The sequence below is a fragment of the Phytophthora infestans genome, genomic scaffold (assembly GCF_000142945.1).
Source record: "Phytophthora infestans T30-4 supercont1.9 genomic scaffold, whole genome shotgun sequence".
Classification (NCBI taxonomy): Eukaryota; Oomycota; class Peronosporomycetes; order Peronosporales; family Peronosporaceae; genus Phytophthora; species Phytophthora infestans.
Genome location: NW_003303750.1, coordinates 2,059,579 through 2,130,641, shown reverse-complemented (window position 1 = coordinate 2,130,641; position 71,063 = coordinate 2,059,579). Strand labels below are relative to the sequence as shown.

Here is a 71,063-nt window from a genome sequence, read left to right as displayed (position 1 = left end):
TAAAGAAGACGGTATTCACGAGCCAGTTTGGGATCTATGAGTGGCTAGACATGCCGTTCAACGTCGTTCCGGCTTTCAAACGCCCGATGGATAACGTCCTCGTCGGCCTCAAGCGGAGGACTTGTCTCGTGTATCTCGATGACAGCGTAGTGTTTAGCGACGACTTCCCGACACATCTGATTAACGTGCATCAGATGCTGGGACGCTTCAGAGCCGCTGAGTTTAAGTTAAAGATGAAGAAGTGCCATTGGGGGCGTGACCAAGTGTCGTTCTTAGGCCATATTGTCACGCCTACAAGCATCATGCCGAGCCCTGAAAAGCGGAGGCCGTGATGAAAATCGAGAGAACTCATGCGCTTCATACGATGAGGGCGGTCCTGGGGCTAGCCAGCTACTTTAACCGCTATTAATCGGGCTTTGCGGTCATTGCAGCACCTTTGGAACGCCTGAAACAGAAGGACGTACCGTTTCAATGGAATGAAGACTGCGAAGTGGCGTTCCGACAATTTCAGCGAGCTCTAGTGAAGCCTCTGATACTGGTATACTCCAATTTGGGGGCGCGTTTTAAACCGTTTGTGGACTCGTCGCATCTGGCCGTAGGGGCGTGCCTCATGCAGGAGGTTGACAAGCGCGACAGGGTCATAGCGTATGCCAGTAAGATGCCGGTGGGGTCCCAACGGAACTGGGCTTATAAGACGAGCGGAACTACTGAGATCGAGAGCTGGCAATTGTCTGGGCGACGCGAAAGATTCGGCGTTACCTCCGTCACGCTGAATTTGACCTAAATACCGGTCACCAGGCGCTGACATGGGTTTTTGGTGAAACTACTAAAACGACAAATGCCAATTTGACTCGATGGGCGATGGAATTATCGCAACTGCGGCTCAAGATTTACCACAAGCCGAGGACGTCGATCGGACACGCGGACGACTTGTCACAGTTGTATCATCGACCGGACACTCACGTTGTAGGTGCTATGCGAATGGCTGCCTTTTCAATGAGGATGACGGAGACCCCGCTGCTCCAGATATCGTGAAGGCTCAAGACGTCACGCCCCAGCTATCTGTAACGGCTACCCTGGGTGGCGGAATGCTGAGTTAGAGCGCTCCTCGTGCTCCAATCTCAGTCGGGGAGACCCCTGACACAAGCATTCTAGGTGACACTCCCGCGAACGCCCAACCAGACAGAATTGGCCTCAGGAGTACCGGAGCTTCTTACTCAGAATGAGCAGGAAGACGATTTGCAGGGACGTGCTCCGCGAGCTGATCTGTCTCCGGGTGATGCATTCGGGTTAGACTTCGACAAATTTGTATTGGAGCAAGAATGAGAACCTTGGATGCGTGCCTTGAAACCGTTCCTGAAGGACGGAGCTTTGGCACTCAATCCACAGTTGAGAGTGGGTGAGATCGTTGTAGGTGGATATCTGTTGACGACGATGTTGCTGTCTATCGAGATCTACTTGCCGAGGCTGGTGTATGAAGGTACCGAAGGGGTCTCTGTGGTTGGATGGGCGTGGCTCTGGTAGTGCTGATTGTGGACGTATTCATGGATATTTCTACGTGGGGTTGCTACTGAAATGCCTCCTTGTTAATGGAATTAGTGCTGGTAAGGAAAGAGGACCAAGTGTGATGGCCAAGATGGATGGAAATGGCTCGCTGGACGAATTGAACGACGCGAAGAGCGAGAGCGCGTTAGCTTGGAGCGCTTGCGGGGAATGAAGGATAACGGAACACCTTCTCAGGTCGAGAACATGAGTCCTACTCAGGTTAAAACGCCGCAGGAGGATGTTCCCACTGATGTCGCTGGTGGTATCGTGGAACCCACGTCGGGCAAGATTCTCGGCGGGGACACCGAGCGGTAGTCGGGGAGAACTGTCACGATACACAGCTAGAAGGTGGACTCGCCATTCTCGCGGACTGCGTCCGGAAGATCTGCTTGCTGCAGAAGTCGCAGGCCACGTCCAAGCAACTGTGCCCTCAGGCACAATCGACGCCGCACCAAGCCTGGTGTAGAACGCCTGCCGGTCGACAAGTTTGGGAATCTACGTTGGGCCTCCACGTGGGAGTGATTCACGGGAAGGTTAGACGCCTAGCGCTCGGTTTGGAGCATTGGGTAGAAGCTCAGTCGTGATTTCCCTCCTTCCAAGAGAAGTGCTCAATAATATAACAGCAACTTTACATTTACGTGATTATCCCAAGCTCCTACGTCGGCCTGTTTGATATACGACTCCGACGACAAGAGGATTACCGCGACAAAAACTCCGGTTTCAAAAAGATATCTGTTATTTCTTTATTCGAGTATGCTTGGTTTGTAAAATGAACCAGTGGGCTTTAAGTAACGGGCAACTAAATTCCCAAAATTATGTACTTCACCATAGTTAGTCATGGCATGACTTATTAGAATGAACGGTGTAGTACTCAACAAAGCCAGTTTCATGTTTCATTCCAGCGATCTCTCGGAGGTAACAAAGGTGCCAAATACACATTACTTCGAAGTACATGCTTACAGAATATTTTCTGGTTGCAACAGGACTGAATGGGGGCAATTGTCAGTGAAAGTGATTAGGTTACCGGTACCGGTTTAATAAATTACAGTTGCTAAAAAGTAATGTACCGGTAGCTAGTATTTACAATTAATAAATTCCTGTACAATACTTCGTTCTTCGAAGTACATGTATTTGTTTAGACTGAAGGATTGTGAGGCTTTCCTCCTGATGTTTTGAAGCAGATCAGCGGTTGGCAACAGCCTGTTGCTCTTGCAGAGAACTATCTTTTAGTAAGTGGTCGGAACCATCATCCTAATCCAGGATTAGAAATCCGGGGTCCGTAGCTTTTTAAATTTACCGGTTAACATGGATACCAATTATTGCAAGTACTGTTTAAGGAGTTGATGGTTTTTTTAACTTAAGTACGCCCGATAAATGAAGAAATTGAAGAGCTGTACTTACGTAAGTGCAGATCTGTGTCCGAGAGGAAATGGTATCCGGAATGATAGCTGGAATTGTAGCGAAAACGATTGTTTCAGGCACAATACCGATAGCTGGAATCGTGAGGATTATAAGCACTTCTCCAACGCGTGGAGTACGTTATTTTATAAAATAAATATTTAATCTTTTACACACAATGTCGAATGTTACATATTACAGGTAAAGCTCGACATCGTGTGAAAAGCTTACATGTACCCCGTCAAGTTGACGGCTCAGGGTAGGGATACCTCTACACCCAGACAGGGGATGAGGTTTTGATCAGATTCAACCATGGCTGTGATTGACCGGCTGACAAGCAAACCTCGTTTGCCGGCCCTCGCAATGACATTGCTTCATTTTCCGAGGCGCTAGCTGGCCATGCACATATTTATCCTCTCCGTTTTCTTTCCCTTTGGCCTTGCGCAGAGGACAGACGCCGCATTGAGTTCTTTGAGATCGACGCTGGTGAGCGATGCTCCGTCGATAAAACTTCATGTTTCTTTCAAGCGCAAGAGCATGGAGCTTCACGGACGCTCCGAATTCGATATCTACGCCACGCCCGTTGTGTCTGCCAACGGTGCTGGGATGCTCTACAACAGCTACGCCACGTTCCATGACGACGACTCCGATTTCACGTACTCTGTCGTGGACGGGTCTACCTACCTGACTACAACGGACGGCGATGATGTTGAGACGGTTATTTGTCTTTCGTCCAACACGCTACCGTTCGACGAGATTCTGTAGCAGGGCAGTTATCTCGCTCGCCTGCTGAGCGTGGCGTATGCTCGCGTGCTTGCTGACTGGGCATGTCCAGGTCCGACGAAGGTACTCGTCACGCAAAGATAATCAATACTTATGGGCCCGTTTCACCATGCCGGCACGTACACTTCTGTGTTCGCGTCTATTTATTGATATACTCTCCGTTTGCTCCGTTTCCAGAGTCTTTATGTCCGTCCGTTCTCCTGTGCTATGACTTCACGCATAGTCCGTGGCTCCGTACACGTGCTCGTCCTTCGCGTTCTCGTACGCCGCGACTAAGGGCCCCACGCTAAGCCTTCTCTCAGTTTCACGAACAGAAACCGCTGAACCGGGGCTACTCCTGTCAGACTCCACGTTTCTAGGGGCTCTCGCTAAGCCTTCTCTCAGCTTCAGCACTAGGTCCTCGTGACCCTGGTTACTCCTGCCAGACCCCACGCCTGCTCCGTCGCACTGTCCCGCTAGTCCACACACGCACAGCCTATTGGTAACATTTCCGCCACCGACACCTACTCGCATTGTTCGTGTCCGCCGACACTCTCACTACTGCAGGTCAGCCACTTGCACTTGATTGCAAACTGAGCAGATTGCAAACTGAGCGACTCCAACCGATCGCCCGGCCCGGCACGATCTTCCCGCTGCCCGCCCCTCACCCAACTTCATCATCGCCTACTGACGGCTCGTTTCTGATTGGTCACCCTGAGTCATGGACGCCCACTAATCACTCATTGGTACCCGTCACTCTTCGCTGGCAGCCGGCCGACACTTCGCTGACGTGGGGATCGTGCGTGGCGATCCTCATGTCCGGAACCCACTTCAACTTGCTAACCAGCCGTTCGCCCGTCAATCGCTGACACCTCATTCCGCGCAGGCGCTCCGGCATGCACGGATCCCATACACGCCTTCTTCAAACCCAGGGTCTTCCACGACCCTACCAGATTGACACAGTTCGTCGTATTCAGTGACAGACACCCAGCATGACTCGTCGTTTTCCGTGCGTCTAACTCGCTGTCGTTTCCGTGATCGCAGCTCGTACTCTAGGACATAGTGTCCTGCCGCATTACGCCGTTTACATCGTCGGAGCTCCACCATGCGGCTTGGTACATTCCGGGTACACCTCACCGATGGAACCCTCAGAGCGCACGGGGTGGGCCATTGAACAGTTGGTGCGAATGCTACAGGCGGAGCAGATCAACCCTGTTCCCTATCGACCCCAGATGATTGGTTTGGTAGAGCGATTCCATCGTACGTGGAAGGACTGTGTGGCGACGTACATGCACCGCGACGAACATAACGATTGAGATACGTGGTTCGACTTCGCGGTATACGCGTACAATTCGGGTAAGCATACGACTGTGTCGTTATCACCATACGAGCTGATGATGGGTCGTCGATTGCGACCACCGAACGAACTGCTTCGACAAATGAGCGTCAGTGAAGCGGGTGAGTTAACGGCGTACCACCAGAGACTGTTGACGGCGATGCAAAGTGCACATGCGTGCGCCGAGAAGACAAGGAGGCGTGAACAGAACCGACAGGCTCGCTACTATGTTCGACGAGTAAAAGTTAAGCGGTTGCTCAATGTGGGAGATCGTGTATGGATGTTCCCGTCACCGCGTGGCCGGAAGACTTCCAAATTCGTCCACCAATGGATCGGTCCAATGAGGATCCTTGAGCCGGCGGGATATGAAAATAACTTGGTGAAATGCGAGGACAAGGACGGTGAGGTAGAGGGTTTCTTGCTCATGCCTCATTTTTAGTCAGCTATAAACAACCTACCGATTATCTGGAGAAATTGACACGAGACATTGGCGTGCAATTGGACTATGAAAGCGAAATCGAACAGCGGTGTGATGTCGAGGCGACAAGAGAAACTGCTCGGGCAGAGACGGCTCCTGTTCAGACGGCAACGGCTGCTGCACCTGTCGAACGAGCGAGACGAACAGTGGATAACCAGGTGTCCTGGCGAAGCACGGGTGAGGAACAATACCACATGCTTCATCAAGAACTGGGCAACATTCTCCGCCGTGTGTTTTTCAACCACCGCAGCTACTATGTATCTCGTAACGTATTCTACTGCCGCAATGACGAAACGTTGTAGTAGGTAATGGCCCGGCCACATCTAGTGCCCACCAATTTCCGACGTCGCCGCCTCTGATACTCCGGAGGGGTGGCACCACTTCTGGCGACCTCGCTTTCCTACTGCCACACGCCTGACAGCCGTCCACCGAATGCGTTACCTCGCGCTGTAAGTTAGGCCACCAGTACAGCTGTGCTATTCGACCATAGGTGTGCGTAGCCCGTAGATGTCCAGCCCATACAGAGTCGTGGTTGTTCTTGAATACCCTCGCCCACAGCTCCGGAGGCATCACTACTCAACTCCCTTGGAGTGTGTTGATCACTACCAATCCGTACCGTGTTTCAACGCTCATGCCTTTATACATCGTCGCTTTTACCAGTCGTTGCACTAGTCTGCTGCGTGACTGTACCTCTCGTATCTGTTGGTCAGTGAGCTGCAACGTCGTCTTTTGTAACACCCGTGGCTCGGTCATGCGGGTTCCTTTTCGTCGGTTCTTGCGATCCCCCATCCGCCACTGGTGTCCTCGATATCGGCTCCAAGCCGTCCCCGCCACGTATTGGTCCTACGCCCTTGTTGTGCATCGGATTTCGCCCTGCATCATTCGTCAAGCCTCATCCTTTTGCGGTGTCAAGCGGTCGTGTGTCTGAACTGCCAGCTTCCGCTCTCATTATTGTGCTCACAGCGCGTTGGGATTCGCTTTTTGATGGGTGGCCACTCATTTCATTTCGCAAAACGACACGGAGGACGCAAGTGCTAATGGGAGCCCGGCGACAGACTCGCAGCGAGTGTGATGTCTTCTTGGCAAGGCTGGAGGGGGGGGGGCATCACAGAGAGAGCGCGGCTGAGCGCTGAGCACGAGGCGTATGTAAGGGGCGAGAGAGAGATGGCCGCTGACTTTGGCCCTGATGCCCAGACTGACGAAGTAACGCCCGCACCAAAACCACCGAGAACAACGCCTGCAGCATCTCGCCTGCATTTCCCCCCTCCGTGTCGACCACCAGTAGGAAAGACAGCAAGCTGCATAGCACATGCGAAGAAGGTGCGAAATGGACGCTTGGCCGCTAAGGCAGCAGCGGCGAAGAAGGCGGTGGCGGCTGAGAAGAAGATGGCAGTGGCCGAGAAGAAGAAGGCGGCGAGCACGAAGAAGATGACAAAGCGTCGTGTCGCTAAAACTAGACGCGACGAGAAGCAAGCAAAGGAGAGCAGAGCAATTGCGCGTGCAACAAGTGCTGTTCCTGCTCGGGCAGAAGCGAAGAAGAGTGAGCGTGACCGTGTGGCGGACGAGAAAATACGAGGAGGCCAAGCGCGTGAACAAGCGTTGGCGCAGCCACAAAAGAAGCGGTCAATCGCGGCAGAAAAGCGGAAACGCACTCCAAACCCCGCGGCAAAGACGCAGAAGAGGTCGAAGACTACGCGCCCTTACATCGCCAACGACGGTGTAAGCGACCAAGGTCCAAGTGCAGACAATGATCAGTACGTGTTTGAGAGCAAGTCGTATATTCAACTTGTACCGGTACTGACGATGTGGTATATTATGTGCTGCAGATACATATCACCTGGCAACTCACCACAGCGCGAAAATGCACCCTTACCCTCAAGCTGTGTGGCCAGGTATGTGTGCACTGTATTCAACATGTTTGAGGACATTCATGCTGATTTATACTGCACGTTGTATTGGCAGGTCTCTCAGTATGGATGTTGGAGAAGCTGATTTCAACAACACAGCTGTTGACACTGTTCGCGTTTTTCACGTTTCGGATGAAGACGCATTGAACTCGGATGAAGAAGAGAGCAGCAATTTAGAAGGTTTTGGTACACATAGTTAGTGGAGGGAATCACTGGAGAAGACACCCTCATTGATGAGACTGGGGACGGAGCTGAGGGTGATTGGTTAGACGATGATCCTGACGGCGAATTTGGGGCGAATCTCCTCCGACTGCTGAAGAATCGTTCGCAGAGAGACCTGTTGAAGCCGCGGATTGCTACGGCAAAAGCTCGAGTGTCCAGAGACTGGAAGACAACGATAAGAAATTGAAACAAGATGCCGAACGAGGAGAAGGAGCTACTTGCGATGGATGAAGAAGCGCTGGCAAAGATGCGTGTCGATGGCTGGAACTTTGGTACGTATTTCATGCGTCAAGAAGTTCTATATAGTACGTGTACTGACATCTCATGTTGTATTATACATCTAGATCATTCCACCCAGCCTTTACGAGCCGAAGGATCTTTTGATCTGTTTTCTGGAGATTATGGGCCAACATAAGAAATGCTGGAGCTGGCAGATTCACCGCTGCGTCTGTTTTTTTTCTTCATGCCCCCCCCCCAGCCTGTGGAGACGAATTGCAACGGAGAACAACCGCTACTACAATCAACCGTTGAATGGTCGTGTTGACCGCATAGTTGCTGTGCTACAGGCGCGAGGTGAGGCGGTGACGAGAGAGTAGGTGCTGCTGAGGGAAACAACGCCGCTCAAGCGGATTCAACTCGAGGACGTGGTGCACTGTAGAGGCTTGCTCGCGGCTAGAATGCTGTGTCCTCACAAGCGAAAGTTCGCTGATCATTGGGCTAAGCCTGCTGTTGGTGCTGTGCCTCAAGGCACATTTGTCCCCTACGTGCGAAAAGCTCGATTCGATCGGATTATGCAGAGCTTGCGTTTTACGAGCAACGCTGACCCGCGCGCGGAAACGAATCGCGCTTGGAAAGTGAGATCCGTTGTTGACACGTTGCAAGAAATCTTTCAGCGAGGCTATACAACGCCTCCAGTGGTGTCATTTGATGAAGCAATGATTACGTCAAGGAGCCGCCATATCATCACCCGCCAGTTCGTGAGGGACAAGCCTCACAAGTGGGGGATCAAGTTGTTCATGGCATGTTGTGCTGACACTGCTTACTGTCTTCGGTGCGTTGTCTGCACTACGATTTTTTGCTAACTAGCCCCAGTTGTATAATTACTCATGTTGGCGATCTATATGCTGAATGTACAACGTGCTAGGATCGACGTCTACTGCGGGGCGAATTAGCACTCGGACGAGCTCGGAGGGTTCCCACCAACGCAGTTCTCGGTAGACCCGAACTCAGGCCCTTCCGCCGTCTTGCGGAATCTCCGCTAGGCTCTCCCACCCCGCCAAGACGGTGTGTTCCACGCGGTGGTCACCGACCGAGTTTACACATCTGTGCAACTTGCACTGCAGCTGCTTTCTCGCAATGTGTACCTAGTGAGGACTATCCAGACAAACAAGAAAGGATTTTCGCCTGCTTTGGTCGTCAAAGCGGCCAGCCGTCCTCCAAGAGCTGAACATAGATCCGCAGCGGTTGCAGTATCTAAAAGCTGCCCACAGATAGAAGTCTTACAATGGTGGGATCGCTTTCCGGTCTATTTACTTTCTACCGGAAGCAGCACTGTGATGGAGACTGCAGGAAAGTTTGGCTTTATTTGTTATGACACTTGGGTTCAGCTAAGTTTGTCGTGTGTATTAGGACGTCACGTTCCTGGTGGCCGCAGAATCGCCATTCGCTGTCCGTCCGCGATGCATGATTACCATCGTTGTATGGGTGGGGTGGGCATCCAAGACCAGCTGCGACTGTAGCACTATTCGCTGCAGCAGTCTGTGCGCTTCCGCAAATGCTACAATACCATTTTCCTGGGGCTGGCTGACATAGCAATGGTCGATGTTTTATCGTCTACCGCGAGGTGCGCAAGTGAAAAGGAGAAACTCCTGCTGACCATGCTGAATTTCTAGAAGTGCTACAGACCCAACTACTCCAGACGACTGGTGAAGACTTCGAGGAGGTACATTCAACTTGTTGGGATGTTGACTTGTTGTATGTACTACTTGTGTGACTTGTGTTTTTATTGTGTGATCATAGCTTTTCACCAGGACCCGCAACTCCGACGCGCGTTTCGACATCGATTTCTAGTTCGCACAAACTGTCTCAATTTCCTGAGTAGGTTCGAGTGCGAGAGGGGTTAGGAAGCGGCCTGCAAGGTCTGCTCTATCCGCCGAACTAAAGTTTATCAGCGCAGTGCTACCAGACTCTACTGCGAGGCCTGCAGCAGTGGAAACAAACGGTGAGTTGGTGAATTGACACATTGTCTTTATCGTCTAACACGCTATGTAGTATCTACCTGTGTGATCGAGTGCGACCGAGTCACTCTGTGAGCAACAACTTGACGTGCCGTCAAATATGGCACATCAAGTGGAAGAACGGTGACGAGCGCCCACGTCCTCGTGTCGGGCGAGACATCCAGATGCGTGGCATCGGCAAGAAGCGCCATCGCTGTCCCAAGAGCAGCAATAACAGCGACAACAAGGGGGACTCTGAAGATGATGGCACTACAGGCTCCGACGTGTCTGGGGTGCGGGGAATACAGAATACCGCTGACGTTTCGGAAGCGCAGAAGGCAGAGAATGTTCACGAGACGGCGCTGGAGGGAGGAAATGATAGCGAATGTGGATGAGATGGTTGCTAGCGGGAAGTATTCAATCAAATTGTCCGTGTCACCGCGCAAAGTTGTACCACTTCGCTCGACCTTTGTTCAATTATAATAAAAGAGCCAAAGCACAATGTAGTATATACGCCGTGCATCAAGTCCACAGGGTATTTGACAACGTGTACGGTACAGAGCGTTGCGCAGGATGTGAGCAACTTCACGCAGTTCATAAAACTGTGTCGTACTTATGACAGACAAAACAAATTGTTAGTTAAGGCCAGGAAGGGGGCATTTTTTCGCTTGAGAGCGGGGGGGGGGGGGGTTAAAGGCCGAGACTACCTCGTCGTGGTCCTTATTAGCGCGTCGAACGGCTGCGAGCATCAGGGGTTAATATTACCGAGAAAAAAGTGGTAGTAATATTACCGGTAATACTAGCGTATTTTTGCCCCGATAATACTACTAATATTAGTCAAAACACAGCACGGTAGTAGTAGTAATAGTACTATTACTAATACTCAAAGTACTACTCTGGTACTTTTGAAGCGTCGCGCACCTTGCGCGCGTCTTGCTTCAACCTAACAATCTCGTCCCTGTTGTGCCTCAGCAGTAGCTGCTTCTCCGACCGTCTGCTATCTGTTCTGGTACGAAGCGGCCCCATGATTATCCCCCCTGTGGAAAACACTCGCTCTTGGAAGGCCGAGGATGAGATCTTGCCGAGGTGAATTCGTGCCAGAAGCGCCATCGAAGAGTATAGGCTTTCGCCTTCATCACGGAACCACTGTAGCACATCAACATGTTTGTACAGCCCCAGTAAGGACCAGCACATGCCGTTGCGGCTGTCCGTAGTCATTGCGGAGGACAAATCTTCTTTCTGGATGTCAGGATTTTGGCGTTGGGCAACCTCGAGCCACTCAGGCTCCATCTCCAGCCATTCTCTCATGATACTATCCGCTCTCGCATTGATTTCTGACTCCTTCACCTCTTCTCTGGTCTTGCTCGTTCGAATTGGAGCACCGAGCAGCAGCTCATCTTCATCGTTCCAGCCTGTCGATGACGGAGAGGAAAGGGGGAGATTTAAGTATGGAAGACGACACGCTTTTTCGTACTCAGAAGTAAGTAGCTCACCCACAAGATTGCAGAAGAGTTGGAATTGCCCTTGGAGCAACCGGTCATGTCGGTCGCGACTGAGCATCGGGAAAGCCGGATTGCCTGTTGCGGCGCGCATCATCTCTTCGAATGGCGCCGATCTGCATGCCGGAAACGGTATTCCTTGACTAATTAACCACTTGGAGCTCAGCACGTGCAGCGTCTTTTCATTGGCTTTGAAGAATTGCTGCGGAGACTTCGCGGCAATAGCCACAGCAGATGAACCCGTCATACTAGTTGCCTTAGTAGCCGATGAAGTTGTAGTAGTGTCCACGTTCGAATCAATCGTCAAGTCTAGCACCTCCATAGCTTCAGCTTCAGCGTTAACGAAGTCCGTTTTTGCCTTTTGAGTTGTAGACTGCTCCGCTAGCACTGCCAAAGGGTGGTCAGCATGTTTCGTCTTGATATGGTCCTTGGCATTACTGGTATTCTTCGTGCAGCATAAAGCGTCCTCCCAACTGTAAGGTGTGATTTTTTTTCGGCCTTAAATTTTCTCGCAACAGAGCAGACAAATGTTGCGATACACCTGTACAGACGGCTTCCACGGGTTCCGCTTCGTGTATGGTTTGTCCAAGACGTGAATGAGATCCCAAACCGAATCCGTAGCTCCAATCTTCCTTGAATGTGAAACCGAAAGCGGCACGCCAAGATCCGAGACCGGCGAAGTCGGTGTCGGAGGGAGTACAGTATCTAGACCGCCATCAACACGAATTGTGGTACTCTCCAAAGCCTTGGTCCTTTTTACCTTCGCTGCTGTCTTGCGCCGCTTCACTGGACGCGCAGATACTGCTGTGTCCGATGTGGAGGCGATCTTCAGAGACGGTAAGAAGTCGGAATTAGATCCAGTCCAGATATTAGTCGAAGCCTTAGAAGAATTAGTCACTGGCCTCTTCGAAGAAGCAGCTACGGCTGGTGTAGAGGCACCTGTGCCAGGGTAAACATGCAGCACGCACGACTGGCTGCAAAACCTGCGACTCAGCAGAACGTAAGCGTTGATATTATACAAAAGTTGAATGAAATACCTTTCGTTCAGTGCCGAGCCCTCTCCTTCGAACACTCCAATTGCGCACATGTGATGAGTCGGCTTTCCGCATACGCTGCACGGATCCGTTTTGAGATCAGGACCTTCCTCACAATTGGTAACAGCACAAGGCATCCTCGGTCGCCGTTTCCAGGTCAGTGATGCGGGCAATGGCGAAATCGAGTTCTTTTCAAAAATGGCGAGCTTCTGCGAGCAACGCAGGACAGCCACAGGCTTATAAGATTGCGAAATGAGGGTCTGTTGCTCACTGACTGGCTTCATGGAAAATATTACTCCTCAAAGTAATATAGTACCGACTCAGGTGAGTAATACTACTACAAATTGCTAATACCACACTATGCGGTATTAATAGTATCAAACAGTTTTAGTATTAGTATTACTCTAAAGTAATAGTTTCAAATTACCCTTAACCTCTGGCGAGCATTCGCTGGTAGAAAAAGGCAGCTTCTTCCGCTTGATTGTTGTTACCTATCAAGGTAAACAGTAGCCAATCTGTCGCGTGTTACAGCGGACACGAGGTCCGACCGTGGACTGCGTCGCCACTACATCGACTACTAATCGACATGGATTCCTCGTACTTGGCCTTCAAGTCAAATCATGACTCCCGTGCCATTGCAAAGCACGCGAAATACACCACAACCAGCCCACTAAAGCAGCTCATCGTGCACGTTAACAAATGTAGCCATCTTCGAAACGACGCATCTCATGATTGACCAAAATTCGGCATCGACAAACCGTTTCATTGGCCAAAATCGATTAGAACCGCTGAGCTGGCCTGATCATCACTCTGACGGTAACGAGTGCGGGCATGGCTTCGTGCCCTTCGTGTCGCGCTGGAGCCTCCCCAGGCGTGCTCCTGCTCACAGTGCGGCTTCCGCTTTACTGGCGCCTCCTCCGTCCTCCGTCCTCTCCACTCATGCTGTGGGCAGCTCTGCCACGTCTGCGGGTGTGAGCCGTCGTAATTTCCCCAAAGACCGGAACAAGAAGAAATAACCCAAAGATAAAGACAAAAAACGAGAAAGAAGTAAAGAAAATTGATACAGAACGCGATTAAAGCAAGAGACAGTTGACACCCCACCAGCTGCTGCAGGGTTTGTATGGGTCGAGATAAGACATTAGATTTATCACTTTTTGAAAACAACAAACTGGAGATTCAGTCTGCGGTTTTAAACATTTTATAATACCCTGATTACAGAACTTCAGAGGATTTCGTTTTGTTTGGAATTTACACAAGTAGGATTATTAATAAGCCTAAACTACTGCCGGGTAGGCTAGTACTATTACTACTGTAGTAGTAACTTATATCAGCAACAACTTCGAATTTAGTTGTCGACAACTACAACTGCAGACACTCAAACCACTTCCTTGGTTTCTGTGAATTCTTGAGAATGCCATCACCATTTAGAAATGCCGTATCAGCGTGGTTTAGCTTCGGTCTGTAGAATGTATCCAAGTAGTGATTACCGAAGAGGTTCTCATCAAGGCCACCCAGACAGCTATCGAATTCAACGAGACCGTCGTTCTTCTTGGACTTGTGCGGGATCACCGTTCCCGCCAGGATACACACGGCTTGATACGTCGAGAAGAGTCCGACATAGCTGTCACTGCACATGGCGGCTGTCACATTTTTTCGATACGCTTTTTGCGCTGCCGCATAAGCGGCATCAATAGACGGGGAGCTGAACTCTCCACCCTCGTAAATAGTTGATTTGCGCGCCGTGTTCAAGGGACACTGGCCGACCAAGTCGAAGAGCCACTCTGTAATATCGCTTTTTTCATTATGACATGCACCCATGAGATAGTCCACAGCCATACTGCCAGCCATCGGGGGACTTAGTGACACCCACGAGGTCGTGTCACTGAACCGACACTTCCCCGTAGCCAGAGCGTGAGCCATGACGAGTCCACCCATGGAATGTGTCACAACGATTGTCTTGTCGATGGTCCCAGTAGCGACGTCGCTACTGTCGCTCATGGAGAGAGCATAGTCACAGTATTTGTGCTGCAGTGTGTCGTTTGTCCAACCGGCATCTATAGTATTCACCACAGCGTACTTGATCGTGGAACAGCAAGGAGCGTGGCCGTGCATGTCTCCAAACTTACTTCTCGTTAGCTTCGGGGTGTCCTGTAGCTCCTTGACATCATTGGGGTTGTCTAAACCGTGGAGGAAGATGCATGGACGAGGAGTAGTTGGACATTTTTCACACTGTGTCGACTCCATGGCCATATGCGCCTCTACTTTCAGCTTTCTTGAAGTGGTGGACGGGACCTTGCGACCGGTAGCCAATGCGAGCGCTGTAGGGGTCAACGACGTTGCCTCCTGCACAATTTCGCACGACGAGGATCCTTCCGTCAAGTCCGGCTTTGAGATGCTGACGGGGTCGTCTAGGTACTCCACGTCGATGTCCAAATCACTACTATACGCAGTCAAACCAGCCTCTCCCGACGCACAAATAGCGTAGTGAGATCCAGCAAATGTTGTCTTGAATAGGGTACCACTTTCACATTTGACAGACTTGTCGCCAATCGAGGCACTGGGAATTGGTGTCGCGTCATTGAGAGCAGAGAGAATCTCATCGAACGGTAGCGTGTTGGACGGAAGACAAACAACTGTCTCAACATCATCGGCGTCCGTCGTAGTCAGGTAGGCAGACCCGTCCACGACAGAGTACGTGAACTCGGAGTCGTCGTCATGGAACGTGGCGTAGCTGTTGTAGAGCATCCCAGCACCGTTGGCAGACACAACGGGCGTGGCGTAGATATCGAACTCGGAGCGTCCGTGAGCTCCATGCTCTTACGCTTGAAAGAAACATGAAGTTTTATCGACGGAGCATCGCTCACCAGCGTCGATCTCAAAGAGCTCGATGCGGCGTCTGTCCTCTGCGCGAGGCTAAAGAGAAAGAGAACGGAGAGGATAAATACGTGCATGGCCACGTATTAGAAACTGGCGCCTCGGAAATGAAGCGCCAGCAAAACGAGGAGCCTGTCAATGACTCAGAATCTCATCCCCTGTCTGTATGTACCGGTACAGTGTGCATCCCTACCCTAAGATTTGACATCGTGTGTAAACTTTTCACACCATGTCGAGCTTTACCTGGCTATTATTCCATCCCGGACACAGGTCTGCTCTTACGTAAGTACAGTTCTTTATTTTCTTCATTTATCGGGCGTACTTAAGAATAAAATAAGCATCAACTCCTTATTAGTAATAATTAGTTTCCTTGAAAAGCGATAAATTTAAAAAGCTACGGACCCCGGATTTCTAATCCTGGATTAGGATGATGGTTCCGACCAGTTACTAAAAGATAGAGCTTTGCCAAAGCAACAGGCTGTTGCCAACCGTTCAAAAGAGCAGGAGGAAATTTTCACCATCCTTCAGTCTAAACAAATACTTCGATGAACGAACTTCGTTCGTCGAAGTATTTTAAATACGAAGCCTTCGTTCAACGAATTATTTAGTAAATACTAGCCACCGGTACATTACTTTTTAGCAGCTGCAATTTATTAAACCGGTACATTTCTGGAAGCCTAATCACTTCCACTAACATTCAGTCCTGCTGCAATTCCAGAAATTATACTGTAAGCATGTACATACTTCGAAGTAATGTATATTTGGCACCTTTGTTACCTTCGAGAGATCGCTGGAATGAATACGTCATGTAAAACAGTTCGCCGAGAAGCTTGAGCATGTTTGCTCTGGGGTGGTGCGTCTTTATCGAAGAACAATTGAGGACGGTCATAGCCTGACCTGAATCTTAGATATGGAAGACCTTTTCAGCTTTGTGATGTAGTCTGGACAAAATAAGTATGGACTACGGTAATTGGGGATAAGAGGGGCCCCGTCGTAAAAAAAACATGATCCGTACACCGTTCACTATAGTTATTCGTGCGTCAAAATTAGTGGTGCATTCGCGCTTTAGTGACGTCACAAATCTGGGAGATTCTGAAAACTAATAAATCTTAAACAAATTGTCACGATACACAGCTAGAAAGTGGACTCGCCATTCTCGCGGACTGCTTCCGGAAGATCTGCTTGCTGCAGAAGTCGCAGGCCACGTCCAAGCAACTGTGCCCTCCGGTACAATCGCCGGCGCTCCAAGCCTGGAGTGGAACGCCTGGCGGTCGGCAAGGGCGGAAATCTATGTTGGGCCTCCACGTGGGAGTGATTTACGGGAAGGTAGGAGCCTAGCGCTCGTTTTGGAGCTTTGGGTAGACGCTCAGTCGTGATTCCCTTCTTACAAGAGAAGTGCTCAATAATATAACAGCAACTTTACATTTGCTTGATTATGCTAAGTTCCTACGTCGGCCTGCTAGATAGACGACCCCGACCTAACGAGGATTACCGCGACAAATTGGTGGAGTAGCAAGGTATCTTCAAGCCGAAGAATCGTAGGAACGTAAGCACGGAGTGAGCCACCCCTTGATAACGAACGCCAAGGCGGCGGAAAAAGGAAGTGGGAACGCTTTTAGTGCCCACGGTTCGTCCGGTAAGGGACACGGCGGTGAGACAAGAGAAGAGGGCGGAGGATGGTCGTCTCCACTACTGCCCGAGTCGCTGTTCCAAGCCGAGACCTACGAAGAAGACAAGCGCGCGCGCCAAGAATCACCGGCGGCGACGCACCGGAAGGGACTTGAGTTGGAGGGGGTAGAGGTGTTCCCGCGGTAACTGGAACACCTCGATTCTAGAGTCCGGAGCGACGCTGAAGGAGAAGTGCTTAGCTACGAAGCGGGGGTACTGGAGTTGGTGAAAGGTGTCATGTCTGAACCAGAGATGCCAGACGGCGCGTTACACAGGAGCGACATGCAGTGCTGCCTTAACGTACAAGGATGACATGGTTGCTGTGTTCGGGTCGACCCCGTTTGCGATTGTGGAAACATATAATGCTGGACAATCTTGCGCTGCCGCGGAGCTGTCCGTAATCGAGAGAGAGAGAGCGATGTTGCTCGAAAAGCTGAACCTGCGCGAGGATCTGTTGCGAAAATTGGGAGTGGTCGGGTGTCATCTTAAAGCATTATGCTCCGCAGCCTGGACAGAGTGAGAAGCTGAGGGTACTCGTGTGGGAAGCGCCTCGAGAAGTGAGTTTCTCGTTCGACCCGTCGCGTCCCTCACTGACGCCACTCAGGGATGCTGGAAGTACTATGTAGGCAGCCACCCCGATGAATGTAACTTCGGAAGCAAGGCTTAGAGGGGGTAAGACGGTCACAGGAACAGCTACACACCATTCGGAACGGCCTGGCGGTAAGGCGGTAACGCCAGCTCGATCTGTGGCTACGCCGGCGAGGTCGGTGACTACACCGGCCCGATCAAGAGCAACGCCGGCTCGTTCAATGTCGACGCCTGCCTGATCGATGATGGCGTCGGCAAGATCCATGACCACGCCTGCAAAGTCCGTGTCAACGCCCGCCAAGTTTGTGTCGACACCCGCTCGATCGTTAGTGGCGTCTGCCCGATCTGGAACGCCGTCCAACGAATCGAGATTGCAAGCGCCGGTGGAAGAATTAGTCGAGAGAGTGCTTCGGTAGCTGACGGTGTCTCGTGTATCTAGCGCTGGAACGCCGCGCTCACGAGCTGCGGAGCCAGGAGCACGCTACACGCCTGGGTCGGACAGATTGGAACGCGCGGAGCTGTCGAGTGCTCATCAAATTGAGTACCAGAGACCTCCGATTCCTAAAGCCAGGATGCCAGACAAGACCTTAATGTCAGTTGGAATGCCCTTGGGACCCGTTCCCGCGTATCGAGGCGTACCTCCAAAGAAGATCAGTCCTTACGGGAACGGGATGGTAGGTAGAGCGCCCAGGACGGCACCGCTCTATTCTCAGTATCAGTCAATGACCCAGCCTACTGCCAGGTGGGGCCAGGGTGGAGCACTACCCGCCTGGCATGCAGCTCCCGTAGCACCGACTCATGAGTATCCGGGTCTGCCTACGACAGCGATGCCTCTAGCGGCCGGAGGAGTCTCATCGACGTACATGACAAATCAAGGTCTCGGAGGAAGCGCCGGATCTCAAAAGGCTGAATACCGACGCAAGAGCGTTCTGGAACGCGCAGATAACCCTCGTCGAGCCGTTCTATACGACGGTATCCCGAACGAGTTGCAAAACGCCGTAAAGGTAATCGTTCCATTTTACTCAGCGACGGATACGAACGAGAGAGCGGCTGCTTTCTATCGTTCCTTTTAGAGGTGCACCTATGGAATGGACAGCTAGATGCGATTGGCGGCATTTGAGCAGTACCTCAGAGGTAAAGTGAGTCAGCCGTGGCGGTAAAACAAAAGGATCGACAGTTTTGAGACCCTCGAGTAAAGCTCCTCAGCCGATTTATCTTCCAAAGTCCTGCACAGCTCTAGAACCGCCTCAAGAACGCAAAACGAAGTCGTGGTGAGTCGGTCGAAGAGTGGGGTGATCGTATCTCGACCATGTGCGAGGCCCTGAGCTACCATGAGCCTTACATGAGGTACGGGCGCTTCCTGGACGGCCTGCGCATCAAGCAGATGGAGGCGGGTTAGATGGCAATATGGTAGGGACGTTCGGAGAGGCCTGTGACCTATTAATCTACAAGAATCTGCACATGCCAACCGAGGAGGAGGACGAGTTCGCGGACGATGGAACGCCTGTGACCCGCGCAAACAACGCGAATTCGACGCAGTCGCAGATGTTACAGCAGCTACAGCTAATGAGCCAGTCTATGTAGAAGCAACTACAGAGTGCTGTGGTGCAGCTAGGATACATCAGTGCTGTGGCACCCCCGGCTCAAGGCGTTCCAACCCCGATTGGGAGCGCCTCGTTGACTCAGAACGCTTCGGCTCCGGGGAACGCCCCCGACGAATTTGGGACCGCTGACGATCAGACTTGGGCTGACACCCGCACGACGGAAAGAGAGGTCGTATGTGGTCGCTGTGGACGAGTGGGGTGCGGTCACGAAATATGCCCGAGAGGCAAGCGCGACGCAGCCGGTGTAACGAGCTGGGTCACTTCTCTATGGAGTGCAACTGGACCACACCCTAAGGATCCTATCGGGGCGGTGAGCGCCGTCGTATAGCGTGATTTATCTGCGGTGAGAAGCGCCACACGGTAGCATGGTGCCCTAGCCTGGACTGACCGCGTAGTCTGACGCAGAACGCGACCGCGGGGAGCGCAACAGCGTCATCCGGAACGCCTCAACAATGAAGGGAGCTGGAGGGAAGGGCTGGAAGTGACCCTCCTTCCTCTTGCCTAATGGGCGACACGCCGAGAGATGAGGGTTCTCCCAGACGAGCTACTAGTGGGTCTGAGAGGGCTCTCGAAGAAAGTGTGACGGATGTGAAAGAAGCTCGAGGCGCTCCAGCCTCAAGCGCAAAGACCGAAACTGTGGACTTAAAAACGAACGAGCGAGCAACCTAACGAAACGAGTGGGCTCCACACTGGGAGCGATTGAAGAAAGCATCCTCACGGAACGGATGGGCTCCAAACTGGTAACGAGAAGAGAGGGCGGTCTAACGGAACGGACTGGCTTTCAACAAGACTGGGAAACGGACGGCTCTTTAAATGGGCCTGAGTGAAAAGGGGTGGGTACGAAAAAAAAGCAACGGAACGCTTGATCGTGACACTGGAACGAGGAGATGGAACGGCTGAATGCTTCAGTGCGACGTCTGATATCAAAGAAAATGCCTTGAAAACGACGACTGAAGACACCGCGAGTGCATGGTCAAATCAAATTTCGGTGGTAATAGGAGCGGTTAGTGCGACTGCCACTCAATAGACCGAAAGAACTAAGGGGAAGGATTCTACTGGACGCAACGACCGCCTGTTCGCCGACGAGGAGCTAGATATGCTCGAGCACGGTGAAGGTCACAGAGGATGAACCCGAGGGGTACGAGAAGGAACTTGAGAGCGACTGTACCCCGTGGATGAACAGGGAGCTCTGCTGCGAGCGATATGGAACGCAGCGGAACAGGGAACGCCGACTCTAGCGGAAATAAGTGCGGTGCTAGGGGTCTCAGAAGAAGTGGTGGAGTGCACGCGAAACGTCTCGTCAGGGGAGCTCAGACCGCCTGAGTATTGACCGGATTGGTATATTACTGGAAGCTGGAGGCTTCTACGGGCTAGCTGAGACTTCAAGGAAGCTAGTGAGCCAACGGAAAGGCTGCCGTCTGTGGTTAGTGTGGTCTCAGAAAAGGTGGATGCCGACGCGAGTTTACAAGAAACGACTGAGGAAGCCAAATAACTCGAGTTTAAACGAAATGTGTGTGTGTCGGACTCGACGACCCTGTCGTTCCGACCGCTTGGGCTCCTGACAAGAAAATTGGAACGCTTCCGTTCTGAAGGGGTTCCAGGTGAGCTGAGAGCTCCCTCTAGTGCTGGGGAAGGTGTTGCCCTTCTCGGTGTCATCCCTCGCGGGAGACACCATGCTCCGGACGCGTTCGCGAGGACTGTCGGGTCCTCTGGTGCGAACTGTGGGCGAATGCGACACGTTCGGATGCTATTGCACCCTGTGTCAAAGCACTGTACGCGCGCTAGCGCAGGAGCTAAGAGCGTTGTCCAAATGAAGAAGGTGGTGACTTTTGCCGGTAATGACTTTTGGGGGATAGGAAAAAAAGTAGGCACAAGAAGTCATCTCCTTGTCCAAGTCTCGGAAAAGCTGGTGCAATGACTTCTTAGCCTCATCCTTGTTAAGTGCATATCCTCTTGCACAGGTTTCCTTTCGGTCATGCTGCTTGGAAGGGTTTACTTTGTATTATGCTATTCGAGAGGTTTCCTCTCGACTGTTGCCGTGAAGCTTGTCACTCTTGCTTCGTGCGCGCGCCGCTCTTCACCAGCGCTGTTGCCCAGCCACGATGTCAGGAACACCACCACAGCAAGACGGGTATGAAGAAGAGAATTCAAGATTTCCAGCAGATACCAACCCCGCCCACTTGGCTACTGTGACGAAGCCGCCACCGTCGCTGGGGTTGCCGACCTACTACACGCAGTACGAAGAGGACCGCTCTAGCGCAAGTGATCAAGAGCCTATTAATCAAGAACCCCCGCGCAAAAGAGCAAGGCGCGTTGCTCAAAGAACGACCTCTACGGCAGCAGGAGAAGACACTTCCACCAAGTCCAAGCCTGCTGCATCCAAGGAAAAGGCTCGTAAGTCTGCCAAGCCTGTGGACAATGGAACAGCAGCCACGGCAACAACTCGCAGGACACCTAAGCCCAAGATGGTGGGTATGCGCTAGTCCTCTGCAATCAGCGTGGACAAGGTCGTAACCGAGGCTTTGCAAACCACGACGCAGTCCACCTCAAACCCAAAAGCAAAACGCGCTAGCAAAAACTCGAAGGGTGGTCCGAAGGGCAAGGAGAAAGCAGATACGACGGATGTAAAGACGATGAAGTGGACCGTTCAATTGACGGCTTTGGCGATTGAAGCTCGTTTTCAAAACAAGCAGATCCAAAAAAAAAATTTGCTACAAAGAACTCGAACACGAAAGCCCAACGTGCAATGTGGGAGGACACTATCACTGTATTTCAGCAGCGCGCCCTGTTGGAGCACGCGTGGGGTGACGATGAACCTCGCAGTGTGACTGTCAAGCAGTTCAAGAACAAGCTGGATGCTGTTCGAGCCGCATACAAGGCAAAGAGCGGCCGTATGCTTACCACAGGAAATCCTCCTCCTAATTCCGACTCCAGTAGTGACGAGGGAGATGACACCTTGCGCAAATATCCAGAAATGCCTGTGGATTTTTTCGTCGATGAGCCTGACAAATCTTCAGATAGTAGTGCTGCCGACAGCGGCGGAGGGCGCAAGCTGACGTGCAAACCCACGTCAGTGCATCCGATCTATCTGAGGGAACTTGGCGTAGATCTCGCAGCACTATGGCCGCTGCTGTGTTATGTGTTTTCGCGTCGACCTGGCTGCACGGGTGAAGCTTTCATGGAGACTGGCGTCCCAGCTAGAGTTAGCCTACCTACGAGCGAAAGTGATGACGATGATCACGCTGGAGATGATAACGTGGACTCTGATTCATGTGAATCACCAACCGAGGCTCGTGAAAAAGCGAAGGCAGCAGCTAAAGCAAAGAAGAAACGTGACAAGCAATCTAACAACGTTTCCACAAAACGACCTGCAGATGTAATGAGTGATACACTCAAGACGGGGTTTGAAGCAATTGAACGTGTTTTTTCGGCTCGTCACCAGCCGTCTCAAGACAATGGGGAGATATCTCGGCTGGTTCAAAAGCTGACGTCGTCGATTGATGAGTCGAATACTAAGCAACAAGCCAACAGCGATGCACTGTTGACCAGTATTGCGGGTTTGCACCAAGTTACGGCTGGCTTCTACAGCGAAATGGCGAAGTGGATGCAGAATCAATCAAACCGTAGCTAGCGCTGCTCACGCTCGAGTACAACGCTTGCTACACTCTCATTTATTCGTGATCGTTTTCGTAAAACCGATCTGCGTATGCATTTCTCTTTGCGAGTGCTAAATCAATTTCAGCTTGCGTTCGATCCCAACCCTCGTTAAACGCGTGCATCACGCGTCGTGAATCCTGTCTATCTTTTGCTTTCTGGGCCGCATTACGCTTCACTTTAAACTGCTTGTCTCCAATGTCGATCAGCAAATTGTGGAGAGCAGCAGCGGCAGTAATCATGCGAGCGTTGGTGTTGTATTTCTTTCGATCCGTCACTCCATGCAGAGTCTTGAAGCGGGTCTTTAGCTTCCCAAACACACGCTCGACTAGAATGCGCGTTTGCGAGAGATGATAATTGTAGCTACCACAAAACAGACAATAGCAAGAAACAAATCAGTATTTCGCGTAAAATGTGCGATACAATCATCCTTACCAGCGCTGCTTTGCCGTCAGCCTCTTGCCACCCCGCTCATCGAATGGCACCATAAGAAAAGGCCACGGTTTAAAGCCTGCATCACCCAACCAGTTGATGCCTGGAGGACACAGCTCTCGAGCATGAGCACCAAGAACAGCGGACTGATTCCACATTGACTGGTCCGAATTGCTGCCACTAAAAACACCTAAGTAGCGAAATTTGTAGCGGTAGTCGATCGCAGCCAAACAATTGTAGGAAGGTTTGCCACTCTTGTCGTAGAATCCCTGCATCACGTACAATCGTAAAACATGAACATGATCGAAACGTAGCATCGTACATACCTGAAAGTCTTTCGGTCGTTGAGTGCGTACAAGAGTCCCGTCGAAAATGCAAGCTACATCAGGAAAATCAGCATTGCGTGCAGCAAAACAATCGGCCAACTCACTCCATTCATCGCTTGCATCTGACGGAGGAAAATATATCACGTCGTCTTTCATTTCGAATAGAAGCTCTTCCAGTTTAGCAATATACCGACTAGCAACAGGGCGAGGCATTCCGAGCTGCGCTGCAGCACCACCAATTCCATCCCCATCTTGACCACATCCGTTACAATAGTATGTCAGTAGCACGGCAAGCCCAACGTCAAAAGCTTACTGCGCGTTTTTTCCGGGAAGGCCATACTTCTTGTAGTACAGCGGCTCCAAAAATGCACAAAGAGCGTCGAGCGACACTGGTGAACAACGCAGAGTTTTGCGATATGCTTTTGGTGATCGTTGAGCCTTCAACTTTGGGTAAAAATCTGAGCGAACCGTGATTTTCTCTCCGGGGGGGGGGCGCGCAAAGAGATCTCCAGTCCATCGAACCGAGTACAGCTCCCAGCATGATGAAAAGCAAGATGATCACGAATATCTCCATGGCTTCAACGTCTGCATCAGCTGCAGCGTACTGCTGCACTTCCGTGACTGTAGCTTGTGTCTGGGGCAACGGATGGCGCTGATCGGACGCGTCTTCGTCTTGAGAAGCTACATCGGCATCGATGGTTGCCTCGGCAACGTCCTCCGCAACCCCCACCACACCCAGCAAGCCGCTGTCGACGTCCATGGCGTCGCTACCGACGCAGGAACCCCTCGCGTCGCCGTCGCCGCTCTCCATGCTAAGTAGTGCTTCAGCTCTGCCGTCCCCCCCAAAAAGTCGCTGCAAGCCCTGAAAAGTTGGTCGCTGTCGACGTCCATGGCGTCGCTACCGACGCAGGAACCCCTCGCGTCGCCGTCGCCGCTCTCCATGCTGAGTAGTGCTTCAGCTCTGCCGTCCCCCCCAAAAAGTCGCTGCAAGCCCTGAAAAGTTGGTCGCTGTCCTACTTTTATTTGCCGACTTAAATGTTGTCAAAATGGCTACCAGCTTTTTTTCGACGGTCTTGGAAACGCATAAAGTCGTTGTGAAAAAGTCATCACTTTTCTATTTGGACAACGCTCTAAGGCAGCTCTGAGTGTAGGCTTTGCGGCCAACACAGTTGTGAGCATAGGGATGCAAATCCCAGTGAGCTTTGGCAGCACAAGTCACTGTGGGTGTGACTGAGAGCCGCGCCAGTCTCGTGGCTACTCAGTGTGAGAAGTCATCTTTTGGTGTTTTAGTTCTCTCACTTCTGATTGGAGAATCAGCTGTGATTGGAGAATCAGGTGATTCTCAGTTAAGTGGGGGAGGATGTAGCGGGGTACAATCCAGCGTGCCCCATGTTACATAAAGAGTGACCCGTCACTCTTGTGGACACCTGGTACACGGTACCAGGTGCTCTCGGAGCCAGTCAGAGCATGACTACTTAGCTCCACTATAGGTAACCTCTAGTTTGTATGAGACCCAACCTTATCTTACTTATAAAAACATCAGTCTTCGATCTACTCTTCTAAGAAGCAAACCGTCCCCTTTGAGGCTGGGAACACGTGAACTAACGTTCACTCGGGTAGTTAATACCCTTAAGCACTTCCTCTGTGCAAGGTGCTGTGTGACTCCGTCACAAAGGGAGCTTACCGGCCCACTACGGTGGCCACCAAGACCATTTAGTGAGCTCACATGTACGAGGACCATCGGTCCTTCAAATTGTGAAGACAGTAACAGTGAGCTGCAACAAGAGCGATGTCATTCACATATCCTCGGTCCGATGGATTTGATGCTCTGTCGAAAGTCATTCCACCCGTATCTCGTCATTTGTAAACTAGCCCAGCGCCTCTCCTATGTCATCAATGTCATCAGTCATTTGCGTACCCCTCAGTCGGAAAATGCGAATTGGACACTTCTAACAGTCCCAACCAGCCTTCCCTCTCTGTGACACATTCAGCTATATACCAGCAACCCGCTCACTCTAAGCTCAGATCGCTCACATCTTTAGAGAATGAAACGCATTATTCATAGAGAGAGAGAAGTTGGTCTTCTATTTGGTTTAGTTTTTCTTTCTCATACACCTACTGACACCTCTTTACGCGGTATAACATACTGTCAAAACCGATCATATCAGTCTCTTAAAGAATTCCTGGAGGAAACACGGAGCCAGAAAAAGATCAATATGCGATTCGTATTGATACCTATCGGTCGAACGGGGCAACGATACCCATTTCATCACCATCAAGTGTACGACTGTACGAGTAATATGTTTTTAGTCTTTGAATGAATGACGCCTATGCCAACAACTGTAGGCACGCCTCACAATTTACACTGAACAACAGAGAGCATGACAGATCACAGCAAAATCTATTGTGCATAATAGATAGCAAAACATTTGCTACGGACGTTTTACATAAACATGGACTAACAAAGCGGTATCGAGTTAGTCAGGCGCCTTAGGGTGGGCAGCGTCGGAAAGACAGGAGGCAGCGTTTGAATGACCGGGGGCAATGTCGGAACAACCGGAGGCAGCGTCGGGATAATTGGGGCAAATTCGGAGCAACAGGGTGTTACAATTTAGGTCTGGTCGCTCCAGTTACGTTGAAGTGCAGTATCACGTACGACCAGATCAAAGGTGATAATGATGTTGGTTGACGACGTCACTGCACGTGGCTGACGTGACTTTGGCTGGTTCTTCGATGGGCCTAGCAGCGATGACCGTCCGAGTCTTGCGTGGACTCAATCTGGTCGCTGTGGAAGGCTTGCCACTCGAGGCGAGACTGACCTTGGACGTGGACTCGTTCATTGCTGTCTGTTGCCAAAGCGCCACTATTCTAAGCGTCGGTTGGCAAAAGACGCAAATGTCGTGGCCGGAAGGCGGCAAGCGGTTGCCACACTGGGACGCGATCTACAATGGGGACGTCGTGGCCGCTCAGAAGCTGCTTGTGACGAAAGCAGGGGCAGACCAGGTGGGGTTAATCAAGATTTACGTAAAGGATTATTAAATGATATATATATATTTTGTGATCAATTTAATACTCGATTAGATGAAATTGACAAGTGTACATGTGGCTGTGCAACACGGACACGTCAAACTTTTGAAGCATTTGCTTTTCACAGGAGCCAACGTTAATGTCAGGACGGTAGGTAGCAACTTAAGTTGGAGTGCAACTGTGTATTTGCCAGTATGACGACCTTTTCCTTCAATGTAGATCGACGGCTCGACGCCCCTGCATCTCGCAGTAGAGATGAACCACCGGAAGACCTGCTCCTCGCAGGTATTAATACCAACCCGCTGCTCTACAACATACATTAATGTGCTTCAATACTGCTTTGGGTTAATACACAGCTTTCTTACCACGAGACGGTCCAGTTCACAGGTCAAAACCCCACTCCAAGCAGCAGTCAGTCGTGGATTAAACCATATCGCGACGCTCCTTCGCCAAGGATTGGATAGTCGGCGAACTCTCGCTAGCCTCGAAACCGCGGCCCAACAAACAGCCACGCGTCGACAATCACTCCTTTCCAGCAAATAAGCATTGCCGACCAATTTATTATACTGTATTTTGTTTAAAGACAGGAGATTGTATTCAAAAGTTGGATTTAGTGTGTAGAAGTATAAACTTAAAAGTTGCTTCGGAGGTGGCGGTTGGTGAGCTTGTTGGTATCGACAGCTTCAGCCAAGACCCCAGCACCAGCTTTCTCGCCACGAACTGGCTGATCATCATTGTCAGCGTTGAGTTCGGCGCTCAGATCCCTAGAAATACCGAAGATGGGCAGCGTCGGGATGACCGGGGGCAGCGTCGGGATTACCGGAGGCAGCGTTGGGATTACCGGCGGTAATGTCGGAACAACAGGAGGCAATGTCGGAATGAGAGGAGGCAATGTCGGTATAATGTCGGTGATCACAGGAACAATATCCGAAATCACAGGAACGATATCAGAGATCACTGGGACAATATCCGTGATCACAGGAACGATATCCGTGATCACAGGAACGATGTCGGTGATCACTGGAACGATGTCGGTGATGACAGGAACAATATCCGTGATGACAGGGACGATATCCGTGATGACCGGAACGATGTCGGTGATCGCGGGAACGATATCGGTGATCACAGGAACGATGTCGGTGATCACAGGAACGATGTCGGTGATGACAGGAACAATATCCGTGATGACCGGAACGATGTCAGTGATCACGGGGAACGATGTCGGTGATCACGGGGAACGATATCGGTGATCACAGGAACGATGTCGGTGATCACAGGAACAATGTCGGTGATGACAGGGACGATGTCCGTGATGACCGGAACAATGTCGGTGATGACCGGAACAATGTCGGTGATGACCGGAACGATGTCAGTGATCGTCGGTCCCTCACTGCCGGATTCGCTTGCACTAGCACTGTCCGACGTGCTGCCGGACAAGCTTGCGTCGACACTTCCGCTATCACTGCCAGCCATACTACCGTCGAGGCTGCCGGACGAACTAGTATCGGTATCGGCATCGCTACCCGCGCTACCCTTTGTGCTACATGGCAAGCTTGTATCGACGCTGCCGGATACACTAGAGTAGACACCACCCGCTTCGCTGCCCGTCGTGCTGCAGGGCACACTTGCATCGGCTTCGACACCACCTTCGTAATTTCCCGGAATGGTACCATAAGCGCCCGGCTCCGTGCCTCCGTTCTCGTTGCTGTAATAGTTTCCATTCTGATCGTTGTCCGAGTACGGACGTGGCGTACTGACGGCGTACGCCGATTCACTGTTGCCGTAGTTGGTAGGAGCGTTATAGCCACTCTCGCCGGCATAGCTAATGGGAGTCGTGTAGCCACTCTCACCGGCATAGCTATCGGGAGTCGTGTAGCCACTCTCACCGGCATAGCTACTGGGAGGAGTGTAGCTATTTTCACCGGCGTGGCTATTGGGAGGAGTGTAGCCGCTCTCACCGGCATAGCTTTTGGGTGGAGTATAGCCACTCTCACCGGCGTGGCTATTGGGAAGGAGTGTAGCCGCTCTCACCGGCATAGCTGGTAGGAGTATATGCGCTCTCTCCAGTGGAAGCGTATGCTCCAGCAGGGATGTCACCGTAAGCACCGGTGGTGACGCCAGCTCCGTTTGAGGGCACCGGGATACCAGCATTTGTGGTGGTGACTACATCATCTCCATTCGAGAGAGTGGGGATGGCCCCGTTTGTGGTGGTGACCGTATCACCTCCGCTAGTGAGATGAACGATGTCACCGTTCGCGGTCGTAGTGATGTCCCCATCCGTTGTGGTGACGATATCGTCGCCGGTCCAGAGCGCGGTGGTACCAACGTCAGTGCTGGTGATGACCCCACTATTGACGGTGGTAGTAGCGACGCCGGCTTCGTTTGAGGCACCGTTGACAACGCCTGAGTCTAAAGCTCCACTGTTGCCCCTTAATAGACTAGGAGCGTGGCCACTACCGACCAAGCCGTCGCCTCCTGTTGCGACGGCGCCGTTTTGGTAGGAAGCAAACTGGCCTTCGATGGCGGTCGGAGTATAGCCTTGAGCCCCTGATTCTGGTGTAATCGAGCTGCTACTTTTGGTGTACGAAGTGGTCGGGACGGCTGCATCTGGGGTAATCACGTCGCTAGCCACCTCGCACTCGACCGCACGAACACTACCGGCATGAGCGGAGAAATCGGAGAGGGCGACCGCCACAGTGAACAGTCGGAGGAACGTCTTGCAGGAAAGCATTGTTGCTGTTGCTGGTGAAGATGTATACCAAGCTAGTGAGCTTCCACCGATACAGGTATGTACAGGTCGACACGAGGACTCGACTGAACCGGAGAAAGTTGGTGAATGAGATCAGACTTGAGCTCCGAAGTGTCTACCACTCTAACCGGGCGTCACAAGTCATATCGTCTTTAATCTCCTCAGGAGACCCCCCCCCCCTTTAAGAAGCTCATGCTGAACGAGCTGACAGAAACCACTGTGAAACACACAACGTCCTTTCCTTAGGTCGGCGTCATGGCCTGTAACACGTCGGTTTCCAGAGTAACCGATTAGCCGTTTCACACCTAGGCAACTGACCTGAAGTCATGCCCCACTCAGGTTTATTTTCTGTTCGTGGGAACCCGAACATGTTCATAAGTAAATTCATTGATTAAAAACTCAAGTTTGAGCCTACATTTAGTTTTTAGGGAGAACAAGTCAGTTAATTGTGAGGTTTGCCTACTATACTTGACATGCGCGTCATTCATCCAAAGACTAAGGTGTATTCCATAGTGGAGCGGAGCGGAGGAAGGGAATTGTGTTTTCCACACGAGATTATCTGTGACCGGTATTACCGGCGTAGTACCGGTACGTGTACCACACGTGGCCTCCACTCCTCACTTCGCATTTAAAGAACAAGAACTACGAACAAGAAAGACCCGCCTCTCCTCGTCCCTTTTCGGATCGAGCTGATGGTCATTGCATAAGCTCTCATTAATGTACCTGTTTGTTTGACCCCTAAGTGTGTGGAAATCGCTTAATAATCTTGATCGAGTCTAATATTTCTTCCTGCTTCAAAAGCTTCACCTTGGACATTAACGCCTTCAAAAGTCATGCACAGTTTGCAAACTACGGCTCTGCACTATCTCGCCAGAGATGCACTGCGCGTTGAGCGGTTCCCATATTCGGGTCGGCTCAAAAAGGGATCAACTCGAGCTTTATCTGGGGGCTGCACCCGCAATAGAAATAAAGTGCAAGACCGTACAAGTGCCCGCTTACTGGGTGTGCTACTACCCCTTATAAAAATCAAGTCAAAAAGTTGATTCTTTTTTTTAGCTGACCCGAATATGGTAAAAAAAATCCCTCCGCTGCATTGTCCTGTGTTACTTTGGTTTTGCGTTGCGTCAGCACATTAACATCTGTACGATTACGACAACGTTCAAGTTATTTCTAGATAGAAACTCCGTCTACTCGACATCGAAATGTTTCGTTCATGCTTAATTCACAGGAAAAGTGAGCAATATAATCTATTGTTCACAAAAAGTCAGTGAAGGGCAGCAAATGTGTTGCTAGCTATTGAATAAATAACAATACCTTTGCTGCCCTTCACGGACTTTTTTACACTATATTAGCAAACCCACACTAGCACCAGAAGAGTTTGGAGGATCAAAGACCATGCAAGGATGAATAGTCAGCTCAGATTGTCGTCAAAGATTTCAAACACCTGTGATCTTCGAGTGCGACTTCCGCATCTGCAGCTGCAATAATCCGACATCGGCAATGCACGCGCACCCTGGTGAACAATTCTAGACTTACATTAGAAGACAGTTAAAGGTTTGCACGTCGTTATAGATGAAAATATTATCTTTTAGAGCGCCTGCCAGGCGGTTTCAATGCGTAGCTGGACGAGCTTGTGAGATAAACCTTTGTTGCTTACTTCCTGCGGCGACGGTGAGCTTAAGTACGAGCACGGAGTGCCCTCGTCCTTCGTCGGTGCGAGTGCGGAATATCTGAGCTAAGGTGGCTCCCCGATTGCTGCGGGTGGAGCCGCTTACCTAGTTTCTGGGATGACGTCTCTGATTTAGGTGTGCGCCTGCAATCTGAACTGCGGGAGTCGGACCGATAACGGTAGACAGACGGATGCTGACAGACAGCACCTAAGCCCCTTCGTTTCGATCAATAAACCAAGGTAAGGGGTGTTAGGGAACGACCAAGGATGCCAAATTATATGGCGTTTGTTTTCTGGGGCTCATCAAACTTTGAACGTACAAAGTAGATATCTGAATAAACGGTTGTAGGTCGCACCTCCTCTAAAATCTCTTAGCGCTTATTCTCAACGCTCAGAAAAAAATGGATTTTAAAAAAAATCACACACAAATTAAAGGTTAAGCCTCTAAAGCGCCTAGAATTCTTTATTTACACAGATCGACGTGCATCTCGCGATTAAGATCAGCCGCCGAGATATCGTGCAAAACCTGCTCTTCTACCGACGTACAACATTGATTTGATTTTATGTAAGTCCCTCTCACAATTAAACTCCGCCAAAATTATATCGCGTCGCCAAGGAATGAATAGTCAACAACTCTCGTTAGCCTTGAAGCCGGAGCCCAGCAAACAGTTAAACGTCGACAATCACTCATTATCAGCTAGCCTAAACAGTCGACCAATTACTCCCCAATGTAGATTATAAAAAAAAGGAAATGTATTCACAAGTTGAATGATACTCTGGTGTGAAGAAGCTTAGAAGTTACTCCGGAGGTGGCGGTTGGTCGCACCATCGGCTTCAGCCGAGACTCCAGTGCCATCGTCCCCGCCACGACCTGGCTGATCGCCATTGTCAGCGTTGAGCTCGACGCTCAAGTCCCTACCGAATGCGGGCAGAGTCGGGACCAGCGATGAAATAATTTTTGGCAATGTCTGAGCAACAACAGGAGGCAACGTCGATACCAGCGATGAAATAATTTGTGGCAGTGTCTGAGCAACAGGAGGCAACGTCGGGACAATCGGAGGCAGCGTTGGGATAAGCGGAGGCAATGTCAGAACAAGAGGCGGCAGCGTCGGGATTACTGGAGGCAATGTCGGAATAAGAGTCGGCAATGTCGGAATCAGTGGAGGCAATGTCGGAATCAGAGTAGGCAGTGTCGGAATCAGAGTAGGCAATGTCGGAATCAGGGTAGGCAGCGTTGGTATAATGTTGGTGATCACATCGATAATATCTTTGATCGAAGGAACAGCCGAGACTCCAGCCCCGGCATCCCCGTAACGACCTGGGTGATCATAGGCGCCCAGGCGCCTTAGGGTGGGCAGCGTCGGCAAGACAGGGGGCAGCGTTGGAATAACCGGAGGCAATGTCGGGATAACCGGGGGCAATGTCGGAACAACAGGAGGCAGCGTCGGGATTACCGGGGGTAGTGTTGGGACAACTGGTGGCAGCGTCGGAATAAGAGGAGGCAATGTCGGTATAATGTCGGTGATTATCGGAACAATATCCGAGATCACAGGAACAATATCCGAGATCACAGGAACGATGTCGGTGATCACAGGAACGATGTCGGTGATCACAGGAACGATGTCGGTGATGACAGGAACAATATCGGTGATGATAGGAACGATGTCCGTGATGACAGGAACGATGTCAGTAATCACAGGAACGATATCCGTAATGACCGGAACAATATCGGTGATCACAGGAACGATGTCAGTTATCACAGGAACGATATCCGTAATGACCGGAACAATATCGGTGATCACAGGAACGATGTCGGTGATGACCGGAACGATGTCGGTGATCACGGGAACGATATCCGTGATGACCGGAACGATGTCAGTGATGACCGGAACGATGTCGGTGATCACGGGAACGATATCCGTGATGACCGGAACGATGTCAGTGATCACAGGAACGATATCTGTGATCGTCGGGCCCTCACTTCCGGATTCGCTTGCACTAGCACTGTCCGACGTGCTGCCGGACAAGCTTGCGTCGACACTTCCGCTCTCACTGCCGTCGAGGCTGCCGGATGAACTGGAATCGTTATCGCTACCTGCGCTCCCCTTCGAGCTACACGGCAAGCTTGTATCGACGCTGCCAGATACACTAGAGTAGACACCACCCGCTTCGCTGCCCGTCGTGCTGCAGGGCACACTTGTATCGGCGTCAACACCACCTTCGTAATTTCCTGGCGTGGAGCTACCATAAGCGCCCGGCTCCGTGCCTCCGTTCTCGTTGCTGTAATAGTTTCCATTCTGATCGTTGTCCGAGTACGGACGTGGCGTACCGACGGCGTACGCCGATTCACTGTTGCCGTAGTTGGTAGGAGCGTTATAGCCACTCTCGCCGGCATAGCTATTGGGAGTCGTGTAGCCACTCTCACCGGTATAGCTACTGGGAGGCGCGTAGCCAGTCTCGCCGGCATAGCTTTTGGGTGGAGTATAGCCACTCTCACCGGCGTGGCTATTGGGAGGAGTGTAGCCGCTCTCACCGGCATAGCTGGTAGGAGTATATGCGCTCTCTCCAGTGGAAGCGTATGCTCCAGCAGGGATGTCACCGTAAGCACCGGTGGTGACGCCAGCTCCGTTTGAGGGCACCGGGATACCAGCATTTGTGGTGGTGACTACATCATCTCCATTCGAGAGAGTGGGGATGGCCCCGTTTGTGGTGGTGACCGTATCACCTCCGTTAGTGAGATGAACGATGTCACCGTTCGCGGTCGTAGCGATGTCCCCATCCGTTGTGGTGACGATATCGTCGCCATTCCAGAGCGCGGTGGTACCAACGTCAGTGCTGGTGATGACCCCACTATTGACGGTGGTAGTAGCGACGCCGGCTTCGTTTGAGGTGGAGGTGGCGTCACCGTTGACGACGCCTGAGTCTAAAGCCCCGCTGTTGCCCCTTAATAGACTAGGAGCGTGGCCACTACCGACCAAGCCATCGCCTCCAGTAGCGACGGCGCCGTTTTGGTAGGAAGCAAACTGGCCTTCGACTGTGGTCGGAGTATAGCCTTGAGCCCCTGATTCTGGTGTAATCGAGCTGCTACTTTTGGTGTACGAAGTGGTCGGGACAGCTGCGTCCGGGGTAATCACGTCGCTAGCCACCTCGCACTCGACCGCACGAACACTACCGGCATGAGCGGAGAAATCGGAGAGGGCGACCGCCACAGTGAACAGTCGGAGGAACGTCTTGCAGGAAAGCATATTGTTGCTGTTGCTCAAGATGTATAGCAAGCTAGTGAACTTACACCGGTACAGGTATGTACAGGTCGCGAGGAGGACTCGACTGGACCGGAGAAAGTTGGTGAATGAGATCGGACTTGAGCTCCGATGTGCCTACCACTTCTTGTAAATCGAACGGGCGCCACAAGTCATATCGCCTTTAATCTCCTCAGGAGACAACTCCCCCCCCCTTTAAGAAGCTCATGCTGAACGAGCTGACAGAAACCACTGCGAAACACACAACGTCCTTCCCTTTGGTCGGCATCGTCGCCTGTATCACGTCGGCATTCGAAGTAACCGGTTAGCCGTTTCACCTCCTTGTGTCTTGACCCCAATTTTGTTTTGGTTTGATGAGGTGTCGCCTTTCAGGTTCATTTTCTGTCCTTAACATCCCTCAAAGCTCGCTTTAGGCCTACATTATGTTGTTCAGGAAGATCCAGCAACCGCGACGTTATCAACAGTCAAAGTCTGACGAGCTCCAAAAAATAGAGGTGTAATCAACGCCATCTAAGTTGGCTACACTGCCGTTCCCCTTCCTGTTGGTTTTGTTACATGTAATCGAAACGCAGCGGCGCAGCCCCGTCTGAGGCGCTGCCTGTCTACCGTTATTATTTATCCTTGTACGGTCTTTGTCAAAGACTCTTTGATGCTCCCAAGTCTCTTTAATCTGAGATCGCAGCTAACTCGTAACCGCTTTGTTAGCTCGTGTGAGAGCCAACTTCAGTGAGGCACTGTGCTGTGCTGTACAGACCAGTGCGCTCTTTCAGAGGTTTACAAAAACTACACCTTTTTTGTGATCTCCTACATGTTGATCAACGGCCCGACACCACCGCATCTCGTGGTAGAGATCAACCGCCGAGATATCATCCTCCGCCAACGTACACCAATGATTTGATGTTATCTTAAGCTCCCGTATCATCTTTCTTAATGTGCGGTCCCGCCAATTGTGGATTGAATGATATCGAGACGCACCTTCGCCAAGGAATAACCAGCAAACTCTTGTTAGCCTAGAAGCTGCAGCCCAGCAAACAGCCAAGCATCGACAAACACTCATTTCCAGTTAGCCTACACAATGGACAGCGCATATTAAAGAGAAGAGAATCTATTCACAAGTAGGAATGCTACTTAAATATGGAGACGTCTAAACGTTTTCGCGCAGACGACGTCCGAATAGGTTCGGAAGTAGAGGCAATGTCGGGATAACCGGAGGCAGCGTCGGGATAAGCGAAGGCAATGTCGGAACAACAGGAGGCAGCGTCGGGATTAGAGGAGGCAATGTCGGAATTAAAGGAGGCAATGTCGGTATAATGTCGGTGATTATCGGAACAATATCCGAGATCACAGGGACAATATCCGAGATCACAGGAACGATGTCGGTGATCACAGGAACAATATCCGAGATCACAGGAACGATGTCGGTGATGACAGGAACAATATCGGTGATGATAGGAACGATATCGGTGATCACAGGAACGATGTCGGTGATCACAGGAACGATATCAGTTATGACCGGAACGATGTCCGTGATGACAGGAACGATGTCAGTAATCACAGGAACGATATCCGTAATGACCGGAACAATATCGGTGATCACAGGAACGATGTCGGTGATGACAGGAACAATATCCGTAATGACCGGAACGATATCCGTAATGACCGGAACAATATCCGTGATGACAGGAACGATGTCGGTGATGACAGGAACAATATCCGTGATGACAGGGACGATGTCCGTGATGACCGGAACGATGTCGGTGATGACCGGAACAATGTCAGTGATGACAGGGACGATGTCAGTGATCACAGGAACGATATCTGTGATCGTCGGGCCCTCACTTCCGGATTCGCTTGCACTAGCACTGTCCGACGTGCTGCCGGACAAGCTTGCGTCGACACTTCCGCTCTCACTGCCGTCGAGGCTGCCGGATGAACTGGAATCGTTATCGCTACCTGCGCTCCCCTTCGAGCTACACGGCAAGCTTGTATCGACGCTGCCAGATACACTAGAGTAGACACCACCCGCTTCGCTGCCCGTCGTGCTGCAGGGCACACTTGTATCGGCGTCAACACCACCTTCGTAATTTCCTGGCGTGGAGCTACCATAAGCGCCCGGCTCCGTGCCTCCGTTCTCGTTGCTGTAATAGTTTCCATTCTGATCGTTGTCCGAGTACGGACGTGGCGTACCGACGGCGTACGCCGATTCACTGTTGCCGTAGTTGGTAGGAGCGTTATAGCCACTCTCACCGGCGTGGCTATTGGGAGGAGTGTAGCCGCTCTCACCGGCATAGCTGGTAGGAGTATATGCGCTCTCTCCAGTGGAAGCGTATGCTCCAGCAGGGATGTCACCGTAAGCACCGGTGGCGGTGCCAGCTCCGTTTGAGGGCACCGGGATACCAGCATTTGTGGTGGTGACTACATCATCTCCATTCGAGAGAGTGGGGATGGCCCCGTTTGTGGTGGTGACCGTATCACCTCCGTTAGTGAGATGAACGATGTCACCGTTCGCGGTCGTAGCGATGTCCCCATCCGTTGTGGTGACGATATCGTCGCCGTTCCAGAGCGCGGTGGTACCAACGTCAGTGCTGGTGATGACCCCACTATTGACGGTGGTAGTAGCGACGCCGGCTTCGTTTGAGGTGGAGGTGGCGTCACCGTTGACAACGCCTGAGTCTAAAGCTCCACCGTTGCCCATTAGTAGACTAGGAGCGTGGCCACTACCGACTAAGCCATCGCCTCCAGTAGCGACGGCGCCGTTTTGGTAGGAAGCAAACTGGCCTTCGACTGTGGTCGGAGTATAGCCTTGAGCCCCTGATTCTGGTGTATTCGAGCTGCTACTTTTGGTGTACGAAGTGGTCGGGACGGCTGCATCTGGGGTAATCACGTCGCTAGCCACCTCGCACTCGACCGCACGAACACTACCGGCATGAGCGGAGAAATCGGAGAGGGCGACCGCCACGGTGAACAGTCGGAGGAACGTCTTGCAGGAAAGCATTATTGCTGTTGGAAAAGTGTATACCAAGCTAGTGAGCTTCCGCAGAGATCAGTATGTACAGGTCGAGACGAGGACTCGACTGGACCGGTGAAAGTTGAAGAATGAGATCGGACCTGAGCTGTGAAGTACCTACCACTTCTTGTTAATCCAACGGGCGTCACAGGTTATATCGTCTCTAGCCTCCCCAGGAGATAACATCCATTTAAGAAGCTTATGCTGAACAAGGGGTGAACCGATGTGAAACACACAGTGTCCTTTCCTTTCGTTGGCACCGTGGCGTATACCATGGCGACATCAACAGTAACAGTTGCGCTGTTTCAAACTTAGAGTATTGGCACTTTGCACAGTTAGTTTACAAGAATCTCTAAGTTGAAGATGTTTTTGCTTCCTAGGCCCTGCGTGAACGTAGGGGTGAAACCAAAATCTGAGGTATTGCCTGTCAGCATTCGCCTGTCCCCATGTTAAAGGTGTTTGCTGGCCCCAACGCTGTAACGTAGTATAATTTGATATCACAGTAAGCTCGTAACCGCTCTGTTAATACATGCTCAACGTACCCCAGCGATAGATGGCATTGCATTAGAACAGCCTCCATGCTCAACGTACCCCAGCGATAGATGGCATTGCATTAGAACAGCCTCCATTTCTATCGATCAAATTTGCATGCAGCTAGTGACTTGCTCAGGATGGGAGACGAACGTACAGGATCGCTTTCTTTCTTGGAGAACACACACCCTTCGGTTATTCTAGTAATATCCAGCTTCTAAATAGTGTATTGTACACGTGTTAACGAGCTGGCCCGATGCGTTAGACGCGGTAGTACAGTACTAGTATATCAGCGCACACAACACAGACTCTACTTGCCAATCTCATATTTTTCCAACGAACCTCAACAAAACGTCGTATGAACCCCTCAGCTTACGCGAACCTGGCGACACTCCCACTGGCCTCGAGGCTGCCGCTCTGCAAGCAGCACGACGTACACAACGCGTCATCGTCATCAATCCTGTGCAGTCAAGTTTGACTCAAACATCAGCCAGGGGACACGCAGGCGGTGCTAAAGAGCCACGGCACGCGTGAAACAGAGGACCCTCCGTATGCGGCGACGTGCTCAAGATGGTCGAGGCTCTCGATTTAGATCAGATTTAGTTTTCGCCTTTTTATGTGGAGACCATGCGCGGATTTTACTGATGCTACCGGTATACTTCGAAATAAACGCTCGGTACCGGAAGAAGCACACAAAAAGTGGTTGGACACACAGCCGTTAGCCACATTACACTAATGTTCGTCACACTAATGAAACAGTTGGTGGCTCTCATAGACATCCGGTATCAAACGATATCATTTTTTTGGCTGCTGATGTCCTACAAAGAGTTTTTGGGTACACCCTGGCTTACATTTGTAGAGACGCTGGCCCACTGTCAGCATGGGTATCGTCGCTCTTTTAAAATGCCGAAGCCCAGTGTGCTTCATAGCAATACTAACTGCTTGGTTTGTTTGCTGGATGCTCTTTCATGGGATGTTGGGCAAGCTAAATTCTAAAACCAGACGTCACGAAAGGATAATTTATAGGTTGTGGTTGTTGTGGTACATGCCCATAAATAAATTAATAATTCTTGATGTAAGAATGAGACAGCTCAAAACCAAATGACGAAAATAAAAGCCTGAGTTTGACAGCGTATTCGATAGCGAGATCGAGCTTTACTAAGCCCAATACTACCATCATCTGGTGCAGTTTATTGAATTTATACCGGTAATTCAAGCTTTTTAGCCTGTTTTAAACAGGCACTTAATTAAACTGTTTTTTACGGACTCCCGAAAAAGCTTATTTTTATTTCTCCAGTCCCCCATCGAGCCCCGTCAAATTCGTTAGAAAAACTGCTTGTAATAGTCATCTGAACGTCAAGTCTCCCATCGGGGGTCTCGATCAACGTCTGGCATTTCCGCTTCCTTCTCGAGAACAGCGCAGCAAGGGGACGTGCAGAATGGGTAATGGCGTGTCCAGTGAGATGGAAATTTTTGCCGAGGGCGAACTTGAGGCGGAGCTCAAGCGTCTTGGCGGCACAGGCGATGCAAGCGTCAAACAACTCTTGGGCAAGGGCTACCGTGACGTGGTGCAGTTGGTGATCCGCCCGAAGCGCGCACTATACGACATTCACGAGCTCGGACTGGACCGCTTCCAGGTCGCCGAGCTCTCGGTGGACCCCACGCAGGGCGACGTGACGCAGACCCGACGCAGAGACTTTGACGTGCTCAACGAGCGCGGTTTGCGGGTCCGTTGCTCGCACTGGCAGCTCTTCGCACAAGGCAGCAACACCCCAGCTGCCACGCCCTGCCTTATCTACCTGCATTCCAACGTTGGCTCTCGCCTTGACGCTCTGCGTGTGCGTGATGCAGCGCTGAAGCGCGGCTTCTCCGTGCTGGCCTTCGACTGCTGCGGCTCCGGGCTATCGGACGGCATCTATGTGACCATGGGCTGGAACGAATCGCTGGACCTATTTGCCGTGCTGCAGACTGTGGAGAAGGATGCGTCCGTCTCGGAGATTTGCCTGTATGCGCACAGCATGGGGGCGTTCCCTGCTCTGACTAACGTTGCCCTTCGAGCAGCTGGAGCGGCAGACAAGAAGATGCAGTCCAAGTTGGAGACGCTGCCCTATGCTTTGCGAACGGGACCAAAACTCTTCAAACCCATCCGCGCTATTGTGCTGGACAGCGGGTACGCCTCGATGAAGGAGGTGAACGAGGGAATTCTGCGTGAGATGCAACAAGAAGGTTTTCCCGTGCCCAAGGCGGTGATGAAAGTGGCTGTAGCTGCTATCAACAAGAGCGTGAGGAAACGTACTGAAGTGGACATGGAACTATTGCGGCCTGTGGACTTTGTGGAGCTCTGCTATGCCCCCGCGCTCTTCGTGGCGGCGGACAATGACCGATATGTGTCCACGGAGCAGAGCAACGAACTTGCTAGCAAGTACGCAGGCCTGGCCAAGATCCTGCGTGTGGAAGGAGAACACTACGACCCACGCGAGGCCTCTACATACACAAAAGCCGTCGACTTTCTCTACGACGCACTGCATCCCAAGTCATAGTAAAAATGTACTGAAATAGTATGTGACACAAATTATGTGTTGCATCTCTTTTGTTTTGGTCCACACAAATATAAGTGATCTTCTAGCAGCAGTGGTGTTGCAGAGAGAAATCGTACATGACGTCGACAAAGTAGTCAGCACTCGCGTCGTCGCTGTCGTACAGATCCATGAAGCGGATGTGACGCGCAGGAGAGGCCTCGGACCCCGAGCTGCAAGCGTAGTCATCCACAAAGTCGTACTCTTTCATCAGCGCTCGCTCTTCACTGCTACTGGTCGAGGTCTCTTCACTGCGTTGACGCTCGAGACGTCGTGCTTCCGCCTTCCTCCAGTTCCGCTTCAATCTCGCCGCAGTAGTATTGACGTAACTCGTGCAGCGAGTCAAAGGGGATCGTCCCCAGGAAGGACTTGTCCATCGCCAGGCGAATCAACGTGTCACAGACGCACTCGTCGCGGTTCAGTAGCCCCGAGCGGTACGGGGCCGTCAGTTCCTGCAGAGTCTCGTGGGAGACTTTGAACATCTCATACACGTCCAGCGCGTCGTCACACGCCATGATGCGAGGTTGGTTGAGCTTAAGTAGCACTAGCCCCACTCGCAGTAGGACATGGCTACCTTCACAGAAGAAGACGTCCCAAATCCGCATGACAGGCTCAAATGGCAGAGTGTTCAAAAAAAGACAGAGAAACCATTTCAGAGTGAAAGGCTCAAAGTCCACGCCCAGAGTTTGCAAGTGACTCGCCACAACTGGCAGCTTCTGCGTCACCAGATCCGAGAAGACTCGCTGGTCTGCACGACTGCCAGTCATCGTCCGAGTATGGTACTGTGGGGTGAGCTCCTCGACAATTGCTGCGAGTACCCAGAAAGCCTCCGCCTCTCCCATGTTCTGTAGCAATACTGCAGCCAGGAAATTCATACTTTGACAGTATCCCACCGCTGGGTTTCGTAGTGAATACGCCTGCAGGACACGACGCAGTTCACCGAAGCTGTCGCCATCTCCTGACAGTTCTTGTGATTGGCGCATCGAGGTTCGGAGTGCCAAAGGAAACGTCCTCGGCAGGTCCTTCTCGATGTCCATCTCCGCACACTTGCTCAGTGTATGAAGTCGATGTAGTAGCGCAGGATACGACTCCTTGGCTCCACGTCGAAGCTCCGCAGCGCCACTGCACATCCACCAGACCTGTCCACGGAGATGCGGAGGCACACCCGCCCTCAACAAGCCGTCGAACTGACGCGAGTGCAGCATCTGCTCTGCCGCTGAGGCAAAGGAAGACAACGCCATTTTAACCGTCTTGGCGGGCTTTGTGTCATCTTTCTGCGTACTTTCTTGGTGCTCAGTGAAGCGCTTTTGGTTTCCCTTCCACTTTTGACACAAACGCTCTTGAGCCCAGTCACGGACAGCAAAGCGCTCGCTCCACTTGCGTAGATGGCATCTGTGTAGATCCTCAGCAGTGTTAAGCTCGCTCGCTGTATGTTGCTGCACGTCCACAAGACATTGTAAAACTTGGTGTTCACAGCGACAAGCCAGTTCGACGTCCTCGGTCTTAAAAGAAGCCGTCGCAAGCCTAAAGCGGCGTTTCGGACGGAAACATGCTAGTTGACGTCCGTGTGTGCGTGCAGAGAGCGGTACTGGTGCCTCACGGCCTGCGCACTCGCCATTATCCGAGCTCTCATCCTTCATGTTCTCCGTCGGTTTATTGTCGGAAAAACACCTTCTAAATACTGAGCGCAAGTTTCGCAAAGAACAAGAAACGAAGATCCATGATTGGAAGAAAAAAAATGATGCGAAAAGGTGCGATGATGTTGAGCAGGATGTGTGCATTTGACTGCAGCATGTATGACATGGCATAGTTTTGGTTTTCGTCCGACTAAGTACGCTCAAATCCACGGAGATGAGCTGTTCTTCCTTCTCAACAAGTCTTGCTCGCATCATGTTGAGGGTATTGGCGTTGACTGCGAAGGCCTCCAAGCCTTTCACCCGCGCGCTGCATGCATCAGCGCCCTCGTCCTTCATCGTGCGTTCCCTGGACGATGTGCGGCAGAAGGATCGCGTCATCACCAGTGACGACGGCGCGCTCGAGACACGGTACGCACTTGCCATCAGCTGCGTATCTATAAAAAAAACTGACCATCACTCTTTGTTTTCTGTAACGTTGAAGTCGCTACTTGGTCCGCAACGACGAGTGTGGGTTTTCGGTGCAGCATGAAGTGCTGAAGAAGGGCACCCCTGTGCGCCTCGAGTTCCAGAACCACGTGTACGCGCTGCTGGTGACACGCGGCAACGGTCGCGTGCGGCTGCTGGACGTGGGCGAAGGCCCCGGTCAGGTCCAGGACGTGGCGGAGGGCTCACTTGTGGCGTTAACTGCGACTGAGGCCATCGAGATTGAGGCCAAATCCGACGAGTTGCATGCCGTGAGCATCATGAACCCGCCGGTGTTTGGCGTCGAAAAGAGAAACGACACGACGGGCGTATTCCCCGCCGTGGACCCCGATGGAGAGGCACTCGAGAATTTCAATCTGTCCAAGGTAGACCAACTATTCTCTGCTCCCGAGTCGCTCAAGGGTGGTAGTGCCCCTATGAAAGACGACCCGCTATTCTAAGTTGTAGGTAGCTCCAGACATGCGATGCAGATACAACGAAGATACAAATGAATTTGCGTCGACTCAAACACCTCGAAGTACACTACTAAACGCTACCAGATGCAAGTGCCAGGGGGAGGGGTAAATGGGTACATGAGCTTTCGGGCTGTTGTTTGAGTCAAACTTTGACTGCACAGGATTGGCGGCGCTGACGTGTTGTGTATGTCGTGCTAGCTTGCAGAGCCAGCAGCTTCGAGAGGTTCGTACAAACTAAAGGGGGGGGCTTAATAGGGTCGTTGACAAAATCTGAATCTCGGCAAGCAGTTAGCGCATCACCCTTTGTTGAATGCGCTAATAACGACCGATGAACGGTCGAAACGGCGAAAGCCTCATGTACTTTAGTTCCCGTTCACAACCATTATATTCCTTTACCGATTCGGTACTAACTTACCGCATCTAACGCATCGGGCCAACACGAACAGTACACTGCTCTATCTTCGGTCCCTGGTATGGAGAGTCCAAGTCTTCCCCCAGAGAAATGATAGGTCCCTGGTATGGAGAGTCCAAGTCTTCCCCCAGAGAAATGATAATAACCAAAGGGTGTGTATTCTCGACGAAAGGAAAGCGATTCCGCCCGTCCGCTTTCCCATCATGAGCAAGTCAGTAGCTGAATGCAAATTTGCTCGATAGAAGTGGGCAAGAATCTGGGTCAATGCAAGACCTCGTTGGGGTACGCTGGCAGGGGATGAGCATGTATTAACAGAGCGGCTACGAGCTTACTGCGATCTCAAGTTATACTACGGTATAATAATGCGTTGGGGCCAGCAAAGACTTTGAACAAAGGGACAGGCGAAGGAAACAGCCAACGAAGCAAAACATCTTTCGCTTGTGAATTAACAATGTAAAATACCAATAGTCTAAGTTTGAAACGGCTCAACTGTTACTACTGATGTCGATGTGATATAAGCCCGGTGCCAACCAAAGGAAAGGACATTGCATCGGTTTCTGTCCCTTGTTCAGCAAGAGCTTCTTAAAAAGGGGGTGCTGTCTCCTGAAGAGATTAGATGCGATATAATTATAGTGACGCCCGGTTAGAGTGGTAGGCACTTCGGAGCTCAAGTCCGATCTCATTCATCAACCTTCTCCGGTCCAGTCGAGTCCTCGTCTCGACCTGTACATACCTGTCTCTGCGAAGATCCACTAGCTTGGTATACATCTTCACCAGCAACAGCAACAATGCTTTCCTGCAAGACGTTCCTCCGACTGGTCACTGTGGCGGTCGCCCTCTCCGATTTCTCCGCTCATGCCGGTAGTGTTCGTGCGGTCGAGTGCGAGGTGGCTAGCGACGTTATTACCCCAGATGCAGCCGTCCCGACCACTTCGTACATCAAAAGTAGCAGCTCGATTACACCAGAATCAGGGGCTCAAGGCTATACTCCGACCGCCATCGAAGGCCAGTTTGCTTTCTACCAAAACGGCGCTGTCGCTACTGGAGGCGATGGCTTAGTCGGTAGTGGCCACGCTCCTAGTCTACTAATAGGCAACGGTGGAGCTTTAGACTCAGGCGTCGTCAACGGTGACGCCACCTCCACCTCAAACGAAGCCGGCGTCGCTACTACCACCGTCAATAGTGGGGTCATCACCAGCACTGACGTTGGTACCACCGCGCTCTGGAACGGCGACGATATCGTCACCACAACGGATGGGGACATCGCTACGACCGCGAACGGTGACATCGTTCATCTCATTAACGGAGGTGATACGGTCACCACCACAAACGGGGCCATCCCCACTCTCTCGAATGGAGATGATGTAGTCACCACTACAAATGCTGGTATCCCGGTGCCCTCAAACGGAGCTGGCACCGCCACCGGTGCTTACGGTGACATCCCTGCTGGAGCATACGCTTCCACTGGAGAGAGCGCATATACTCCTACCAGCTATGCCGGTGAGAGCGGCTACACTCCTCCCAATAGCCACGCCGGTGAGAGTGGCTATACTCCACCCAAAAGCTATGCCGGTGAGACTGGCTACGCGCCTCCCAGTAGCTATACCGGTGAGAGTGGCTACACGACTCCCACTAGCTATGCCGGTGAGAATGGCTACGCGCCTCCCAGTAGCTATACCGGTGAGAGTGGCTACACGACTCCCAATAGCTATGCCGGTAAGAGCGGCTATAAGGCTCCTACCAACTACGGCAACAGTGAATCGGCGTACGCCGTCAGTACGCCACGCCCGTACACGGACAACGATCAGAATGGAAATTATTACAGCAACGAGAACGGAGGCACGGAGCCGGGCGCTTATGGTACCATCCCGGGAAATTACGAAGGTGGTGTCGACACCGATACAAGTGTGCCCTGCAGCACGACGGGCAGTGAAGCGGGTGGTAGCGTATCTGGCAGCGTCGATACAAGCTTGCCGTGTAGCACGAAGGGGAGCGCGGGTAGCGATACCGATACCGATACTAGTTCATCCGGCAGCCTCGACGGTAGTATGGCTGGCAGTGAGAGCGGAAGTGTCGACGCAAGCTTGCCCGGTAGCACGTCGGACAGTGCTAGTGCAAGCGAATTCGGAAGTGAGGGCCCGACGATCACAGATATCGTTCCTGTGATCACTGACATCGTTCCGGTCATCACTGACATTGTTCCGGTCATCACCGACATCGTTCCGGTCATCACGGATATTGTTCCTGTCATCACCGACATCGTTCCTGTCATCACGGATATTGTTCCTGTGGTCACCGACATCGTTCCTGTGATCACCGACATCGTTCCTGTGATCACCGATATTGTTCCAGTGATCACGGATATCGTTCCGGTCATTACGGATATCGTCCCTGTGATTACTGACATCGTTCCTGTGATCACCGATATTGTTCCCGTGATTACGGATATCGTTCCGGTCATAACTGATATCGTTCCTGTGATCACCGACATCGTTCCGGTGATTACCGACATCGTTCCAGTGATCACGGATATTGTTCCTGTAATTACCGACATCGTTCCTGTGATCACCGACATCGTTCCTGTGATCTCGGATATTGTTCCTGTGATCTCGGATATTGTCCCTGTGATCTCGGATATTGTTCCGATAATCACCGACATTATACCGACATTGCCTCCTCTAATCCCGACGCTGCCTCCTGTTGTCCCGACATTGCCCCCGGTAATCCCGACGCTGCCTCCGGTTGTTCCGACATTGCCTCCGCTTATCCCGACGCTGCCTCCGGTTATCCCGACATTGCCTCTACTTCCGAACCTATTCGGGCGTCGTCTGCGCGAAAACGTTTAGACGTCTCCATATTTAAGTAGCATTCCTACTTGTGAATAGATTCTCTTTTCTTTCTTAGCTTCAATATGCGCTGTCCATTGTGTAGGCTAACTGGAAATGAGTGTTTGTCGATGCTTGGCTGTTTGCTGGGCTGCAGCTTCTAGGCTAACAAGAGTTTGTTGGTTATTCTTTGGCGAAGGAGCGTCTCGATATCATTCAATCCACAATTGGCGGGACCGCACATTAAGAAAGATGATACGGGAGCTTAAGATAACATCAAATCAATGGTGTACGTTGGCGGAGGATGATATCTCGGCGGTTGATCTCTACCACGAGATGCGGTGGTGTCGGGCCGTTGATCAACATGTAGGAGATCACAAAAAAGGTGTAGTTTTTGTAAACCTCTGAAAGAGCGCACTGGTCTGTACAGCACAGCACAGTGCCTCACTGAAGTTGGCTCTCACACTACATGAACACGAACTAACAAAGCGGTTACGAGTTAGCTGCGATCTCAGATTAAAGAGACTTGGGAGCATCAAAGAGTCTTTGACAAAGACCGTACAAGGATAAATAATAACGGTAGACAGGCAGCACCTCGGACGGGGCTGCGCCGCTGCGTTTCGATTAACAAAACCAACAGGAAAGGGGTGTTAGGAAACGGCAGTGTAGCCAACTTAGATGGCGTTGATTACACCTCTATTTTTTTGGAGCTCGTCAGACTTTGACTGTCGATAACGTCGCGGTTGCTTAATCTTCCTGAACAACATAATGTAGGCCTAAATCGAGCTTTGAGGGATGTTAAGGACAGAAAATGAACCTGAAAGGCGACACCTCATCAAACCAAAACAAAATTGGGGTCAAGACACAAGGAGGTGAAACGGCTAACCGGTTACTTCGAATGCCGACATGATACAGGCGACGATACCGACCAAAGGGAAGGACGTAGTGTGTTTCGCATCGGTTTCTGTCCCTTGTTCAGCATGAGCTTCTTAAAGGGGGGGGAGTTGTCTCCTGAGGAGATTAAAGGCGATATGACTTGTGGCGCCCGTTCGATTTACAAGAAGTGGTAGGCACATCGGAGCTCAAGTCCGATCTCATTCATCAACCTTCTCCGGTCCAGTCGAGTCCTCGTCTCGACCTGTACATACCTGTCTCTGCGGAAGTTGGTATACATCTTCACCAGCAACAGCAACAATGCTTTCCTGCAAGACGTTCCTCCGACTGTTCACTGTGGCGGTCGCCCTCTCCGATTTCTCCGCTCATGCCGGTAGTGTTCGTGCGGTCGAGTGCGAGGTGGCTAGCGACGTTATTACCCCAGATGCAGCCGTCCCGACCACTTCGTACATCAAAAGTAGCAGCTCGATTACACCAGAATCAGGGGCTCAAGGCTATACTCCGACCGCCATCGAAGGCCAGTTTGCTTTCTACCAAAACGGCGCCGTCGCTACTGGAGGCGATGGCTTAGTCGGTAGTGGCCACGCTCCTAGTCTACTAATGGGCAACGGTGGAGCTTTAGACTCAGGCGTCGTCAACGGTGACGCCACCTCCACCTCAAACGAAGCCGGCGTCGCTACTACCACCGTCAATAGTGGGGTCATCACCAGCACTGACGTTGGTACCACCGCGCTCTGGAACGGCGACGATATCGTCACCATAACGGATGGGGACATCGCTACGACCGCGAACGGTGACATCGTTCATCTCACTAACGGAGGTGATACGGTCACCACCACAAACGGGGCCATCCCCACTCTCTCGAACGGAGATGATGTAGTCACCACCACAAATGCTGGTATCCCGGTGCCCTCAAACGGAGCTGGCGTCACCACCGGTGCTTACGGTGACATCCCTGCTGGAGCATACGCTTCCACTGGAGAGAGCGGCTATACTCCTACCAGCTATGCCGGTGAGAGCGGCTACACTCCTCCCAATAGCCACGCCGGTGAGAGTGGCTATACTCCACCCAAAAGCTATGCCGGCGAGAGTGGCTACACGACTCCCACTAGCTATGCCGGTGAGAATGGCTACGCGCCTCCCAGTAGCTATACCGGTGAGAGTGGCTACACGACTCCCAATAGCTATGCCGGTAAGAGCGGCTATAACGCTCCTACCAACTACGGCAACAGTGAATCGGCGTACGCCGTCAGTACGCTACGCCCGTACACGGACAACGATCAGAATGGAAATTATTACAGCAACGAGAACGGAGGCACGGAGCCGGGCGCTTATGGTACCATCCCGGGAAATTACGAAGGTGGTGTCGACACCGATACAAGTGTGCCCTGCAGCACGACGGGCAGTGAAGCGGGTGGTAGCGTATCTGGCAGCGTCGATACAAGCTTGCCGTGTAGCACGAAGGGGAGCGCGGGTAGCGATACCGATACCGATACTAGTTCATCCGGCAGCCTCGACGGTAGTATGGTTGGCAGCGATAGCGGAAGTGTCGACGCAAGCTTGCCCGGCAGCACGTCGGACAGTGCTAGTGCAAGCGAATTCGGAAGTGAGGGCCCGACGATCACAGATATCGTTCCTGTGATCACTGACATCGTTCCGGTCATCACTGACATTGTTCCGGTCATCACCGACATCGTTCCGGTCATCACGGATATTGCTCCTGTCATCACCGACATCGTTCCTGTCATCACGGATATTGCTCCTGTCATCACCGACATCGTTCCTGTCATCACGGATATTGTTCCTGTGGTCACCGACATCGTTCCTGTGATCACCGACATCGTTCCTGTGATCACCGATATTGTTCCAGTGATCACGGATATCGTTCCGGTCATTACGGATATCGTCCCTGTGATTACTGACATCGTTCCTGTGATCACCGATATTGTTCCCGTGATTACGGATATCGTTCCGGTCATAACTGATATCGTTCCTGTGATCACGGATATTGTTCCTGTAATTACCGACATCGTTCCTGTGATCACCGACATCGTTCCTGTGATCTCGGATATTGTTCCTGTGATTTCGGATATTGTTCCTGTGATCTCGGATATTGTTCCTGTAATCACCGACATTATACCGACATTGCCTCCTCTTATTCCGACGCTGCCACCTGTTGTCCCAACACTGCCCCCGGTAATCCCGACGCTGCCTCCTGTTGTTCCGACTTTGCCTCCGGTTATCCCGACATTGCCTCCGGTTATTCCAACGCTGCCTCCTGTCTTGCCGACGCTGCCTCCTGTCTTGCCGACGCTGCCCACCCTAAGGCGCCTCGGCGCCTATGATCACCCAGGTCGTTACGGGGATGCCGGGGCTGGAGTCTCGGCTGTTCCTTCGATCAAAGATATTATCGATGTGATCACCAGCATTATACCAACGCTGCCTACTCTGATTCCGACACTGCCTACTCTGATTCCGACATTGCCGACTCTTATTCCGACATTGCCTCCAGTAAACCCGACGCTGCCGCCTCTTGTTCTGACATTGCCTCCGCTTATCCCAACGCTGCCTCCGATTGTCCCGACGTTGCCTCCTGTTGCTCAGACACTGCCACAAATTATTTCATCGCTGGTTCCGACGTTGCCTCCTGTTGTTGCTGAGACATTGCCAAAAATTATTTCATCGCTGGTCCCGACTCTGCCCACATTCGGTAGGGACTTGAGCGTCGAACTCAACGCTGACAATGGCGATCAGCCAGTTCGTGGCGGGGACGCTGGCACTGGAGTCTCGGCTGAAGCCGATGGTGCAAACCAGCTCACCAACCGCCACCTCCGGAGTAACTTCTAAGCTTCCGAACACCAGAGTATCATTCAACTTGTGAATACATTCCCTTTTTTTTAAAAATAATCTACATTGGGGAGTAATTGGTCGACGGTGTAGGCTAGCTGGAAATTAGTGATTGTCGACGTTTTAACCGTTTGCTGGGCTCCGGCTTCAAGGCTAACGAGAGTTGTTGACTATTCATTCCTTGGCGACGCGATATAATTTTGGCGGAGTTTAGTAGTGAGAGGGACTTACATAAAACCAAATCATTGTTGTACGTTGTTATGCACGATATCTCGGCGGTTGATCTTAATCGCGAGATGCACGTCGATCTACTTATTTATAACCCGCTATCCTTCAAGCAACATCATATGGATGAATATACACGTCTTAGTTAGGTAGGATTGTGATCAGGTTAGGGGTTGTCAAATTTACGCCAATTAAATATCTTCATTTTCATCTTTTGGCCAATGGCATCCCATGTGGGTAGGTCTCTTATTCGGACAGCTTCCGACAAATATTTGTCGGAAGCCCAGCCAAAATATTTATGGCTGGATACGAATACTCAGTATAAAAAGTATTTTTGAAATATTCTTGTCATTCCGACAACAAGGTCCTCCAGTAGGATTCCTACTTCGAAGGAGCAAGTATCAAAGTACGTGTTTAGGAAAATGATAAAATAACATGCCTCAACAAAAACTATTGAAACCGATGTAAGCTTAAATACACATGTACATGGTCTGCATGCTTTTTTTTAAATAGCGTCTTTGCTAACCTCTCATTGTGATTCTAAAGGCCTAGGCTCGCTGCCACCGCTATGCCACTCTTTTTAAATTAAAAGTTTCAATAATTTATTGCGTTAGATTTAATAATATATATTTGTTTTATAGTATATGTGGTGTCTGGTACCTGAATCTGTCTGTTGTTCCGAGCTGTCGAAAACATGTCGGAAAGGGGTAGGGAATCGGAACGGTTGCGATGGAGATACGTGTTGCTCACCCGAGTGCTCATGGCGCTAACTGCTAACCCTTTCGCGATAGCTCTTTTCTAAAAAAAACGTTGAACATTTCAATGCATTGCTCGGTAATTATACTTTGCGTACGCAAGCCACGTATTTACTTATAGCCGTAGCATACAAATGTATAAATCCAACCTGAATACTTAGAATCTACATAGCCGAAAATTCTTTTCAACACCGCTTCAGTCACACTTCAAAGTTGAATACATGTGTTTTCTATTTTGTACTTCGTAGTAAGAACCACATATATAGCTAAGCTTATAAATAGCCCCCCCCCTTCCTCTTCAACAGCAAACATCTCCAACTGGATGCAAACCCGGGTGAATATCATTAAGATTGTTAGGGCCGCAAAGTGATGACGCCTAAGTCTCTAACGAGGAAAACAGATACCTGAAGATGCGACCTAAAACGCTTAATTCTGTAATCTGCTATCTACGGTCAAAGTTTGATGAGCTTCAGAAAACAGAAATGTAACAACGCCATATAATTTGGCTACCTTGCAGGGAACCCGAAAATGCAATAGTTACATCGTTGTGAGCTGGGTAAATTAATAATTCAATTATTTGCATTATTCCGGCCCATACTCGAGCGTACCTTGTCCACCGCACTCAGGTCCCACAAGTCGCGATTGTAGTTCAGAAACATTATCATCTCAAGCCTCGCTGGAGACATTCGCTTCCGTAGATCAGACAGCACCAGCTTAGCAAGAGAGAAGAAGAGCTCAAAGTCGTTTGACGTTGGCGAGATGTACGCGACGTCAACGTAGTGCGAGCGCTTCACGACCTTGCGTTTCTTGAACGCTGCTCTCACAATAGAGCACTCCTCGGCGGCTCTTGAAGACGACCGTTCGAGATCAAGCGACCTAAATTCAGCACAGGTTAATTTTCCTGCAACGTTTAGCGCCTCCCCACGCTGTAACTTGACCAGACCTTGCTCTCAATTGGGGTTGTTCACTATAGATGCCGTTGTTGACAGCCGCGGCTTCAGGGCTGGGTTCTCCTTTACAACCTGGTCAAAAAGACGTCGCGAAGCGGAAAAGTTAGCGTAGACTTCTGCAGCTCCTTGGTAACGGCCTCAAAAGCTGCTAAATCTTTAAGAAGCGCCTTGACGCGCTCTGGCTCCGCACGCCTTAGTAGGAGAGGTTGCACATCATACTCCACAAGGACATTGAGGCCCAGCTGAACATTTGCCGGCTGGAGTTTGGCGTAGCGCTCGACCATCTCGTACGTGCTCGACCATCTGGTGTCGTTCCTCAGCAGAGGTTACAGATGGGAGACGCGGCGACGAATGGCTCTACCTTTGATCGTACGCAGCTTGGACATCAAGGTATGGAACTTGGTTATCAACTCGTCTTCGTTCTTGAGGAAGTCCTTGACTGCCAAATTAAAGCGGTGGCTAGCGCATTCGATTAGCGGTATAGCACCCTCCTTCCGGCCAATGTACTGGTTAATGGAGCAGTTATCGCCGACCATGAACTTCACTGCGCTCCAGGGCTTGTTGTATTGCGACAGCGTATCAGCGATTAGGTCGTACTGGCTCTGTGCGCTAAGATCTTCCTCCGTCTCTACGGGCGAGAAAGCTAACAGTACGAAGCGACGAGATAAGCACTCTAAGTCCTCGTAGTACTCACTGGCCGCGCTGCTACCATTTTTACCGGTATTACCGGTGGCACTATCAAGTACCGCAAAGATTGCGACGTAGTGACGGTTGCTGCTTGTCCATCCGTCCAATACGAGACCAAATGATTCGGGTAGCTAACTGGCTACACGGCCTCAACTACCTCGAACAGCAATACTATATAGCGCAGTAGCTTCCTCTGACACGGTAGAAAGTGCCACATTCAGCCGGGTGAGCCTTCGCTCCACAATGCAAACGGGAGGCGCTCACAAGTCACCCATTTATGACAACGGTACAGATCACGCGTACGCTGGCTGACTAGGCGAAGGTTTAGGGAATTCTGGCGGCGCGCAGCTTCTTGGGCTTCTTGCTCATAGTCCTCGTGGTTGCGTCGTAAGTGGTTCAGTAGATTCGTGTAGCCGTTGCCCTTCTTGTACTGCTTGCCGCAGGTCGTGCAGCTGTAGAAGCCGTCACCGACCCCAGTGAAGAGCATTGAGCAAATTTGGCTGCTCGTTAGGACCATGATGGGCAGAGAGGGCACTGTAGCGGTAGAGGGGTGTCCAGAAGACTGTAGATTGAATTCTGAATGGAATATTTTAGTAGGTTTGGACGTGGTCGGCAGTCTGTATTGTAAATGGCTGGTAGCAAGCGACCCTGTGGACTTTGCTGGCCTGTATCTTGGCAATTCATGAATAAATTGTAATAAATTAAAAAATGAATTGAGGGGTAAGAATTAATAATTAAATTAAATAATTAGGATTAATTTTTATGCGTATTTTTTTCGGGTTCCCTGCTATCTTGGTCGTTTCCTAACACCCCTTACCTGTTTTATTGATCGAAACGGAGGGGCTTAGGTGCTGCTTGTCAGCATCCGCCTGTCTACCGTTATCGGTCCGACTCCCGCAGTTCAGATTGCAGGCACACACCTAAATCAGAGACGTCATCCCAGAAACTAGGTAAGCGGCTCCACCCGCAGCAATCGGGGAGTCTCCTTAGCTCAGATATTCCGTACTCGCACCGACGAAGGACGAGGGCACTCCGTGCTCGTACTTGAGCTCAACGTCGCTGCGGGAGGTAAGCAACAAAGGTTTATCTCACAAGCTCGTCCAGTTACGCATTGAAACCGCCTGGCAGACGCTCTAAAGGATAATATTTTCATTTATAACGACGTGCAAACGTTGAACTGTCTTCTAATATAAGTCTAGAAATGCTCACCAGGGTGCGCGTGCATCACCGATGTCGGATTATTGTAGGATAAGTCCCTTCGGTCCGGAGACCCGAACCTCTTAGAAAGGTAATAATTGAGCGCACCAATGAGACTACAGAAATGAACCAAAATCCATGGATTTAGTCAATCCCATCGCACTAGGGCTAGGTGTTTAGCATTCCAACTTAATTCCGGAACTGTCTGGAATCATTGCGTCTTATCGAATAAAGGGCAATACAAATCTAGCACGTTACGAGCACTTGCTGGATAATTGCACTTTGTGACGGACCGCTGTAGCGAGCATACCAAGGCTTCAGCGCCATCGTAGCATTACATGTACTAGTATGAAACTGCAGCTTGAAGGTTGTACACTTGCGGGTTTGACATCCCGCCGCTAATGGGCTACTTAATTACAGTACAGCTAAAATATTTTTCTTGACGTCCACGTAGTCGATACAGGCGCGCAGGATGCCCCTGATCGCCTTGACGTCGTTAGCCCGGGCCATTGCCTGGGTGTGGTGTTAGTACGTGGTAAACGGTCCCGTGACGTTAAGCGCCTGTGCGATGGTGCTAGCTGCTTGATCGTGCCCACGTACAGTTGCTGGACTGGATCCACCAGTGTGGCGTCTCCAGAGTGTAGGCGGGCGTGCTTGGCGTGTGGCGTAGATGGATATGGCGCTGTCCTTGGCCAAACTGTCGAACTCGATCTCCTTAGCATTCACGACGACCATGGACACGGCGAGGGAGCGCGACATCTTGTCTGCGTTGCTGTTCAGGTAATCCTTCAGATGGCTCTCATCCGAAGCCACAAGCATAGCAGCCTCTGACAGCACGTAACAGGGAGGGACAAGAAAAAGGTACTACACACACCTCGTGCACTAACTTCAGAGTCGAGATCAGATCCATCACCTCCGTCCGGCTGGTCCACGTACAGCGAGTCCAGCAGAACCACGAATGCGCTGTAGCCCTTGCACTGGTCGATGCTCTCCGGCAGGATGTTAGCGCCTGACTCAGAGCGGATTGGCCAGGTTGCTCGGGTCTGGCCATCCACCACCACGATCATGTCTTAGAGGATCTCGAGGTCCCCGTTGTCCAGCACCCGTGCTCCAAGCTCACCTCCGCGACGTACTAGTTCCTGCTCTCGGATGGTAACTGACCACGGTGGACAGATCGTGCACGTACTCACGCCGCACCAATTCAACTCTACCAACTTGCAAGAGATCCACCACGAATTCACATCAAACCGTCGCCCACACTACACCGCCACGCTGTAAGGATCGCGCCGAACACGTATAACTTGGCCATCAATATCAACGGCGCCTCGCCCTCCCATATACCCACCCGAATCGCGATGGTTCATTATCACCCGCTGCCGCTCCACACTCGCTCACCGCCGTCGTGCCGCTCGCCCTTCACGCTCGCTCGCCCACCACCAGTGCCACCGTCGCCGCCGCCTCCACGACCGCTCCACACTCGCTCACCAGCTGTCCACTAGATTACGCACTGATGCCGTCGACGGGAGAATCTAACGAGGGCAGGGCCCTCGCATAAAAAAGAGCAGTAAGGAAAACTACAGTTTACCGGTATCTTTACCTGTAAATACCAGTATAAATCGTTCCCGTTGCAGAGACCGTTCCCGTTGCAAATCGTTCCCGTCCCAACGACCGTTCCCGTTGCAAAAACAAAAACGTATTACTTTCAGATTATAAGCAAACTCATGAACTCGGTCACCGGGCCCTTGCTGCCGAATGGATATCTGGCCGTGGGCCTCGTCCTACCGGATTGCGTTATACCTACACTACTAGCCGAAGCTAAGGCCCGTACGTACACTGGAGTTTTCAATCGTGTCGGAGGTGGCGACGACTCCTACCGCCAACAGTCTCGCGTGGATAGTGCTGCGTTGTCGCCAGCTCTCTTGGAGCTGCGTAAGGCGCTGGCTGTAGTCATTGGAATGCTGCACCCGGGTTGGAAGCCAGGCGTATTCTCGTTCATGCGCTCGAAGCCAGGCGGAACAGAGCAGGAGACCCACCAGGACTACCAAGGCGACGGCATAGCTCGTGCCCGCGCAGCCCATCCCGGCGGAGTTCCAGCAAGCATGGTGCTAGCTTTGCAGCCCAATACGAGGCTTCGAGTCTTCGACGGATGCTTCGCTGCCAGGGACGACAGCAAAGAGCGCATTGTGGAAATTCCCGTGGGATTTTGCCTAATCTTTAGAGGAGATCTCATTCACAGCGGTGTTGCTTTCATCAAAACTTACTACCGTGTACACTGCTATCTAAGCTACGACGACGTGCATTGGACACCTGATGTGGTCCAAAATGTTCTTCCGAGCCATGGTGTGTGTGGTTTCTGTCAAGATGCTAAAAGGGCCTGGGCTGCGCAAACATCGGTATTTATGTGAGCAGAATCCCGATGGAGCTTCGAACCGGTTGAAGCGAAAGCGCGAGGGCAAGGAGGGTGTCTTCAAATGCGAGTTGTGCCCCAACGTCGAATACCCCGTGGCGAGAAGTTTGCGTTCGCACAAGAGCAGAGTCCACGGTAGCGGCCAGTAGGTGGAGTAAATCTCATTTCATCGCATTTGAAGGTTCATATTGCAAATTTCCTTTTTTTTAATTATTGGAAGTTGAAGTAAAATTTAAAGTTGAAGTTGCAAGAAAACATATATTTAGACGTATAGCTTCTATCTGGTCTACTGCTTCTCGTTTGGCTGCTGGTCAGTAAAGAAGATACGGCCGGCTAAACCCCATGAACGCGGTGGTAGGAAAGCGTCTTCGAAACTCAAAATTACGTCTCCTTCGTGGATGCCGAACTGCTGCATATCAATCGGGGGCAGACCTATCATTGTAGGTGGAGTAGCAGGATGACTAAAATCCATGCGCTCACGGAAAGTTGGCTCGCGTCCAGTTCCTCTTTTGTCTTGATTCTTTCGATGCGGGGCTTGTCGTTTTCCTTTTCGAATCGTGCGGATTGTAGCTGGTTCTTGAATTCTTGGCACAGTGTGCTTATCTTGATCCCTATAAATCCACCAATGCTTGTCGAAATCATGAGGAGCTAAGAACCGTGGCCCGTTGGACTCGACGATCGAAATTAACTCGTGCAGGCATGGTCTGCCGTGTACGACACGGAAAACACCTGAGCACTTGCTACGCTGAACCCCGCTGCTTACTATCTTCTCCGCATCTTTCCACAGCCTCTCTGTTTCTCCAAGAGCTACTCGTGTGATAATACGAGCTACTCTGGAATAACGGCTCTTCTGGAATATGTGAGGTGCAGTGACTGCGTTTTGCTCCATAAGTAAGCGCGTCTCCGACGCCGCGATCGTCCACCAACTCAGAAGCTTCTTAAACACCGTGTACAAATCTCCTTGACTCGATTCCAATTTGCTCTTGATCTTGGCATGCGTTCCTTCAACTGTGGAAGTATCGCGGACATCAAAGTGCATGTACTTGTTTGTACAGTGTTTGACAATCCTTGTCTTGTATTTCCACCAATGCAGATCGAGGTAATCTGACACTGGTTTGCACTTCTCAATTAGATCCTCACGCTTGGCATTGAAGTTGGCTTCTGTTTCGGCGTCCACAGCCTCGTAGAAACTCGCCATAAATGAGTTCGTTTGCCATGAATTCTCCTTCTTTGGTTGACCAGGAGCAGGGTTCTCAACGTCCACCTGACCTAAATGCTTTCTTGCCATGGCCTCGACATTCTTGTTCATGTGCCAACGGCAGACCATTGATGGAATACCTGGAAATACTCGGTCGAGAGCATTGAGACACGCCAGATCGCGGTCCGTCAAGATCACCCGCGCCGGATCGATATCGTTCTCGATCATTAACAGTCGCAGCATATTGAAAGCCCACACAAAATCTTCATCCTTTTCACCGGGGAGCCAACACTGCGCAACCGGAAGAACCGAGTTAGCCCCGGTGATCACGATGATATTGAGCAAGGGGAGGCGGTATTTGTTTGTCTTGTAGGTACAGTCAGCTACCAGAACGTCGAAGTGAAACTTGAACAGCGCAGTAGTCGCTGGGTGGGCCCAAAAGAGATGAGTGACTTCGTTTGTCTCGGGGTTAAGGCGAAACTTGTAGAAGAACTTGTGCTTAACGAGTTCCTGAAACAGGGCCTCAGTTGCCGTTCTAGATGCCAAGTCGTGTCGACGGCTTGCATCCTTGGCGTTAGAAATGTCCTTGGCAACGATGAGAAAGCGTGGGTCTGCGCTTAGAACTGTTGCATGAATCGTCGAAGGCGTGGCCCCGACTGCTGTCTGAAGCTCAACCAAATCCAGAGTGTGTGAGGCCAGTGGTTGTGATGTTGCTTGGATGGCCCGACGCCTATGCTGCGCATGTACGCGAACATCCCGCGAAGGTTGATGGTTATGATGCGTGCTTCGAGCAGTATGAACAATCTTCCACTGGCCGGCAGTGTCATCTTTAAATACAGCCCTAATCCCTATCCGCATCGGGCAAGCCGAGCGCGTAGCGTACGCTTCCGATCATGCTCGGTCAGGTGTTGAGTGTTCTTAGGGGCCCCTGCACGGTCACACTCGTAGTTACGAGCCCAAATTTCGCGTTCGGGGCCACCCTTGTACCGAACACGTCGGCGAGAGACGTTGAAGCCGTGATCTAGCGTCCACTGGTGCAGCGCGGCTTCAGCGGCATCGTGAGAGCTGTAAGTGGTCTCTGGGGGCGGCTGAATAGCGTGAAGGGGGAGGTTGTTGCCGCTCATGGCTAATCAAATTGTATTTGGTGACCTTTCGTTCGTCTATAATCTTCGTCTACAGCTTACAGCCATTCGTGTACACGAAAGTACCGGTTTATACCGGTAGGTACATCACAATCACACATGGACCTTTTGTGCGAGGGTCCTCCGGATGAGGGCCCTCGTTAGATTCTCCCGCCGTCGACCTATCCCACTTAACCGCTCCCACCGCCATCGCCATCAAAATAAAATTTAATTCATGCTCTGGGTCGCTCTTTTTATCAAACTTTTGCCAACCACAAATTATGTGAATTGGTTGGTCTGTCCGGAATGAATAATCCTCGTAGCTTGAATCGATGTGATTGCTTCAATTTCAATCAAATCGTATGGGCACCATTCCGGATTCCGGCCAATTACTGCAGCTGCAGATGCGCAAGTGACACTTGAAGATCACAGGTGTTTGAAATCTTTGACGACAATCTGAGCTGACTATTCATCCTTGCATGGTCTTTTATCCTCCAAACTCTTCTGTTGCTAGTGTGGGTTTGCTTATATAGTGTAAAAAAGTCCGTGAAGGGCAGCAAATGTATTGTTATTTATTCAATAGTTAACAACACATTTGCTGCCCTTCACTGCTTTTTGTGAACAATAGATTATATTGCTCCCCTTTCCTGTGAATTAAGCATGAACGAAGCATTTCGATGTCGAGTAGACGGAGTTTCTATCTAGAAATAACTTAAACGTTGTCATACTCGTACTGATGGTAATTTACTGACTCAACGCAAAACCAAAGTAACAGCTTCTTGTAGAACGCGAGCTCGTCAGTAAGCAAGCGGCATTTCTCCTGTGACATAATGATCTTCTGCTTAAACAAACCTTAATACTCTTGCAGTGAGTTATGGAGGCATCCGATGTGCGTTTATTGATGCTCAGCCTCGTTTCACATGCGCGGTTCTTCATCTCGAGCTGGCTACACGCCACGTTACACAGATTTGCCTGGAACTCCAGCTCCTCAAATATGGTACCCGCTGCGAAAGCGGCAACAAGGGAGCCTCGAATACCCTGTCGCTCTCTCTGTTCACTCGCGATGACATAACAGCTTCCGCCCACATCGGCTGCGGTAGTAGCACATCCAGTAAGTGGGCCCTTGTACGGTCTTGCACTTTATTTCTATTGCGGGGGTCTGGAGGTGCAGCCCCCAGATAAGGCTCGAGTTGATCCTTTTTTGAGCTGACCCGAGTATGGGAACCGCTCAACGCGCGGTGCATCTCTGGCGAGAAAGCGCAGAGCCGTAATTTGCAAGCTGTGCATGACGTTTGAAGGTGTTGATGTCCAAGGTGAAGCTTTTGAAGCAGGAAGAAATATTAGACTCGAACAAGATCACTAAGCGATTTGTGCTGATACTTATCGGTTTTTAATCAATGAATTTACTTATGAACATGTTCGGGTTCCCACGAACAGAAAATAAACCTGAAAGGCGAAACCCAAACAAGAGTGGGGAACGACTTAAGGTCAGCTGCCTAGGTGTGAAACGGCTAGTCGGTTACTCTGAAAACCGACGTGATACAGGCCATGACGCCGACCTAAGGAAAGGACGTTGTGTGTTTCACAGTGGTTTCTGTCAGCTCGTTCAGCATGAGCTTCTTAAAGGGGGGGGTTGTCGCCTGAGGAGATTAAAGACGATATGACTTGTGACGCCCGGTTAGAGTGGTAGACACTTCGGAGCTCAAGTCCGATCTCATTCACCAACTTTCTCCGGTTCAGTCGAGTCCTCGCGTCGACCTGTACATACCTGTATCGGTGGAAGCTCACTAGCTTGGTATACATCTTCACCAGCAACAGCAACGATGCTTTCCTGCAAGACGTTCCTCCGACTGTTCACTGTGGCGGTCGCCCTCTCCGATTTCTCCGCTCATGCCGGTAGTGTTCGTGCGGTCGAGTGCGAGGTGGCTAGCGACGTTATTACCCCAGATGCAGCCGTCCCGACCACTTCGTACACCAAAAGTAGCAGCTCGATTACACCAGAATCAGGGGCTCAAGGCTATACTCCGACCGCCATCGAAGGCCAGTTTGCTTCCTACCAAAACGGCGCCGTCGCTACTGGTCGGTAGTGGCCACGCTCCTAGTCTATTAAGGGGCAACAGTGGAGCTTTAGACTCAGGCGTTGTCAACGGTGCCTCAAACGAAGCCGGCGTCGCTACTACCACCGTCAATAGTGGGGTCATCACCAGCACTGACGTTGGTACCACCGCGCTCTGGACCGGCGACGATATCGTCACCACAACGGATGGGGACATCGCTACGACCGCGAACGGTGACATCGTTCATCTCACTAGCGGAGGTGATACGGTCACCACCACAAACGGTGCCATCCCCACTCTCTCGAACGGAGATGAAGTAGTCACCACCACAAAAGCTGGTATCCCGGTGCCCTCAACCGGAGCTGGCATCACCACCGGTGCTTACGGTGACATCCCTGCTGGAGCATACGCTTCCACTGGGGAGAGCGGCTATACTCCTACCAGCTATGCCGGTCAGAATGGCTACGCGCCTCCCAATAGCAATGCCGGTGAGAATGGCTATACTCCTCCCAATAGCTATGCCGGCGAGGGCGGCTACACCCCTCCGAATAGCTATGCCGGCGAAAGTGGCTATAAAGCTCCTACCAGCTACGGCGACAATGAATCGCCATATGCTGCCAATACGCCGCGTCCGTACTCAGACAACGATCGGAATGGAAACTATTACAGCAACGAGAGCGGAGGCACGGAGTCGGGCGCTTATGGTACCATCCCGGGAAATTACGAAGGTGGTGTCGACGCCGATGCAAGTGTGCCCTGCAGCACGACGGGCAGCGAAGCGGGTGGTGTCTACTCTAGTGTATCTGGCAGCGTCGATACAAGCTTGCCATCTAGCACAAAGGGTAGCGCGGGTAGCGATACCGATACCGATACTAGTTCATCCGACAGCCTCGAGGGTAGTATGGCTGGCAGCGAGAGCGGAAGTGTCGACCCAAGCTTGCCCGGTAGCACAATCGGCAGCGCGGGTAGTGAAATCGATTCTAGTGTATCCGCTAGCGAGAGCGGGAGTGCCGATACAAGCTTGTCCGGCAGCACGTCGGACAGTACTAGTGCTAGCGAATCCGGCAGTGAGGGCCCGAAGCTGACCGACATTGTACCTGTGATCACGGATATCGTTCCTGTCACCACTGACATCGTTCCGATCATTACGGATATCGTCCCAGTCATCACGGATATCGTACCAGTGATCACCGACATCGCTCCGGTGATCACTGACATCGTTCCAGTGTTTAAAATCGTTCCGGTGATCACTGACATCGTTCCTGGCATTACGGATATCGTTCCTGTGATCACCGATATTGTTCCTGTGATCACCGACATCGTTCGGAACAATATCCGAGATCACAGGAACAATATCCGAAATCACAGGAACGATGTCGGTGATCACAGGAACAATATCTGTGATCACAGGAACAATATCTGAAACCACAGGAACGATGTCGGTGATGACAGGAACAATATCGGTGATGACAGGAACGATGTCGGTGATGACCGGAACGATGTCGGTGATGACCGGAACGATATCCGTGATCACTGGATAATCACCGACATTATACCGACATTGCCTCCTCTTATCCCGACATTACCCCCGTTGTCCCAACATTGCCCCCGGTTATCCCGACGCTGCCTCCGGTTGTTCCGACATTGCCTCCGGCGATTCCAACGCTACCTCCTGCTCTCCCGACGCTGCCCATTTTCAGTATTACTAGGGACCTGAGCGCCGACCTGAGCGCCGACAAGGGTGATCAGTCAGATCGTGGCAAGGATGCCGGCGATGGGGTCTCGGCGGTTCCGGCGATCGCGGATATTGTTGCGGCGATCACCCCTGTTGTCCCGACATTGCCTGCGAAATATCTTGATTCTTTTGTAATACCAACTTTCCAACAATGTCACGTTGGGGCAAATTGATTGAGTTGCATTTTGCCACACCTGGGCGAGGCGTGGCGGGTTAGCTGCGAAAAGAAAGCGAAAGTGAGCTGGAAGCAACTAAGCTTCTCGAGCTCCTACAGAACTAAATATAACTAACTGCGACATCGGGAAAATACGCCTTCGTCGGCAACTTGCACATCTCATGTTGCCGTGGCCTCCGCAACCAGCAATTTCCAACAATGTCACGTTGGGGCAAATTGATTGAGTTGCATTTTGCCACACCTGGGCGAGGCGTGGCGGCGGCCCCATCATGAGATTGCCGCAAGTTGAGCCGTGGGTGTGGTCGCCTTTTTGTTAGCACATGTAGCGTGAAAGTTCCGCAGACCCCTTGGCGGAAAGCACCGGATACCCCTCAAACGCGTTGGACAACCAACGACCCATAAGTTTGATGACAAGCCGATCGGCGCCCGCGTTGAGCAACGCTGTGGCGCCTCCTATTCGAACAGAATGAGTGGGAAATCGTGCCGGATCAAAGCCGGCTTTTCTTGCCGCATTTTTAATGATCGCAGCGATCTCCGTTGATGTGATTCCACCCTTTCTCACTGACAGGCTGGATCGTTTGCACTCGTGCCCAGCACTGCTGCAGCTTTATGGACCCATCGCGCTGCTCGAACCGGACAGATCAGCGGATCCTTTGACTTGCTGTGGTAACGCATTTCCTCACGGCCGAATTGGTTGTTTTTGGCTCCATTGAGAGAGATGCCAACTACCATGGCTCGCTTAGGTGCTACTAAGCGCTCGTGATTGCCGTAAAACTTAATTGCCTCGAGTCGAAGAATAAAGTTGTGAAATTGCCGCCCAATGAATAGATATTCAGAACGTCTCAGCAGGAAGAAATATCCGAGTAGAAGACCGCCCCATAAAAGTTGGTGTCAAGTCTGCGTGAGGTCAAGTTCTTCGAAAATGAGACGAAGCAGGCGTGCTGTCAGAGGCTGCTGCTTAACGACAGGATTGGTAAATCGCCGAATTCCTCGAAGTAAAATGCGTGACTGGCATTCACACCAGGATCGTATCCTGCCGTATTGCGATGAAATCAGCGTACCGCACGCAATTTCGAACAAATCGTTGAATATGTGTTTCCTTGCTGAGAGCGATTCATTCCGTACTGCCAGAGATAAACAGCGAACGCACCCAATTGCTCCGCGTTCTTGTCGATCGAGTCCTTACTGAGCCACGGGTTAAGTCCCATTAATTTACACCAATATGTCCATTGAGACCACGCTCTTGTGTAATGTTTCCTCGACGACTGTGCTAAAGCCCCTGCGCGGAGTAATGCTCCCAAAGACGCGAGAGATTTCGCGAGTCGTGAGGGATCTGAGCCTGTTGCCAACCACAAGACATGTTAGAAAATTTTGTCGCCAGTAGTGGTGACTGCCACACCCTGCTGCCTGCGTCGGCCATGTCGTTGTCTACACCAGCCACGTGTTCGGCGGTGGGATAAAATCCATGCTTTACTTCGGACAGACTTAGAATGCGCAGGAGCATTTGCGCGAAACGATTGCGACTTGCTCTGCTGTTACTCCACGAAACAGCTGATATGTTATCAATCCAGAATCGGACATGAGCGTCACTATCTTGACTCGGACGACTCCACAGATGCCCCCACACCAATGCAGCAAACACAGCACTCATCAATTCACGGACGTTGATCCCGAAATCTCCGTCCCCTGATCTGTTGAATTCTTCAATAAGTTGAAGTTCCTCATAATTAAACTCCACTTGTAAGAACTGCTGTCTTGCTGGAAAAAGTGCGCACAAACCGCGATCACTAGCATCCATTTGGATGTGGTAATCGGGTTCATGTCGCCGTACAAAACGAGCGAGAGGGATGGCATTAAGAGCCCCTGTTGATAAGACTAACTCGAACCAGCGTAGGTCATCTTTAGCCCCAGCTGAAACTAAAATGACACCAAAGCGTGGCGCTTGACGGGTTAAATCGGCAATTCGTTGGAAGAAAGGTGCAGCTGCTCGCACACATGTAACCACATGTCGGAGGCTACCCATGAGCTTCTGCAATTGAGTTCGGGTGGCCTTGAGCCGACGAGCCATTTCACGAACCCGACGAAGCGCTTCTGTTATCTTCTCCTCGGGCATTGATACTGTCAGCTTCTGCAGATCCCATTCCAGTCCTAATGCTCTGCCACGTGAAAACCAAGGAGAGAACTTTTTCTCGTTGCATGCGTTTGGCCCTAGAACTGTTATCATTGCAGTTCTCAGTGCAAGTTCCGCGTCACACAGCCGCGAACCGATGTCGGGCTCGATGGCGATATGATCATCGCACCAAGCTCGTGAATCGAAGTTTTGGCTTTGTTTAAGTGATTGATGTCCACGTGGTGGTGCTGAATTAGCGTATAAGTGCTTAATTCCTGCACCAGCGTACCAGTACGAAGCAGGAGAGTTTTTCCATCCAAAGGGACAATACAAATCGATCACCAAGATGTTGAGCTCTGGAAACGTCCCTGCAAACCGGCCAACCTCGTCCGCCGCAATTGGGATGTTCCTGAACGCACCATTTACGTCACCTGTTAACATCCTCTGCTGTCCTGGCAATGATTGTGCTACATCCAATATCCGATTAGATAGTGCATCAGGCCCATCGTAAGTGATTGAGATTTCTTGATCAGCAATTGTGTTGTCATTCACAGAGCTGCCCACTGGAAACGACAAATCGTGAATTATACGAGCGTCAACGCTTAATTCGACGTCACCCTTCGATACAGCCCCAAACGGGCTGCAAGTCACGCCTTCCAGTGTAGAAAGTAAGTCAAGATCGAGTAGTAAATACCGATCGGCGTCCTGTCCAGCTCGGAGGTTTTTCACAATCGTGTTCAGCGCCCTGCGAGCCGATCCATGATTTGGAGGCGGCTTGTCTTGCTTGCCAAATGCTTTCTTCCAATGCGGTATAACACCGTGATCCACGATGGCTCGCCAATGCGAGTTATGTTTGTAGCTGACCCAGGCAGGATGATTGCTTGGTATTTCGAGATTTTTGTTTGGTCTTGAATCGGCAGGACTTTCACCACGTAGAAGGCGAACAAATTCTGGCAAATTCATATTGGTTCGACGAATAAACTCACTGTATACCGCCTGCTTGTTCCGATCCAACAGATACGTCGTTTTCCCATTGCATTGCATTGAAACTGGTGCTGGATCCGGTGGAGAGAGACCACTGCGAAATAACTGTTGCGCTAAAACTGCTGAAGCAGTTTTTAAGTGAATTTCCGCCAAGCAACGACGTGCCAACAAAGTCTGAGAGAACTTGCGCTGTCGTAGCAGCCTCACTATATCCGGCGTACTTTGAGTACTAGGACAATGCAGACTATCTGTCGGCACATGTCCATCAAGGTTTTTATCACAAACAGCAGCGTGTCGAGCGTTTGACTTGTGTAATTCATGTGCACCGCAAAATGCAGGTGGCATCGTCGCCGTAGCGTTTTCATTCTCGTCAAATTCTTCGCATGAGGGGAAGCTTGAAACCTCCGCTGCCCATGCAGATAAAATATGGTCTCTCTTGCCGTCTATACCTCCTTGAGAAGATGTCATGGCCCGAATTAGAATTGCAGCTGAGTCTAACGTGGGCTGAGGTGGCTCGTTAGAGAATGCTACTGCGCGGGTAGTAACCATACTATCGCACGAGGGGGAGTCGAGAGAATCCGCTGCCCGTGGTTGTAGCTTGAACAACGCAGTTAATTCGGTTGTGTCTCCTAATTTCTTACTCGAGGGGAAGCACTTGGACTTCGCTGCTCGCATAAGAGAGTTGAGGCTGTGGTGAGCTTCTATAGAGCTACAAGAGGGGGAGACTGTCGTGCTCGCTGCCCCTGTAGCCAAAACCGATACCACATCCTTTGAGCACCAACTTTGAGCACTAGAGTGAGGTGTACTGCTGGCAGTACCGGAAGAAATAATTTCAAAGTAATCGGTGTCGTCGACCAGTGAAAGGTCGAAGCTTGCGGCCTCCGCCAGTATACACCGTCACTGCATGTCGCTTGATATTCCTCCAAATTTCTTAGCGATAAATTCACGAACCGCCTGAGGTAATACTGCTGGCTTAAAATGGCAGCGATTTGTGTCGACACAGGCTCCGTTTTCGCCTCGACACCCTTCCTTGGAAAGGAAACGAAGGCAGATCTCTTTTCCGCCTTGTTTAGGAAGGGCCTTTCGGATCTCCAGAGGAATTGAGCGTGAGGGGCGCTTCTCGAACTTGCCTGGTCGTTTTGCCGCGGGAGGTTGGCCACGTTGACCGTCGGAAAACGCAGCTTGTCCCCGTGTAGGGTGTAGCTCTTGCCTCATTATAAACTGATGGACTCGCATGAAAGACTCTTGAGCAATACTGAAATGCGACTTGACCCCTGCTGCTTTATCCCAATCTTCATCAGATACATAGACACGAAACAACTCCAAACGGTCATCAATCCAAGCTGCAACTTCTGCTAGAGCTAGCACTGAAGTTGGTGCGTCACTAACACGTAACTCAGCGAGAAAAGTTACTGCGGATTGGAATAGCTCCTGGACGAGAGGCTTGTAACATTGAAGAGCAACGTTGTGAAGAACTTCAACTGCACCAATCAAAGTAGAAAACTCTGTCGGGTCTACAGGTCTTGGAAGTCCATTTTTCCGTGAGAAATTGCTCATGTCATGCTTCAAAACTCCCGCACGTTTTTCTTGCTCAGTAACTCGAACGAAATGTCGGATGGAGAGCCCTCTCGTACCGAAGTCCCATCCAAACAGGCCACGCAGAATAGCAGGGTGTGGAAAGAAACCAAATTTTCTCCAGTGAATTTGAACAAACTCCACAAAGCGCTGTGCTGTCATAGACACGTACTTACCGTTGATGAGAGAGTGATATATTCCTGTTTGTGTTCCAGTTGGCTGGAATTGACACTTGTCTTGAGTCTCCGCTATATGCGGTCGCCAAACCGCGGTTGGATCGACAACTGGCACTGTTCGATGTAGCGAGATTAATTGATCGACATCTTTCTGTAGCTGTCCATCTCCATCACAACGAGCCCCACGTCGCTGCACACGATCTTCAGCGCAGCTGCCGGTGTTGGCAGCGCTGTTCACACGTCTGCGTTTTGACGCCGACCCCGCTGGAGGCCTGTCCAGTCGCACCGACCCCTGGGGCTCGCTATCGTCCTCCGAGTCACTAAGACCATCACTGAACACAGGTTCGCTCTGCGGATTTAGCTCACGCCGATTCGATCTGGACCGGTCCTGACTGTTGTCGTCTTCGCTGGGTAAGTTGAAAATGCTATCGCCTAATTTAATTTCGGGTGGTGCCGTGCGCTTTCCGTCTTTGTAGTAGACGTAATCAAGGATGTGTTGAATGGTCACTTGATACACTTTGAAACTTGTAACATCAAGGAGTGGCACCAGTTTTGACTCATCGATGGGAGTGCTGCCAACTTCAGCGAGCAGAGCTGTCGAGTCCCGAACAGCCGGCTGGCCAACTCCGTTAAACTTGTTGTAGATCTTCTCGTGTCTCTGCTTGAGTTCAAGTGGCATAATCAGACCCACGCCACGACCACCACAAGGCCGCAACACATAAATCTCAACAGCAACATCCTGAATCGAGTTTGGCTTATGTGCAACCTGTAGTTCGACCCCGTCAAAGTTAACATCAAGGGTTCCTCGAAGCGACTCTTCATCCCAGTCATAACCAACGACTAATCCGTAGTCCCAAATTCGGGCCTTCCCTGGGGGCACCCTTGGCGTGCAAATAGCGCTTCCCACGAAGGTACCCACTCCATCTAGGGCCTCCTGGGTTGTCACCACTCTCGGAGTTATCTCTGCGTGAACAAGTTCGACAGTCTCAGTCTGACTGTCTGCCCATCGACCACTCGGAACGAGCTTGACCTTGAGCTTTCCTCCACGTGTCGCCTGACCTTCCGAGACACCGTAGGAGACCAATGAGGCTGAAGGCGCCCGGAAGAAGGTAAAAATAGGTATTGCTCATGAAGGGCGGATGAGCTTGTCCGGAAAGGTTTTCTTGGAGGTTTTAGCTGCGAAAAGAAAGCGAAAGTGAGCTGGAAGCAACTAAGCTTCTCGAGCTCCTACAGAACTAAATATAACTAACTGCGACATCGGGAAAATACGCCTTCGTCGGCAACTTGCACATCTCATGTTGCCGTTGCCTCCGCAACCAGCAAACTCCCGCCGCTGCCCTCCATCCGTTTTCCAAGGGACCTGAGCGCCGAGTTCAACGCTGACAATGGTGATCAGTCAGTTCGCGATGAGAATGCTGGCGCTGGAGGCTCGGCTGAAACTAATGGCGCCAACAAGCTCACCAACCGCCACCTCCGGAGTAGCTTTAAAGCTTCTACACACTAAAGTATCATTTCAACTTGTGAATATACTCCCTTATTAAGTCTTATTCTTTCTGGGACCCTATTTAATGACGATGAAAGGTGGCCTTCCATTTTGCTCTTACATGTTTTCCTTTTAAATAAATGCCTTTACTGCGACGCTATCTGCTCTTATAGCTGGACTGCGGCGATAACTCCACTCAAAGTTGGACAAACTCTAGAAAATAGAGATATAACCAACGCCATCGAAGTTGACTACTTTGTTCCTTTCCTAGCACCCGTTTCCTGTTGGTTTTGTTGTTCGGAACGCAGTGACCCATCCTAACTCTGAGGTGCTGCCTGTCAGCATTCGTCTGTCGATGGTCTTTGCTGCTAGAAGCTCTTTGTTAATCTGAGATCGCGTCAGAGCCAAATTCAATTAGTGCACTGTTGTATTGTGCAGACCAGAGCAAAGTGCAAAGTCTTGTCCGAAAGCTAAACCTTAACGGAAAGGGATTGACATAAAAATGCGACAGATATCACGAATGCGACGAATTGTTTTCATCTTCATCGACGTCAGTGATGACATGCCAATCGATTGCAGTTCCAAGCTATGAGAAGGGTTGATTTACTTATTTACCATCAAGGTATTTTTCCTGTAACCCTTTTAACGTAAATGACGAAGCTTCATTATCGGCCTCACGCGAGCTGTGGAGCTCGTGATGCGCCAAGAAAATACCTCGGGACGGCGAGTTTCGGAGTATATTTTCCATGCGCTTCGAGAGGTTCAGTGCCGTCGCTGATGCTTCTCGTATATATGATGTCGACGCAGCCACCATTCGGATGCACGGGCGATGGGCATCCGATGCCTATCGTGCAAAGCTGTCGCATCTCCAGTTCTGAGATATTCTGTTAAAACCTTGATCAAGCTGTGTTGCAGGCAACTGCAGTCTTTCGCAGGACCTTGGTCAATGTTTCTGACGATAGGAGTTGACTTTTACTATTCGAGCAAATGCGTACGTTTCCCGGGAAGTTCATTTTTTTCAGCATTTCGTCGTAGTAAACGTGACGCTAAGACGGGACATACTGGTGTGAGATCACGCTTACCCCCCCCCCCCCAGCCCAGCACCATTTGGCTCCCTTAGTTAGGCGAATCCCTAGCTGTAGATTTGCAATACAAGCTAAAAGATGAATCTATAATATCATGTATTTAAAGCTAAACCTACCCCATTCCAGGCCAGAAATATAATCATGTTTTGAAGTACAGAAATACACGATATTTTTGGCTTTCGTTCACGATACAAGACTTTACCACGTATTGGTTGCGTAGAGAAAGCGTTCAGGTGCTATGGACGCGGACACCAGTGCAAAGACAAAAAAAATCAGAAAAATTGAAGCGAAAGCAGCTGTAAATTGACTATCCTCAGATCAGGACAATATTGTGCAAAGTAGCAGCTGCCGTTGCCACATCACTGCACGTGACGTGACTTGCTGAGTCGGCTGATGGGCCCTGCACTGTCAGTGTTGACCATCTTCTGCAGCCGAGCTCGTATACTTTGTTTGCTGTCCCCTAAAGGCAGCAGGGTGCCGTTTCTCCAGCACTTATGGTGCGTGCCCTGCCGTCGTATGTGTGTTTGACCTTGTTGCACAAGAAGACCCTGGGCGACTTGCCTTTCCGGCAACTCGCCAGCACGCAAGTAGAGCAGTAGAAAGCTGTATAGCCACCACTACTATTTTCCTTCATGACCGAGCATACTTTGCAAGCTCTTTGGCGCCGCTTCAACTGTCATCTGTATTGCCTTCCCTCATTTCCTGGGTTTGAATAGGAGTGTGCGCTACAGCTCCCGTAGAGGCTTTTCATTTGGTTGGAGATCCCTGAAGGCCCTGAGTGCTGCGCACAGTCCCCAGTCGGATTCATGGAGCTGGCACAATTCGAGATGCAACTTCTTTGAATCCCATTTATGAAGTTTATCCTTCATATACACTCTCATTCGATTGAATCCGTACCGTGACGGAAGTATGGTCTCGTAGAAAGCCATGATCGGAGGGAGTACGTATCCGGGTTGGAAATGTTCTTGCAAACTTTGATCACGGGTCGGCGTTTCCACGCTCGATCGGTGGCGGCACACGGATCTACGTTGCTGCTTAAGAGCAGGTTGCCGTGTGCGAACCGATCTCTCGACATGAATTGCCCGAAGCACCCGCGCCGAATTGCGCCTTGCTCTGACATCTTCCAGTGATGTTGCAATTTTGGCTAGAATATCCTCGTCGAACAGCATCTCCGGCTGGATCACAACTTCTTCGTCTTGACTGGCAAGATCAGTTGGGTCATCGAGCT

At 51.0% G+C, this 71,063-nt stretch overlaps 8 protein-coding genes across 8 annotated transcripts; 3 read left to right on the top strand and 5 right to left on the bottom strand.

Annotated features, from left to right (window-relative positions):
• Positions 1–4,892: 4,892 nt before the first annotated feature.
• On the top strand, positions 4,893–5,480 carry PITG_05959 (uncharacterized protein; the record flags this gene model as incomplete). The annotated part of the gene is made up of 2 exons (XM_002998139.1): positions 4,893–4,980; positions 5,023–5,480. 2 exons carry the CDS (start codon positions 4,893–4,895, stop codon positions 5,478–5,480), a joined length of 546 nt encoding a protein of 181 aa, XP_002998185.1.
• Positions 5,481–13,756: 8,276 nt separating this feature from the next.
• Positions 13,757–14,647, bottom strand: PITG_05957 (uncharacterized protein; the record flags this gene model as incomplete). Its single annotated transcript, XM_002998138.1, has 2 exons — positions 13,757–14,106; positions 14,212–14,647. 2 exons carry the CDS (start codon positions 14,645–14,647, stop codon positions 13,757–13,759), a joined length of 786 nt encoding a protein of 261 aa, XP_002998184.1.
• Positions 14,648–35,392: 20,745 nt separating this feature from the next.
• PITG_05956 (uncharacterized protein) lies at positions 35,393–37,835 on the bottom strand (the record flags this gene model as incomplete). Its single annotated transcript, XM_002998137.1, has 2 exons — positions 35,393–37,271; positions 37,798–37,835. 2 exons carry the CDS (start codon positions 37,833–37,835, stop codon positions 35,393–35,395), a joined length of 1,917 nt encoding a protein of 638 aa, XP_002998183.1.
• Positions 37,836–39,225: 1,390 nt separating this feature from the next.
• PITG_05955 (serine protease family S09X, putative) lies at positions 39,226–40,326 on the top strand (the record flags this gene model as incomplete). Its single annotated transcript, XM_002998136.1, has 1 exon — positions 39,226–40,326. One exon carries the CDS (start codon positions 39,226–39,228, stop codon positions 40,324–40,326), a length of 1,101 nt encoding a protein of 366 aa, XP_002998182.1.
• Positions 40,327–40,408: 82 nt separating this feature from the next.
• Positions 40,409–42,031, bottom strand: PITG_05954 (uncharacterized protein; the record flags this gene model as incomplete). The annotated part of the gene is made up of 2 exons (XM_002998135.1): positions 40,409–40,589; positions 40,633–42,031. The coding sequence occupies 2 exons, from the start codon at positions 42,000–42,002 to the stop codon at positions 40,409–40,411; spliced, it is 1,551 nt and encodes a 516-aa protein (XP_002998181.1).
• Positions 42,032–42,225: 194 nt separating this feature from the next.
• On the top strand, positions 42,226–42,990 carry PITG_05953 (uncharacterized protein; the record flags this gene model as incomplete). The annotated part of the gene is made up of 2 exons (XM_002998134.1): positions 42,226–42,407; positions 42,481–42,990. The coding sequence occupies 2 exons, from the start codon at positions 42,253–42,255 to the stop codon at positions 42,920–42,922; spliced, it is 597 nt and encodes a 198-aa protein (XP_002998180.1).
• An 8,105-nt stretch (positions 42,991–51,095) lies between these two features.
• PITG_23307 (uncharacterized protein) lies at positions 51,096–55,035 on the bottom strand (the record flags this gene model as incomplete). Its single annotated transcript, XM_002998133.1, has 10 exons — positions 51,096–51,125; positions 51,504–51,771; positions 51,839–51,908; positions 51,980–52,333; positions 52,379–52,447; positions 52,494–52,516; positions 52,564–52,663; positions 52,804–53,066; positions 53,545–53,591; positions 53,988–55,035. The coding sequence occupies 7 exons, from the start codon at positions 54,035–54,037 to the stop codon at positions 52,172–52,174; spliced, it is 714 nt and encodes a 237-aa protein (XP_002998179.1).
• Positions 55,036–66,413: 11,378 nt separating this feature from the next.
• PITG_05949 (uncharacterized protein) lies at positions 66,414–69,564 on the bottom strand (the record flags this gene model as incomplete). The annotated part of the gene is made up of 4 exons (XM_002998132.1): positions 66,414–66,793; positions 67,268–68,356; positions 68,729–68,749; positions 69,366–69,564. 4 exons carry the CDS (start codon positions 69,562–69,564, stop codon positions 66,414–66,416), a joined length of 1,689 nt encoding a protein of 562 aa, XP_002998178.1.
• Positions 69,565–71,063: the final 1,499 nt, after the last annotated feature.